This window comes from Arachis stenosperma, chromosome 1 (genome assembly GCF_014773155.1).
Source record: "Arachis stenosperma cultivar V10309 chromosome 1, arast.V10309.gnm1.PFL2, whole genome shotgun sequence".
NCBI classification, from domain to species: domain Eukaryota; kingdom Viridiplantae; phylum Streptophyta; class Magnoliopsida; order Fabales; family Fabaceae; genus Arachis; species Arachis stenosperma.
In genome coordinates, this window is record NC_080377.1 from 131,323,715 (window position 1) to 131,395,803 (window position 72,089).

Consider the following 72,089-nt stretch of genomic DNA (forward strand, 5'->3'; position numbering starts at 1 on the left):
TCTAAATATAAATAATAAGATTAAGTGACTAATTTCATTTAAAATCAACTAATTATCATCACTATTAGGATTAGTTAATTATAATATATATATATATATATATATATATATATATATATATATATATATATATATATACTCTATTTGACATATATAGTATAACAAGCAATTAAGATATGAGAATGTTTGGAATAATAAAATAACTCTAATTTTATTAGTAACATAATCAGATAATAAATTGTTATTATTATCTCAAATTATAATGAGAGTTAAGAGATAATGCTAAGTAATTATTTTGTGATGATCATTTATTAAGAACTTGAATAAGCAAAGTATTAACTAACCATTATAATGATTTTTTTTATCATTCTACACTAAACATGTAAATTAAAAAAACCAATAAAAAATTATTATAAAATACTTAAGCAAATTATTCTATATTTCATTTATTTGTAAATTTTTTATCGTAAAAGACACACACAAATATATCACTATTATACAATATTTTTTTTACTTAATCTATTTAATTTTATTTATATCTATGGATGTTCATGGATCCAATCCGTATATACACAGAATTTATCCAAATTCGATTTAAAAATTGTGGATATTAATCTTGAGATCGGATCCAATTCACACGCTAATGCATATTCACAAATCTGCAGAATATAAATAAATAAGTAAATATATTTTTTATATTTTATTTTATATTTTACAAATATATTTGATGTATTTGAGGTGCGAATCGGACTCAAACTTAAATATGACCTAATCCAATTCAACGATTTTAGTGCGAATGGAATCAAAATTTTGACTATATCAGATCCAATCATGTTATCCCCTGTTTGCATATAATACATTTTTTTTATTTAATAAATTATTTCTCTACCTTAAATGATCAAAGATAATATTTTAGTTTATGTTCCATTAATTAAATCTCTAAATATGTCAACAATTGAACAAAGTTACAATAATTTCTTATCATTTAAGAGTTGTAAAGAAAAAAATTAAATGATATTAATCTCTAGTGAATAAAAAGATAATATAAAAATTCAATTGATTAAAAATATTTAAAAGACTTAATTAGTAGAAATGCATGTATATACTTCAACATAATCTCAAAGGTAGTATATACTTGACGTTTTTTTTCTTCTTTTTCTGTCTGTTTTTTTGCTGTTCAGTACATGTTAGGCAGTTCTGATTTGAACGTGATTTCTGTAACATGAAACTCTGAAAAACAGAATACGTACGTCTGTCTGATCTTCATGTCAGAAAAAAAGGCTACGTACAAATTATTCCATAATTCACAAATTGTTTTCTATCTATGTATAGGTTAAGGTCTATTTTTGAAAAAAAAAAATTGTTATTACTTGCTAGAAGGATTCTTAGTAGGGACACATTACCAATATTAAATTAAAAAATATAATTTTATATACATTTAATATTTCTAATAATATCAAAATATTATATTTTTTACAAAGGTATGCTTTATTATTTTTATTAATTGTTTTATTCTCAGAAGTTTTAAAAAGCATTTATTATCTCAGAAGTTTTATTATATTGTTTTACAAAGGTATGCTTTATTATTTATATTTTACTAATTTATTTTTCATATTCATACAATATTCACTATATTGAATTTTATGTGCAGCACTTTTATAAATTCAAAACTGAGTTAGAAATTTTCAATACTTAATATAAATCTATGTAATACCAATATTCAAGTTTTAATATTAATATAAAAAATACATTCATTTAACTTTTTTTTACAGAAAAGAATGAAAAAAAGGACCAAATAAATAAATGTACTCAATGCCGTACTTTATAATCCTTCAATAGTCTTCTCCAATGAGGTTTCATAGATAATTCATGGATAATTTATTTATTTATTGATAATTAAATTGAGATCAAATATTGAATTTAAGGTTAAAAATTTTATTTTTAATTTAAATTATTATTTATGATATATATTTATATAAATATTAATATATCATTTTATAAGATTCAAAATAAAATTAAACTTAAACTTAACATTGAAAATACTTCAAATTTGTTTTCTTAAAATTATTTATTTTTACAAAATAATTTTATTTTTAAATATTATTTAGTTATTTTTATGGGTGAATAGAAAATTTTGTAATTCAGAAAAAAATATATTTAAAAATTTTATGTTGGATTATAAAATTTTTACTAAAAAATAAATTGACTAAATTAAAATAAGATTAATAAAAAAATTTTTGTCTGTGGATTAGTATGCATGAGAACATTGATATTTTTGGACTTATACCCTTAGTCATGAGACACTGTTGTCAGCAATCTGGAAACGAATTTGTGCTAAGCTTTTGTTTTGGTTTGTGCAGCAGATGGCCTTGTTTTTTTAATGTCTTTTTTTTTTCTTTTTTAATATTTATATCTTTGTTGTTTATGCGTTTTGGAGTTATCAATCAATCATTTATTAATTATTTTTTCAAAAAATATATTTTTTTTGAAATAAATTCATGCAAAAATAGTGAAAATTAAATGATAAAAAAATAAATTAATAGGTATTAAAATAATTCTTAAAATATTAAATATATGTCAAACTGGTATTTGAGAGACCAAACATTTTAAATTGATTTTAAAAAATATAATTGTAAGTCAAACTGACAATTTATCATAAATAAATTGATAAAACTGATTTAATTATTATTTATTTTCTAAAGCCAATTTAAAGTATTAATCTAAAGCAAAATTAATACAAGTGTAATCTTTTTAGGACCATCTGAAATTAACACAAAAAAGTATAACATAAAAATTTAAAAATATTATTTCCAGTATCACGAACCACTAATATTTTATCAAATTTAAAATAATTTCTCTTTTCTATCATATCGAAACCAGAAAGTTAAAATATTAAAATAAAGTGAAAACTCAGTCGACTTTACATAAAGTTGATAGATTAGAGCCGTTAGATAAAAATTTAGTCAAATCAATCAAATCATCTAACGACTCTCAGTTATCAACTTCACTGACTGCACCTGGGAATAAAAATCACCCCCACAGCGTACCATTTTAGGTTTGATATGTGATGCGCAAATTGCGCATAGGTTCAAAGTATTTTGAATTTTGATGCCACTACTGAAAGTGGTCTTTAGTCATTTCATAATATTCAGACTATAGTCTATAGATCCGGTCACTCATATATCCACATTTGAAGACCTTAATATATAATAGTTAACATGGTAAGGTTGGTTCTATTAATTTCTTTTATTTTGTTTCCCTGGCCTTAAATCTAGTTGGACTTGGAAACAAAAATTAGAATTGAATGAAAAAAAAAAAAGCAACATTTCCAACCGCTATACTAAGTAATGCTGAATTGCTGATCATAGAACTAATGCTTAAAAATCTTCTAAAAAGTTTTGGAGCCACAATAATTGCACGGTGTACGTATGTATATATTCTAAATATAATATGATATGATTCAAAATTATTCATAATTGTTCCAATGACAGTAGTTCTGAAGAAATTAAAGAAAAAGATCAAAAGAATGAAATTGCATAGCATATGCCATACGGTAACAGTTGTAGAGAGAAAAAAGCAAATTCAGTGCCTTGGCTTGTAACCATCAATAAGGAATCCACCATAAAGTTTCAATTATTAGCTCATTTTGTTTGATAACCTTTTTTTTTTTTTTTTGATAAATTGAACTTTTTAATTTAACGTAAAATCCACCTTCACTTGATTCTATTTTCTTGTATTTGTCAGATGAAATTTTTTTCAATTAGACAGATGATTTTTAGTTTATTTTCCTTTCTTCTAATTTTGAATAAAATATTGTAGTAAATTGTAGAATCACACAAAACTGTAACTTTGTCAAAAGAAATTTGATAGTTTTGTACTTTGTACTTTTCTTTCTTATGTGCAGCTATTATATATACTAGTCTTTGTAATTATTAATTGTTAAATATGTAAAATTATACAAACGAGAAATTAGTTAAAAAAAAGATCAAAGCAATCGAGATTGAATTTAAATAATAAAAAATATTTTGAGAACAATTTATTCACCATAATTCTTCATATAATAATATCAGTAATTTTAAAACAGACAATCAGACAATAACTAAAAATATCTTATTTTATTTAACGTTTATAATTTTATATGAATACAAGTCCAGTCCTGACTTTTGTAGATGAGAGACACATACATTTCTCTAACAACGGTTTGAATCCAATACCAAATGACTTATGTGTCCACTATTTAGAAAAACTAAATTTTTTTTATAATTAAATTTGACGAGAGACTTGTTTATTTTTAAGATAAAAAATCAATATGTATTTGATATTTTGTTATTTGATGCATATAAATATTTTGGAGGGGCTTAATTGGAATTCCAATGGGTTTTAATTATGTGAGGATTGTTAGCAGCAGTACTGCAGAGAAGTGATCAGGCTTTAGAAAGCAGCAAGTTAGTGAAAGAGACAATCATATCCAAGCCCTAATATGTTAAGTTTCCATGTGAAATTCCATTCCTCTCCCTGCCCCCTACCTATGCCTGTATCCTATTCAATATTCATCACATAAACCATTACAGTATTCCCAACAAAAAAAGGAAGGAAAAAAAAAAGAAGAAAAAGAAGAAAAAGAATAAGAGAATTCCTGTACCCTAGCTAAAACCAGAATTAGAATGTGCAGAAAACCAGGGAAGAAGGAAGAAAACCAGATGAAGACAAAAAACGAAGCTAAGATCCGAAAATTATTATGCGATGAAGTTCTCGATCGTCATCACAAAGACGCAAACGGAAGAAATAATTTTATTATTAATTTAAAAAAAAAAGAAAAAAGAAAAGGAATCTGTTGTAGGATAATATATGCCCTAGTTAGGTAGGGCGAAGATAGAGACAAAGGAAGAGTAGGTGGTTGTGTATAGATTCATAGGCTTTTTCCGTCACAGCAGTGTGAGATTCTCAGATCCAGTTCTTAATTACTTGTAGATCAGATCCATATTAATTACAACAGAAACAAAGAACGAAGAATATATACGAAGAGATTCCACAATCAGAAATTAATTAGAAAACCCCAGCCCCAACCCTAGTTGTTTACATAGAGATGCGAATTGAAGATGAAGAATTTGTCTGTAGTGAGATGGATCTATCGGAGAAGAAGAGATGCGGACGGAGATCTGATGTGATGTGAGGTGTGGCGGTGGCGGTGGCGGTGGCGGTGGCGAAGAAGAAGATCGAACCCTAATGGAGGGGAGCGTCGATGAGAAAGAGAGAGAGAGATGGTAGTGGATCTCACTTACCTAACATCGATCACTATTCTCTCTCTCACTCACGCCAGTCGCCATGGCCCAACAATCATAGACTAAAAAGCATGACCATCATTGTTTGTTTGTTACCAGCACCGTTCCAACGGGTTTATATTTCTATCTTTTATATATTTATATTTTAAAAATATCAAAATTATTTCTTTTTTTTAATTTACAAAATGTATATTTTTTTAACAAATTTAAATTGATATATTAGTTCACTTGTCTGTTTTAATAAATATTAAAAATTAAAATTTTAATTTATGTATACAACAAACATTTTAATAGAACTTTGATATTTAATAAATTTTAAAAATAAGTGAATTTTTTTTATCTTTTTTCTCTAACTTACTTTGACAAATTAAGTCAGTATTAATTTTAATTTTATTATTAATTAAAATGTTTTACAAAAATACTATTTAAAAAAATATATTTTTATTTTATTACGTAATTTTTACTTAAAAATTAAACAATAATAATAATAATATATATTTCGCTAATGTAACTCATGAATAAAATCATATTTTACCAAGAAACCCTTATAAAAATTCAAAAATACATTGTTACATTAATAAAATATATTTTTATTATTATGAAATCTTTTTATTACAATTTTTTGGTAAAACATATAATAAAGAAATCTTTTGTTAAAGGTTGTTTGCATAAAACACCATTTAATTAATTAAAAAAGTCGAAATTAACATCGATCTAATTAAAAGTTCCAATTTTTTTTTAAAATGGATAAAAAATGAGGTTGTTAATGTTTTTTTTTTCTAAAATTAAGAGTGAAATTAAAATTCGAAATTTTGAAGTGAAGATAAAAATACTATGCTATTTGAGTTATAGGTCGTTGGCATTAAGTTATTAATGTTATTAGAAAAGAAAGTATCTATTTTATAATAATTATATTAGCTGTATACTAAATAAACCACTACAATTAGTTATTAATATAAAATACTCATTAAACTATAAAAAAATGCATTAAAAATAAATTAAATTATACAAATATTTATATATAAATATATGATAATTGATTTTAATGTGTAAATAATATTTTTAATTTTTATAAATAAAAGTAAGGTGAAAAGAGTAAAATTTTAACATTCTCTTATTTTTTATATAACACAACAAATATAAAAAATAATTATATATAATATTTAGAGGTTTAAAAATACTTTAAAAATATAAAAGTAATTTGAGATACCAAAGGAATGTAAAAACAAAAACAAAAAGATAACTATTAAATACAAACATCACTAACCTCTATAATATATATTATCATTATATAATTGCTTCGGTCATACAGATATATTCTTTTATTTTCTCCACAATGACATGACAGTTTTACGTTAATAGTACAACTAAATCTTAAAAAATTAGTTATTAATACACAATCAATTGGAATTATTATTATTATTATTATTATTATTATTATTATTATTATTAAAAATAGAAAATAAAACACACTCTAAATCTAAGAGTTCATTTCTATCTTACTCCAAATATCCATGCGCTGACAAAAATTATTTTAAAGATATTATTGACAAAATTAAAAATAACTAATAAATATTATATTGAGTAAAGTATCGTTTTTATTTTTAATGTTTAGGGTAAGTTTTAAAATTATTTTTAACATTTAAATTATTTTATTTAAATTTATAAGGTGTTAAAATTGACTAAATATTGTGCTGTCTAGAAATCTGTTAACATAATTAATAGCGGGACAAAATTCAGACGATTTTGAAATATTAGAAACTTAAATAGAACAAAAACGTTAGGGACAAAAATAATATATATAATTAAATTTTAATTTTATCTTTCAATAATATCAATTATTTTCGGTACATAGTTATTTAATTATTCTTTTAATCACATCTAAGTAAATTACACTTAATCATATTACTTTTATTCTAAATAAATTTTTTTTTATAATTTGCTCTTAAAAATTTTTACTCTTTATAAAATGTTTGTAGAATTACTAGAATCATATTATTTTATTGTATATGTATAATTTTTTTCTGCAAGTTTATGTATTAGTCATTTTACAAATATTTCATAATGAGTAAACATCTTTAAGAGTAAAATTATACAAAAATAATTTTTTCTAAAAGTAAAGTGTAATTTACTTGCCAATGAGTTATAGCTCAAAGGCATAGTCTCTCCGTACTTATCTAATACGTCACGGGTTTGAGTCTCCCTATCTTTGGTAAAAAAAAAGTGTAATTTACTTAAATGTGATTAAAAAATAATTGAATAACTATGTACCGTAAAAAATTGATATTATTGAAGGATAAAATTAAAATTTATTTTTATGTATCGTTTTTATCCCTAACGTATTATTCCTATTTAAATCCTTAACGTTTTAAATTCATCTCAATTTTGTTCCACCGTTAATTCTGTTAACAGATCTCTAACGGTAGGACACGATTAAGTCAATTTTGAAACGTTAGGGACTTAAATAGGACGATTTAAATGTTAGGGACAACTTTGAGATTTACCTCAAAAACTGGGGACAAAAATAATATTTTATTCTATTATATTTTATATAAGTGACGAAAAAACTTTCGTATTTAGAAAACAATTTATCTTTTTAATTTAAATTTTTGTGTTAATATTTGAATAAATATTTAGAAGGTACACAAAAAAAATTCAGAACAAAATTTGGTCTTAAATTTTTTTTCTATTTTCCAAAAAAATTTTAAAAATAATTTACTTCATATAAAATTATAAAATTTTAAAAATAAAAATTATTATTTTTAATAATATTTATAAAATTTTTTTATTAAAATATGATCTCTAATTTATTTTTAAATATATATTTAATATTTAATTTTTTATGATATTTTAAATATTTTTAGATTTATTTATTATTAATATCTTTTAAAAGTATTTTTATTAACGATATAAAGTTTGGGTTACCATTTGTATAGTTTATCTATCCTAAATTCCTAACTAATAAAGTCACCAAAAAAAAAAAAAATTCCTAACTAATAAACACGGCCACGACATACAGAAGTATCTCTTATCTTCTCTGCACCATATAAGCAGATTATGAAACATTATTAACAACATTGTTTGGCATTCACTTTATAGTTGTCTAAACAACAACAGCAACAAAACAGCTTCGTGGAACGTTTTCAAGACTACTAATCAAACTACTTGACTTTAAACTTCTTGATTTTTTCTTTCATAAGGATCACATCATGCCACTGTATATTTTCTTTGAGAATAATACAAAGTAATTGGACAAAGGGTACGTACGGTGAGAAAATTTAATATATGATTCAAAGTTCAAGCATATTACATATACATTAAAACTAATTATTAAAATAAATATACAATAAAATATAAAATATATATTAAAAATTAATTAAATTATATATATTTATATACAAATATATAATAATTAATTTTAATAATTAGTTTTAATATATAAATAATATTTTTATATATAATTATCTGTGGCGCATAACGTAATTAATAAAAATGAAAACTAAATTAAATCAAAACATGTCGGTAACACGGTAACTAAGCTGACAAAAATAAAAAATATCTCTCTCACACACACAACCACATATATATATATATATATATATTAAAAAATAATATTAAATTAATTATTATGTATTTTACTTTTGTAAAATTTAATAAATGAAGTTTATTTTGGAGAAGTTTTTTCAAAAATGATTTTTAGAGAAAATAACATTATTATTTACATCTCCATAATAAATAATTTTAAAGTTATGTTCAATCTAAACATGATGTTACATATTCCATATTAAAATAGAAAAAATTGAAATTTTACTTTGCATTACTAGAAAATTGCTAAAATTTATTTTATATTTAGCGGCAATAAATATAGTTGTTAATATATTTATGAGTAATTAAATATTAATTGTCTTATATTTTGTCAGTAAAAATTTTAATAATAATTATATAATTATCGGTAAAATTTTTTTAATGGTTATAAAAAATATATAATTATCTTTATAATATACAGTATAATAACAAATAATAATTGTCATGAAAATATAAATTAAATAAGGCATATAGTAGTTATTATGCTATTGTCACTAAACATTTGTCACTAAAAATAATTTTTTGTTATAGTGTAAAAAAAGTAAATTAAGTATATAAAATATAAAATCGTAATAAGACTTAAATCATAAAATTATTAAATTTAGTATAAAATTTACAAAATCAATTCACTTATTTAAAATTATAATATCGAATAATTTTAAAAATTAAATTGAAATTTTAACTAATATGCCGTCGACAAAATTACACTTAATTAGTAAAAGTTTAATGTGTTTTGCTCTCCATTTTAACTTCTACCAATTTTCAACTTATTCTCTAAAACACCAATTTTGTATAAATTATTTTAGTTTTTGATTGAACAAAACATGGCATATGACATGTTACATAAGAAGACAAGACATATTCTATCGTCACTTTTATTTTGTGAAACAAAAACCAGTAAGATGATGACATAAAATTATTTATATAAAAATTTAAATTACTAAGTAGAAAGGTACATGAATAATTAGATATTTAAAACAATATTATATAATCAATAAAATTTATTATTTTTGATCAATATTTGATCAATAATTTATATTTTAAATATTAAATTTTAAATTCTCAATATTAAATTTTAAATTCTAATAATTTAAAAATAAAATATTGACTAAAGATATTGCTTAATATTAACAAATTATGTTCACCCTAGCATTTTTCATATTTAATATCTCTCTCATGTAAGAATTCTCTTAGCTTTCAAGCATAAATTAACAAAGACATGTATTTTATGATACATAGATACTGATACTGATACGGATATAAGGCACAATATAATACAATATAAGACATGCGAACACACAAATTTTAAAATTTTATAAGATACTGAAACACAATATATATAATATATAAAATATTTTTTAAATAAATTACAATAATATTTTGATTTTTTTATTGATATTAAAATATAAAATAATTTTTTAACTATTTTTAATGTTTTTTTTAATTGTATAAAATATTTAAAATATTTTTTGTTTTAGTAAATAATAATATATATTATTTCTAAACTCATTTCAAGAATACACATTAACAATATTAGACACGCTGACACGTGATAGTATTTAGGTGTATCTAAGTGTATCTAAAGAAAATTTTTTATTTTTTATTAGAACATGATTAAACACGACAAACACACAAATGTTATGTCCAAAATATGTTCGATAGACAGACATAACAACTCAGCAAAATATCCGTATTTTATAGCCTATATTTGTTTTATTCTAAAGTAGTTCTATCTTTAATTCTTTATTTAGAATAACATAAAAATTAATACGGCTTAAGATCTAAATCTGTTTACATTTATACTAAGTATACATACAAAATTAATAACTAAATCAACTATTCGTATAAAATATATTTTAAAATATAAAATATATACTAATAATAAATTTGACATGATATATATATTTATTTATACATAAATATACAACGATTAATTTGATAATTAATTTTTTATGTATATACAATATTTTTTATTTATTTTATCATAGCATCTTTTACAATATGTTAAAAAATTAGTTATGTAAGAAACTTAAATTATTACATTGAAATATATAAATAATTATATATTAAAAAGTTATTACTAAATATATAATATTTCAAATAAAATTGGGTAATCTAATTTTATTATGAGTGTCACTAAAAATAGATGTTAAGATTTTATTTAAATAAAAATCTTTGAAATGATTATTCTTTCTTAAAACTAATACTTGTATACATTGCTGTGAGAAAAAAAAAATCTATAAATGAATGATTATAAAATGACTCAAGTTAAAAAGTTCTTACTCCACAATAGATGGCAGTGACAAACAAACATTATGAACGGTGCCCGTGCGCCACCAAATTTGAAATTAACAACGTGTCTACTTTTTATTAGATTTAGCTAATTTGACTACCAGACATTCAGACGACTATGGAGTACATTTGAAAAAAAGAATGAAAAAAGTTAACCAACTATTTATCAAGGTGCCCCACCAAATTTTGAAATTTACCACACATGTCTCAATTTCCATTAAATTTAGCTATGAAACGAATTGGACAAAGTTAGCCAACTATTTACTGAACTGGGTACAAAAACTAATTTATTGTAAATTAAAATTTTATTTAAAAATTTGTTATTAATCATTAAGTTATCACACCTACAAAATAGAATTTATAATTTTTGACATTTATTTAAACAGAATGATGAACTAACCACTTCACCAATTTTAGTTGATTTCCACTACAATAATTTTGGTTATAAGTATGTATCTTTATACATAATTTTAGTTCAATTAACTAAATGAAAAATTTATTAGGTCTCGTATGTAATTAAAATGATATTTCTAGGATGTGTTTATTTATTGCTTCCCCTATATTTCAACCTTTGGTAACCCTCTCCTTTTAATTAATTAGCATGCATGTAAACTAAAGTTGAGATTCTCTTTATTAATGACTCTGCAACTCGACCAAAAGAAGAATTAGTGGATTAACCGGTTATTAACAGTTCAAATTAAACCGTCAGGTACATTTTATGTCATTTAGAATAAAGAGAAGAATCTCAACTCAACTAAAGACATTAGAAAAGAAATTAAAGAAACTTAATGGTTTGCCAAATTATTTACCTCTTTGAGAATCAAGGAATTGAATTGGCCTGAAGCTCTTAATTATTAGCAATATTTTGCACTTTGAAAACCCTGCCACGTAATATAGTAGTTAATTAATTAATTAATATATATAGTGAGAATAAAGATGGAAGAGGAATAAACTGAAGTACTGAACTACTTACCTGAGTTCTACTTGTAGAATATTAGAGCCTCTCTCGATCGAGAAAACTGAAGAGAAAATTGTGGAGATGATAATGATGATGATTCAGTTCAACAACGAAGAGTGGTCAATGGATATTTAAGGGAGATTATAACAAAATGAATAAATTAAAAGGGGACAAAATCTGTTAAAGAAAGATTCATTTTCAGTCTTGATCTTAAAAGCCTTCTATTTCTTAATTATTAAATATTATCGTTGTTATTAGACATAAATAAATACATATAGGGTAGTAATTGATGAGTATAGTGAGTAAGGAAGGAATGACATGCATATTAATGAATTAATTAATTAATGGCAGTGTGTACGGACATTACAGTAACCTCTTCTCCTAATATCATAGGTTATAGATATGGTACTAATTAATAATCAGAAAATAATAAATGTGCAGCATGCATATATAATTAATATAAGAACAACTTTAATTTAATTATTTCTTCTTGTCCTTGAAGAAAAGGGAATAGTAAGAGATAGATATACTTAATTAGCTTTTTGGATATAGCCAATTTGGTATGCCATGGTGATGATGAGTAAATTTTCCTCCGTATGTGTTGTTTTGATATTAGTGAAATATTATTTTTGTCATTAAAGATTAGAATAAGTTTTAAAGTTGTTTCTAATGTTTAAATCGTCCTATTTAAATCACCAACGTTTTAAAATTGGCTCAATGTTATTCTCCCATTAAGGATTTATTAACAGAATTGACAGCAAGACAAAATTAAGATGATTTTAAAATATTAGGAACTTAAATAAGACAAAAATGTTTGAAGACAAAAATGATACAAAGAAATAAATTTTAATCTTATTATGCAATAATATCAATTTTTTATGATACATAGTTATTCAATTATTTTTTAATCACATCTAAATAAATTACATTTAATCACATTACTTTTATTTTAAATAAATTTATTTTTTATAATTTTACTTTTAAAATTTTTACTCATCACGAAATATTTGTAGAATGACTAGTACATAAACTTGCAAAAAAAAAAAAAACGAGCATGATACATATACAATAAAGTATAAATTGTACCTTTTGTCTTTAATATATCAAAATTCTTTAATGTTTAACTTAGTTAAAGTTTATTTTTAATTTTAAAATAAATTTTAATAATATCAATTTTTTACAGTAGACAATTATTCAATTATTTTTTAAATTTTACTCTTAATCACATTTTTTTCTAAGTCAAATTATTTTTTATTAAGAGCAAAATTAAAAAATAAATTAAGTAATTATTTGTCGTAAAAAATATTGAAATTAGGAGAAAAGATTAAATTTATTAAAAAGTTAAAAATAAAATTTAATTAAATTAAACATTAAAGAAGTTCGGTATATTAAAGACAAAAAGATATAATTTATACTTTATTATATGTACATATTCTTTTTTTTAAAGTTTATATATTAGTCATTCTATAAGTATGAGTAAAAAATCTTAAAATAGTAATATAATTCATTCCGTTATAATTCATTATTATTTTACTTGATTTTATAATTTTTTAAGAATAATGTATTATTTTTGTCTTTAATATTTTTGTGCTGTTTAAATTTTTAACATTTTAAAATTGTTTTAATTTTGTCTCACAATCAATTCTGTTAACAAATCACTAACAACATGACAACAATAAACGATTTTGAAACGTTAAAAATTTAAATATGACTATTTAAACGTTAAGAATAACTTTGAGATCTATCCAAATGTTAATGAAAAAACAATACTTTATTTTTGATCTTTTTAATCTCTGGCATTTGCATATTATTAAAGATTTAATGAGACATAATAATATATATAAAAATTAAAAGATCACAACAAACTTAGGTTGAGCTTCAATAGTGGCATGCTTAGTAGTAGTTCAGAATCACACTATGACATTAACATTTGTATTATTGTTTAATGTTGATGATAGCCAACTCTGCTTTTTCTGGCTATGACTAAGCTAGCTATGCATGCTCCTATAAATATAGATATATATCATGGATCAATCCCTTTCAACATCAACATTACCCCTTTTAATTTTAAGCTCAGAGAAAGTACTACTACCACTTAATTTTTTGGCACATGAATGTCTCTTTTTGAATAGTGCACGGTCTTTTAGCCCTACTTAGCTTATCACTTCAATTGAAGTATTTAACAAATTTGAATTAGTTGAATAGTTAATATACTCTATTTAAGTAAGTATTGAGAGTTTAAATTTTACTTTGTGCATATAGTAATTATTATTCAACAACAAACTTTTAAATAAAATTTAGATCTACGATGAATTAATCTTTGATTTGTCAAGTTAAAATATGCTAAAAAAAACTTATCATTTTAATTTATATATTATTTAAAAAAAAGGTTGATAAAATTATTTCTGAAAGAACAGAAGTTGTAATACATTTCAAAATGTGGCTTGCTTGGTTTTTCTTTAAAACTTTCTAAATATGTTTTTATAAATAATTTTGACACTTCACTGTATTTGCTGCTATAAATTTGATCCTTTTGGATATTCCATACTTCTGATTTTGCAAAATGTAAAGCGCTTCTGGCATGGCATCTAGGCGCAGAAGCACCTTTCATATAGCTGTTGTAAGTTGTAACCTTGAGTTCTATTTAAAATTTTCTAACGAAACAAAATTTAAAAATAAAATTAAAGGGAAAAAAACATTAAATATAAAAATGCATTAGTTTCTCCTGTGTTTCATGCTTGATTTTAAGTTTTAAAATAATCAAAATTCTAAAAAAAAAGACATTTTTTTTTTCAAAAAATTCACCAAATAACGTATGATTATAATCAGTTTTCAATTATACAAATCATGCATTATTAAACTTGGATTGTAAAATCACTTTTCTCAAGAATTAGAAACAAACCCTCTCCCTAAACCTTAATATAGAACAGTAATAGTAACAAGTAGTGGTGTTGGTTTTTGAGCTTTTGGATTGTGTTAAACCAAATAAATGGTGTGCAAATTAAATTCAAATAAAGCAAAGCATATCAAATCAAAATGCAAATAGTCTAAGTCTATAGGCTATATATGTATAGTACACTCCTCTTTTAGCTCTTTTTATTTTCATGTTTAAGTAAGCACCACTGTTTTTACCACAAAAACCGCTGTAAAGACACACATGGGGCTAAAAACTCCTTTTCAGGAAATCACTACCGCTTTTTTATTTTGATATTAGGTTTATAGAATCTTTTTGTAACAATATGTAAAATTTGGTATTTTTTTTCTCATATAGAGATCACAAATAAGAGAGTTCGATTTGTGAAGTTTAACTTTTTTTTTTAATTTTTAAAATACAAAATTGACTATTCAATTTGTGAACTTTAATTTTTTAAATTTTTTAAAACACAAAATCGATCATCCGACTTGTAAATCCCCAAAATTTAAATTCAGCTTCCCTCAAATTAGACCATCAGTTTTCTTCCTCCCCCAATTCGATGCCTCCTATTTGTGTTTTGGAATTAAGAAAAAAATTGACTCCATATTAATTAGAAACTCACAAGTTCTTCATAACTATGAAGAACACATCCATAAAATCCATATCCAAAAAATGAGCCAACCACTACTTCATAATTATTATATATCTGAATATATTTTACTCATTCTTTAAATAAAGTAATTAATTTTTAAAATAATTAAAAGTTTGTTAATAGATTAATTAAATTGATTACGGTATAGTAATCAATATTTTTAGTAGTATAATCAAATATTTGTACAAATATCAAATAGGTCATGTTACAGTAAAGAATGAAATTTTGATGAAAAATAAATATTATTTTTTTTAATAATAAAAAATTTACTAAAATTTTTTTATCATATGCAACATGCATACTTTGCATCAATTTAATTAATAAAAATCTTTATTTTCTCATAATTTTACTTTTTTTTTACCGAAAAAATTATCATATCAAATATATATTGTTATGTAATAATTAATTTTTAGTATTCATATAGAGATGATTAATTAGATAGATATATCTGTACCGTATTATAGTTAAGTTTTTAAGTATAAATTAATAAATAGTTGTAGAGTGTGGATAATACTAGCAATTAAATAAAACTGAAATATATAAACTAAAGAAGAATGATGAGAAAAAGTTACGTAAATTGTAGTAATAATGCAATGACAATTAATTAAGAAGCAGGAGTTAAACACAGAGAGATATTTATGTATGATTCGGGAGTAGTTAGTCATCAATGCATTGACACAGAATCAGAAATTTAATGGTTTTTGTCCCTTCTTGTTATCATAACATCACCCACTACTCCCAATCCAAAATTTCATCAGCTGAGAGATATCATGATCTTCCAGCACTCCACTACGCAGCTAAAATATTTTAAAAGTTTATTTTAAGAATATAATAATGAAAATATTTTAATTTTTTTATTTATTTAATCAATTAAAAATATAAAAGCATATTTTTAATATTTTTTACAACTTTTTAATATAAAATTTTAGATTAAGACCATATTTTAATTAAGATGACTACTCACATAATAAATATTTGTATACAAAAATAATAATTAAAAATCGTTAAATAATTTAATGTATTTAATTATTGTCACTAAATATTTTATTCAACATAATTAATATCAACATCTGAAATATCATCTTTGTATGAATAAAATATTTTATGGGTCACTTTTAATTAATAAGGGACACCCTTTTTCAGTTTTCACTTCATATATAAAGGTTAGCTAGCTTAGGTAGGTCAAAAGTAAGAACTATTTTTTCCAAGAGAGATAGATAGATGGATAAGTTACTTGCATCAGTTGTATGCCACTTTCTTGGACATTTTTTCAAAGGATGTCATAAACCCCAATACATTTTGGTTCATAGCTCATAGCTGAGTTTCAACTATTTAAGACGTACATCTTGCCGTTTCCTCTATTATTTCAAAATGATGCAAGTTAAGTATAGTTAATTAATATTAATATACTTTTGAGATAAATTTGGTTGGAAGAACAAGTATTTGTATACTAACAAAATCTCAAAGGGACATTATTACGATGACTCAGCTGACAGTTGAATCAGATGTAAACTCTACGTAAATTTAATTTATACTTTAATTATCTAACAATGGATAGAGTCACACAACTCTTTGATAAAATCCAGGGTGATGGATCATCAGTTGTAAAACACACTGGTTATTATTTTACAGCTAATTGTTATTCTTCTGTCATTTATTATAGCAAATATAATCGATTAATATCCAAATAAATCCTTAAAATCTTTTTATACAAGTACTTTCATTTTCAACAAATTTTAGTCACAAAATCAATCATTAACTTTTTATTTTATTAGACAAATCAATTTTCAGAACAAATTTTTAATAAAAAATTTGACAAATCAAATTCTATTGTTATCTAATGAAAACATTACAGCATTAAATTTTTTAAAATTCTTAGATTGTTAGTTCTTTTAGGCATTTAATCTGATAAAAATTAATCTGTCTAACAATAAAAAATTAAAAACTAATTTAGTTATTAGAACTTATTGAGAATTAAAATATCTAACTAAATTTTCTAAAGAATAATTTAGAATATTAATCAATCTCATACCGAGACACTTGCACACATTTTATTGTCCTTTTTTTTTCTGTCAGGGCACACTTTTTTCCTTTTGTAAAGCTCATTCTTTCATTCGATATACTGGTAGGGTATGAAATGAAAATTTTCATAGATATGCATATGCTTGATATATAGTACACAGTTTATCTGGTAATGGCCATGAATAGCTTCAGTAATTTGTTAACTTCGTAGTACATTGTTACAGATCTAGCAGTTACACTCTTACACTACAATCATCTTCGGAGAACAATTTACAACTTTAGCCAAAACTACAAACGTAGAATGGTATTCCAACCTATCTAGTAATAGTGTAATACGATCTTGTTACAAAAAGCAAACCATATCCCCCCTTAATAGCACTAGGTTTACGATAGCAACCATTAAAAATGACTAAAACCAGACGAAAGAACAAACAATTAAAGCTCATTGAATCAATAATGGTAAGTGCCTAAAATGTCTACTAGTCCGCCGGGATAATTACACATGAAAAATCAAAATAAAATAAAACAAAAAACAAAAATATTCATTCTACAAATGTAATTCTCTAAGACTTACCAAGCATTTGGTTTTTATATTTAATTCGAAGTTTTGGAGCACCAGATGATATACCTTCTGATGTCTCGGGTTTGGATTCAACCCTTCTGACCTCTGCTATCCTAGAATTATTATTATTATATCCACTGGGTACAACAGGTTTCGGCTGAGGAGGTTCTTCTTTCTTACTTGAATTTTCCAGAGAGGATCTTTTTGCTTCTTCACTCCGCAGTTTTGCCAATTCTTTTTCCTTGCGTTTCTTCTCTTTCTTCAACCTTTTTCGCTCTAGATATTCTGGGTCATCATGGTGCCGTCCCTTGTGATCCTTATGATCCTCCCGCTTCCGTTTCTTTTCTTTGCTTTTGTGCTTTTCTTTCCCACGGCCCGAAGCTTCTTTTCTCAACGAGTCTTCATCAGGGTCACGCCGTGCGATTGAGAGAGTCTGGAGGCTTGCATATCGCCGTGCATCAGCGTCTATGTTGTTGTCCTGGATAATGCTAGATGATGATGGATCCTCTGGCAAAGGGTGCGAATAAACTACACTTGAGTCGGCGGTGCATTGTAATTCTTTGACTAATTCATCGCCGTCACTCACAATTTTTGCACTACCTATGCTAGCAGTCATGCGTGAACCACGGTCGTGCCAGGAATTAACTTCCTCAATATTGTGATGACCAGTGCTTATAGTCTCTGCACAATTCCTCGGGGGTGCATCCACTGAAACCGAACTTGTAGGCCCATGATCAATATCATTACGACCGGCGCCTAAAGATCGTTCCGCTATTTGATTATCAGTATCAGCTCGACTGGCTGCAGAAGATTGTTTAACCTTGATTTTAATCTTCGTCTTCCGTTCATGGCTATTGGATATAGTATCAGCTTCTTTGGAAACTTCAATCCGAGTTTCTATTGGTGGCTCCTGGTGAAATTCACTATTTCGAGCTTCTGTTGGGGGTTCCCTGTGGAACTCTGTATTATGAGCCTCTGTTAGTGGTTCCTGGGGGCATTCTGCATTTTGAGTTTCCAATGGAGGAGCCAGGGGAATTTCTGTTTGCAGTTGTTTTGGAGATTGCATTGGTGGAGTTTCCTTCACAGCTTCGTCATGCGCTTCTTTGCCAGCTCCATGAAGTACATTCTTGGCAACTTCATCAATCGCATCCTTCAAACCCTCACTCACGGCCAAATCTTGTGCTGGATTTTGGGCAGAGCTTGGCACTTCCAAAGGTTTACTATCTGGATCAAGAACAAATATGTTCCTCTGATAGTTAAAAGCATCTGTGAGACCCATTTGTAATGTTCTATTTTCTCGGGGAACCCCATGCAGTGTTGGAGGTCTGCAGAAAAGCACAAAATAAATTCATAATCATCTCTTTAAAAAAAAAAAAGAATACACAAAATGACTTCATAATATAATTGATTAGTGACGATGATTAGACCAAGTTATTTACCAAAAAACTAAGTTATCAACAACATATATTAAGGGATAAAGAAAAAAGAACTATAATAACAAGTTCCATTGCCCCCACAGTAAAGCACCAAACATTGTGCCCAGAGGAAAGGGTACCAAACCTCAAAATAACCGAATGCATAATATTTGCAGAAAAAAAATCCAGACAAAGAGAGTTTTTCAAAATGGGGAATAGAGAGTAAAAAAGAGAAGGAAAACATGAGCTGAAAGAAATATCCTACAACAGGGAAACATCCAAATTTCATTGACTTCATCGAATTACAAAGGTAGAGTCAATGGACAAAGTATATGTCAATCATCACAAAGGTGACTAAAATTCAAGGGAGACCAAGGAAACCAAAAAAGGAGTCCCAATAAATTCTTTTGTTGAGAAGGTAAATGAAAAAAAATGAATACAAAATTGTGCAAGAGTATGAAATATTTCCACACAGATTGGCTACATAATTAAGTTAGCTGTTGATTTCTAGTAAGGAGCATTAAAAATAGACGAATTCATACCTTTTCGCAATTACTTGTAATATGCAAAACAAGTAGTGTCGGAGAAAGACATTATTAAAAGCCATCCGTCCTTCCATTAAACAAAGCAATGAGATGAGATTTTGGCTTGAAATTTCATCATTAGAACTCGGTCCTTCTTTCATCTGACAGAGTCGCATAACATGAGTGGCCAGTTTTAACTGCCCTGCAATGAAGGAGTGTAAATTTTCCAACACTACTTTAGAGAAAGCTATATTTAATAGAAGAATTAGCATATACAGAAGCAGCAGAAGCAGGATTCACAAAGAAGATACATATATGTTTACCAATATTAGAGACCATATCTTGGGTTCATTGATCAAATGATTAACATTTTTGTATAATAGTTTCTCAAAAGTTGATAGAGTTATCATTTGTTTAATTTGTCAGTAAAACTTAGTTCAAATAAATAAACTAAAAGTTAAGATTTGAGCTAAGTATTTTTTTTTTTCATTTCTCTCTCCCTTCCACACTCCATATAAAAAAGAGATAAGCATGAATGAAACACGTTTTAAAATTGAACCCTGTTTAGGATTCTCTGAAGTGAAAAAGTTAGTGGGACCTAAACTTTGGATCAATACAGTAAATTTTTTTGAACCGTGAAAGCCATCAAATTAATACGAAGGTAGATCTTTTGAGGATCCCAATCCTTCCAACCCATCCAAAACCAAAATTTCAACACATGCAACATTAGATGGACTTTTCTCATTTCTGAATTGGATTATTTCCTAGGGAATGGATTCACCACCTCTTAAGGAAGGCTCCTCCTGAACGTATTTGATAAATAGAAGTAATGCTGCATCAATGCCTTTCAAGTGGAATTCAAGATCAAGGAGGGCTCTGCTGGCTTCAATGCGAACTTGCCACATTGCCTTCAAATCCCTAAAAGGCTTCACAAGTTCATACACACGATCCTGTCGAAATCTCAAGTGTTAAATATTTTCAGTCCTCCTTTAGATAAAAGAAGTGAAGAGTAATAAGAAAACACTTACAAGAGGAATGAACCCTGACAGCTTTAGAGCAATCTGAGCCAATGTCCGGATACAACTGATAGTCAAGATTCCATTGTAGCTGGGCATGAGGCTGGCACAAAATACTTTAAGAATGTAAAATATCCTTAAAAGTAACATGGATAAATCCAACCTACTCATAAAGAGATGTGGCATTCTACCTATCACATTGTAACAGCCGGTCAATGCGTTTAAGAAGTGATGACAATAGGAGGATACTCTGTCATCAAGAAGTCAGAAAAGAAGAAATTGTTAAAATTAACTAGCCTAAAGTTTACAGACATTATTAGGAAAAAAAGTGAGAGCCTTGAAAGATCAACAATAATGCACACACTAGGTCGATCAACCTATCCAATGATTATTAGTGTTCATTTGCGAATTCTGATTCCAACTATAAACTAAAAGCGAGGATTATTCTGGAAAAGAAACTAGTTTGGGATAAACTATACTTGGATAAAAAGAAACAAATAAAATGCTTCGATAAAAAGAAATAAATTATGGTCCAAAATTATAGTTTTAAGCTAAAAATAATACCTCTAATAATGGCAAGGAATTTTTTGAAAAATTTAATTATAAGCAAAAGCTAGTTCTTTTAGAATTATGATATTTTTATTACCAAACTAAATAAGTATCAAATCTTATGAAATATAAACAAATAGTTTCCTACCCTTTAATGTATTATGCAACTTTTTTCACACCCCACTACAAGATTACTTTAAACTTAATATTTTAAAACAATAATTGACTTTCACGCAAACAATAGAAGTGCTTAAGTTTATAGATAGTAAAAGTAACAAATGATACGATGTAAGCTCAACTAATCCAAACAGGTAATCATGGAAGTGCAAGAGTAACAGTCCATGAACCTGTTTCCCAAATTCAAGCTCGCCAACCGACTGAACCAATGCAGCAAGCCAGAAGACATCTGAGTAAGGGTTCCCATTGTTGTCATTGTACTGTAAAGTTTAGGAGAGAAATGACATCAACAATGAAGTTACAGAACTTCTATATAAACCAAAAGAAAGTACACTTTTTAAAAAGATAAAAAGTGTCATTGCCCACACAACTTGCATCATGAAACCAAAGAAGAATTATTAACAATAGAACTAGAAGTAACAAAAAATGATTCAGTACAACAGCTTTAAAGAGCAAAGAATAGATATAATTAACATAAGTTAAAATGATTTCATTTGTTGGCAACCTCTATGCCTGCAAAGACACAGATAATATCGACAATTAATACTCAATTTAACTCCCATCAAATTGGAGAATACAGTTCAGTTCATACAAATTTCCTTGTTTTCATGATTATGAGTCTATCTTATCAAGAATTCAAGATACTCAGAGGAATATATATTATATACACATAAAATAAACCATAAATAACTGAGCTTTCAAAAGTTCTTTTTACATAATTGCTTAAGTAAGCTATCCCCCAAACTGGCCTTTCGCTGTACAGCCAAATAGACCGGGAAAATTTTTTTTGAAAATTTGACAAGGTGTATAACATATCGTAGAGTAATCCAAAAGGCACCTTTAAAAGGATTTTGTATACACCTTCAGGATGAATTCCACTTCATGGAAGCAATCTTAAGTTAAACTTAGAAGAAGGAATTGATACAACCAACAGAAAATAAACAATCACCTTCAATAGTTGTAAAACAAATTCGATTGCCTCCCTTGGACTTTTCTTGTCTGCAGCTCTGACCATAGCTACAGCATGTGGAATGGCCTACAATATCCAATTATCAATGACTACATAGTTGCAACATGAAAGAATGGTTTATTTAACTAGCATGCAAGCAGAATATACATGCCACTTAAAAACTATCATTGAATACACAAATTTACAGGTGATAAAAGGAGCGTTTAAACAAAGGAAACAGTATTTAGTTGTGTTTTCACACATAATAATTGACCAAAAAAAAGAAATGACGAAGATTTATATTCTGCAATTCTCAACACATTGAAACAAATACAAAGACACAAATACTGGAAATCAACAAGTGTATAGTTATTAGAATTCTTATCCCCAATAACAATGTTCAACAAGAATGCCACAGATTTGTTTTTAACATTGACACTACTATAAAGTAGGGATGTCAAAGATGTAGGGAAAGAGAATTAGAAGATTTGTCCCATTCCAATTAAAGATTTTCCCTTTTTATCTATTGTCTCTATAAAATAGAATAATTGAAAGGCAACTCTGGCTATGCAATAAGTTATTCAACTTTCATGGAGAATTGTGATGGGCTTGCTCAACTCTATTACTAGATAGCTGGAACGATGCTATTAGTAACAAAGTTACAAATAGATGTGGTTAGGCTGAGGCCTGAGTAGTCTCTGTATGGTATCAATGCAATAAAATTGTAGAAGAAAGTGGAACAGCAACTGTGACTATTATTAATGGGAAGAAAAGATAAAAAAGTCTTTCCAAATACCCAGCCTCAACATTTTATGCCCTCAGCTACCCTCAAACAAAAGCCTCTAGGAATTAATACCGTATAAAAGAGGAAACAGAAAGAAACATTAACTGTTTAACTGACATGTGCATATTACTATATCATGGAAATCTATAGTAGGCAAACTTCGTGAAATAGTTAAGAAAAGTAGATATTGACAAATACAAATACAAATAAAAACGTTAATGCATTATTGAACACATCATTTGCATACAATCACAGTAAATAAAAAGATACATTTAAGAAAAAATGAAGAAACATTAAATGATGGCTTTCCTAAGAAAATATTAAGGAAATGTGTGTGAAACATGTATAATGAATACATATTTCAATCACACAAGACAGCAGGCATCATACACATCCTACCTCCTTGCATTACCTCAAGAACAAAATACTCAGCAAAATCATGAAAATCATTTGGCCTGGAAAGAATTGAAAACAACTCATTATCACTTCATTTTGTCAAATTTAAACGAGAGAAACTTGACAATAATTTTAGGAGACATACTTTGGGAGTCCAATGTCAGAGTCAAACCTTCGACTCTTATAAAATTTAATCAAATGAAGCAGGCCAGCGAAATCAGTTTCCTGCTAGCCAATGAAGTTAAGTCAAAATTTGATATCAAGTCATCATGAAAAAAGTAACTTGAATTGGTATATTGAGAATACGGGTTTAACATAAACTTTACTGACAGGAATGCAACAAATACTCAATACTTGGCAATAAGTTGATTCAAGAGCTTCACTAACTCTTCGACAGATTTCAAAGTTCAAGATGTATCTAGGTGTTCCATGCATACTTACAGAACATAAAACTTAAGTTGGAGTTAAACATTGTGATAGATGTTGGGGAAAAAGTAAAAATTTAATTAGATGAATAACTTTTCTTTCCTAGGTGCAATAATAGTGTATCACAAGCCAATAATTACATCAAAGCACGATCTAACAACAATGAAGTATGAATTTAACAAGTATTTTGCAAGAAATTAAAAAAAATTCACAACGCAATAGGTAATTCAGCATTTAAGTACCTCAGATGCTGAACTCGCCAATGCAAATGCTGCTTCGATTCGTACTCTCCAGAAAGCCTTCAGTTAGGACCAAAAACCTCAAGATGTTAGCTTAAGATTCATAAGGAATCATTGAAAATTGAAAATGTACAGATAATAAGGACAAAAGACCTTGGAGTCAGTGAGAAAATTGTTGAGGGCATTTACAACAGAAAATGATAACTGGGGCAATGCTTCTAAGGTAGAAATCGCTTGTGCCTGAGCAATAACATCTTTATCCTTCTCTAATTGATTAATCTGAGGAAACCATATAAAGCATCATTTATCAATAAATATAAATCATTGCAAAAGATGAAATATAATATAATAATAAAATTGAAAAATAAAAAAGACAGGATCTTGTAATAGATCAATGATGAGATGCACTTAGCAAGTGTGGATATTTCAACATTTTTAACATAATCCCTTAGCTAAACCAGCAATACTTATCATTGTTGTTTAAGCCTAGTTTAATTAAAAAATATACATGATCGTATTGGATGAAATCCCATCATATGAAATATTAAAACTCCACAAATGGTTCGGACTAGGCTAGAGTAAAACCATGACAATAATAGAGCAGTAACAAATCTCAACTGTTCATAAATTAAATAACTTTGAAAAATCAATTAGCTATGAAATTGACATGGGCTTATCCTTACCCACATCTGTACTGGTTGATTAAAATGAATCTCAGCAAGGTACTCCATGTCAGGGTCTGCTCTGATCCATAACAAAGGGGACTCTGTACTGTTACGTCAGATAAAGATGTCAGAAACTAAAAACAAAATAAGAAACAAAAACTATAAAAAAGGAAACCCAAGATACCTGGAGCGTACATCCATGGAAGGTACATCACCATTATCATCAGAACCATCTAGTTTTAGACCTTTCTTAGGCTTCTGAAAACGTCTAGCAGCAAGCTTAGAGTGGCACTGTATTTCTAATAGTTGCCATGCTTCTCCAGCCATTGGTAGAATTGGATGGTCATACATTCCATCAAGTTCATATACCCTGATACTCATCATCCCAGGCCATCCACTGTCACCATCTCTATTTTCAGTATTTGGATTAATATCAAGAGCTGATGTACTTGACGTCTGTGATGCTGTGCATCCCCTCATTACAGCCAATTCAACAATATTCTTCCTTTTATTATAGGAAAATCCCATCCTTAGCAATAGCAAACAGTAACTCATCAGAATATGAATAAAGGAATCATACTGAAAATGAAATATAAAAAGCAATAAGTGAATCATTATTTTATACCTTAAAATAGGGCATCCACATGAACCAACCCACCGAGGGAAGAAATCTTTAAGAAAAGGTCGTTCAAGATTTCCAACCTTATTGGCAAAATGCCGAAACTGCATATCAAAACATACCAGTATACTAAATTCAACTGACCTAGAACACATTATTTGTAAATGAAGTAATCTTTAAACACATCTAAATCTAGACAAGGTTTTTAGAATTTCATGGTTTAATGTACCAGAAGCAATTACCTCCTTAGTACTAAGAGTCTTCACAGAACGTGTTTTATCTTGAGCACGAGAAACTACTGTTTGCAAAATCTGGAAATTTTTAAACAAACAGAAACAGTAATAGTAATCGTCAAACCCCTCATTCAATATTAAAAAATTAAAACACAAGCAACACAGAAAAAAGATGCAGATTATGAATAATGGGAGGTGAGAAATGCAAGGAACTACAAGTAAAGATAAAAGGTCTCCGTGGACACAACCTATCCTAGCTTATATGTAACTTCAGGACATATGCATAATGATCAGAGCTGACAAAAGTACACAATTACTGATTTCATCTGTTTCAGTATTTTACTACAAACATCCACACAAGCTCTTCTTTTGGGTGAAATCTTTTGAAAAGGATCTATGTTGTGGGCAAGCATGGCCTTCAGCAAGATCCCATCCCCCCAGACTAGGAAGGCACATGGGGATCAACTATAGTGTTTATTAGGGACAGCTGCTCCATGCAACTATATCAGGTCAAGTACTATGGAATATGGTAAAACATAATGAGTAAAGCACTATTCAGAAGCACAAGTTGAGAAATGCCAAGGAATCTCACTCTACGGAAAGATTCAGGACCCATCTGCTTTTCCAGCATCTGAAGAATTGCCACCTGAACAAAATATGAAGCATGTGTTACAATACTAAACAATCAAACACAATGTTGTATTGGTGAAATGCTATATGATTAAACGGGATTGAAGATAAAAGAGGAACGGAATAACTCACAGCTTTCCACGATCTTATTTTTCCATACAAACCCATACAGTGCGTCCCATATAAATCCTTACAAGAAGCTGAACAGCTCAAAGCTGTGGCTCCACTACTATCGACTTTACAGACAGCGCAGTTTGCCTGTAGATTGATTTATACATAAGCATACAAAAAGAAAATCTAATTAACATACTATCCGGTTCACATTTTCATCTCATGAAGTTCACTTCTGCATTTTCTTACTTAAAATGACAGACAACAAAGTTTAATCATAGCAATTGGAAAAACAAAAAATGTTGAATTAGAATGAAATCATATTTCTGTTTGCTACTGAAAAAGTCAAGATATGTCAAAATAGAAGAAAATCCTAGTATGAAATCTGGAATTCATTATCAGGCATTTGAATCAAAACAGTTTCAGAAAATTAAGAACAAGCATGCACCTCCCAGCAGCAATTTTAGAATAAAAGATTTGAGACAACCTTTAAAGTGTGTATTTTCATTAATTGTCTTGTCTCAGCTCAATATGCTAGGTAAATAAATTAGCCTTTGTACAGATCAGACTATCCCAAAAGTCAACACAAACCTTGTATCTACGATACCGCGCCTCATTATTGCCCAAATGTTTCTTAATAAAAAAATCTGTCAAGAAACCAGAAAGCCCGTCCAAAAGCCATTCTGAAAATAAGCATTCAGCCATAAGTTGGAGAAAACAGGTTTTCTACAAAATTGACAAAGAATCAGAAACTGAACAAGCAATAGGACAATATTAAGTAAGTACTAAGTTACCATCATCTGGTCCCTCGGGAGTGATATATACACCAAACCATTGTCTTGCAAGAGCATATGCAAGTTTTATCCTTGTATCAATGGTCTGTCAGAACAAACACTAGTGCTGATCAATAAGCATGCAAAACAGCCAAACTTCATGCAGGAAATTCACGTGTGAAAGGAAAAACAGTTCACCATTCCCTCAAAAGAATCTGATTAAAAAAAAAGGAACAAAAGAAGTATAATAGTAAGCTAACCTGGTCGATAAGCTTTTCATCAAACAAAACTTGAGAACTAAATATATTCATAGATGCTCCTAAACTCATTGAAGAAACTGCCATCTCTGGCTCTATGAAAACTTGTTTATAAGAGTTAAATGGGAAGTCTGCAGAAAGATAATCCTTATAGCAGCTGCTCGCCAATAAAAATAAAAACATCCAATCATTATACAAATTAAAAAACTATATATATTTCAGGCAAGAAAATTGCAAGTATCGCAAGTTAAACCTGAAGGCGCTATGAAAATATTCCACTGTATTCCGCATCTTTGACAGATTAGGTAGCAAACACATATGTGATATAAGACTGAATTGGTGATCAGGAAGAATTTCAAATGGGGCTACAGCCAAAGATATCCACCTTGCAGCAACTGGAACATCCAATTTATATACATATGTTTTCCGAGGAGGATTATCCTTGCTTAAAACCTGAACAAGAAAGGAGATTCAAACATACAAATTTAACAGTGCAACGCATACAAGATAGAGATAGTTTCTTCGAACAAAGGAAGACAACTTCGAGTGAAATCTAGGAAGAAGGGATCATCTAAAACATAAAAGGTCAGAGAACAGGGTATCATGTATAGTTATCTCATTGAATGAACTAGCAGTTTGTCTTTTCTTTTCCATTCTGTCTATTAATTGGAGAAGTAATAATCCATAAATTATTAAGTGGAATTTTCAGATGCGATAGTTTTGGAGAAATGAAGAGAGAGAGTGTGTGTATGTGAGAATCTGAATCTGTATTACGATTATTGTTACTTTGTCTTGTGCTCAGTTCACTCTATATATAGAAGTACAGCTCAGGGGCAGAGAAGTCATTCTAATCTTAAGTTAGTTTCACTTTCTCTAACTGATCTAATTCTGAACTGCCTACACCTTCTAGAACTAAGGCTCAGCTCACTCAATTAGGATGCAAGGCTTTTTTACAATTTTAATCATTGTGGTTCTGGTCTAAGGTAGCATCAACCAAAGAAAAATATCAACAGAAATAACATTCTTTTCCATCACAGAGAAAAGGAAATCTCACTTTCCCCTTTTATTTGTGTGTCATGGAAGCTGTACACACAGTATTAAGCTGCTTCATAATATTGTGAAAGCTAAATGTGATCTTCAAAGGCAAGAGAAAAATCATGAAACTAAAAAAGGCATGCCCCATAGGAACCACAGTTTAATAAATCCTCAACCCTAGAGATGCATGCGGTGAGCATGGATTGAACATGCAACCTTCAGATCTTCAATCTGACGCTCTCCCAACTAAGCTATCACCGCAATTAATGCACCACCAGCAGTGCAGAGTTGTATTCTGAGTGAAGGTAACCCACAAATCATACACCACCCAGAGTTATACCATGATGACAATTTGTTTAGAACATATTATCCCAAGAAAAAGGAAAACAAGAACAAAGAAAGAATGAAGGTTGTACTCAATCCAATCCAAATAGGAAGAGGAGAAAAATGAAAATTTTTCTGTAGTCTCAATCCTCAGATTTTTTACATCAGGCAATCCACAATCCAACATATACGATTACATGCATCTCATGACAGATTACAGTTCCTTCTTAAAGCTGAAATTCCATCTTAAAGCTATTTCAAGAATCTAACAAACAAATATTGAAAGGTTGGAGAACCACAATTACAAAACAAAGTTCCAGCAGCATATTTCCCTGTCCTACCAGACACATCATAAAATTCAACGCAATTAGGTTGCGGAAAAGTGTCCCCACTCATCACCGTATGAATGGAAGAAACAATTCCAACACCTAATGGTAACCAACTACTATCATATGTACTTAAGTTTATCCTATTTTACAAATCTTAGGTTCTTTCAATGAAGCCTACAACTATGGCAACAAAGCCTTTTCTCAACTAGGTAGGTACAGGTGACTACATAAACTAAATGACGTCTTTTATGTCCTAGCATAAACTGTAACCATATCCATATATAAGCCATTAAATTGTAAGTTATTTTTCATAATACCTTCACACACTCGGTGTCCATTGTTGGGAAAGAAAAATATCATAATTACAACTTGAAATCCAAAAGAAAGCTACAAACGCTTGCCAAGTTGCAACAAAATAACATTCTTAAACATTAAAAACTTGTGAAAATAAGTATAAAACGTACTTTCAGAACTAGAATCCCAAAACGTAAAATATCATTCATCACTACCTGATATAGCAAGCTTCCGGTACTAACAGCCACAAGATTGTGTGCTACAGTGAACTCCAGGTCGTAGCTGGAAATTAAAAAGAATTAATAAATTTAAAAAATGCTTGGAGATGATTAAGTAATTAAAAGCATTATGCATTGCCCTGCTATTATCATACCAACATCGCTGTGAACTGTCGTCTATACAAGGGAACCAGCACCTCGCTCTCCTAATCTGGTTATCAGTGTGAAGAACATTATCTTTGAAATGTATCCCTGTCTCCGCCTTCTCTATCCAATAGTTAATACGAACGACTCTTACATTCTGCACCCAACATCAACCTACATCAGAAAACACAAATAGTAAACCTCCCCACAAACAACTCATTTCCCACATTCTACCACCATATTCCAGTTAAACGCTATGTTATCCACTACTTTATAGTAGCCCAACTTTACAATAAGCAGGCATACAAGTGTCACACACAATTTTTTTATTTTATTTTATTTATTTTTTAAAAAGGGGACAATAAGAAGAAAATGGAACACAAAAACAATCATGGGAACCCATTATAAATACATCCGTACATACAAAATATAGAACACAACGTTCAACATTTTTTGCATTTCTATTAACTTGGGCACATAGCTAACTCAACACATTACCACACAGTACACACGTGGCAAGCACATATCAAAACCAATGTATGTCCATTTACTCATGTCACTCCAAATTACATAAATATTTACAGCATATATAAGTTTCACTAAACTTTCAAAAATTGTTCAGCATCCAAGCGCACAGGACAGCAACTATAACCTGCTTAGGCTCAGCAGAGGAATGAAACCCATTTTCAGAGACCGGCTGCTGCTCGAGCTGTTCACTCTCAGCCTTGGCCGGCTTGCAGCAGTTAATGAGCAAATTCGGCACCAGCTCCTTCTCCAGAGCAGACAAGTACACTGAGCCGGCAGCGTCAGCAGCCGAGGCAGGCGAATCGACGGAGCTCCACCTCCTGTCATCGTCCTCCGCCTGCTGCTGGTGCTGCTGAGGATAATACTCGAACTCAGTGGGCTCACCGTCGACGGAAACACTCTCAATCCCCAAATTCTCAGCGTGCAGGCCAACGATCCCAATCTCCGGCACGGCAATCTCCAATTCAGTATACCTGCAGCTCAAAAAGCCACAACAAAATAAAAAACTAAAAACGAAAGAAAGAAAGATAGAAAGAGAACCCCTCTCTCGAATCTAATCGAATCTAAGTTGAAGGGGAACCACGAGAACAAGAAAACCTAATCAAGAACCGCAAGCAGAGAACATTTGTAGTTGAGAGGAGAAACGGGAGGAGAAAGGGAAGTGAACTGACCCGTAGACGAGGCGTTTGTGGAGGTCGATGGAGAGGCAGAGCTTCTGGTGGTGAACTAGGGCGCCGGAATTCTCGGGTTTAGGGTCCTCGTTCTTTGGCTTACGGGGCTTCGCCATGACACAGAGACAGAAAAAAAAAAGAGAATCGATCTTCTTCCTCTGTGTATTCTTAACGCTGTGCTGTGGTGTGTGGTTCGAGTTTTGAAGAGAGAGAAAGATCAGCGATTTTTTGGGCACTGGGATGCTCTCTTATATATAAACAGACAGAAGGGGGGGGGGGGGGGGGTTGGGTTCTGGTGGGTGACGATATAGTGCGGGGTTTTTATGTCGTCCCCTGCCTACTAACAACCTCATTTACTTGTTGCACCTGAAATTACCTTTTAGTCCTTAAAACATCATAATCATAATCTTCCTGGAATGAGCATATGCTTCTGGATTTTAGAGCATATAATAAAAAGTATAATGTTATTTTGAATATACATATGTTTAGATGTAACTTGTAATATTATTTTATTTATTAGGGTATGAATGTAATTCATTCAAATATTTTATGCACACTAAATAATTTATCTTGAAATAGAATAATATGTTCATCAAACCTCATTTCATTTGACTCTGCTTCATTAATTTCTATCAATCTAAAGATAGCCTTATGCCATGGATGTTTAAGAGTGAATGGAATGTTATACCAAAAAGAAAAGAGCAATGTCATCAACTATGATCCTTAAAAATTTCAACCAACATTAAATTTTCTTTCTCAAATATATTTAATTAAAAATTATAGAATGTTAGTGAGGGGCAAATTAAGAATGTCTGATTTAATTTAATTCCTTAAAACTAAATTATATAAAGAGGAATTCTAAAAAAAAAACTAATAAAATCTATTATTTTTATAAGTAATTAATACAAATAATAAATTCAGATGACCTTTACCATTTTCTCTTGTATATAAAATGCAGTGTTTTAGAAAATGCATCTTGTTTGAACATCTCGGATAAGAGATTCTCCTTCAACAATGAAGAGCACGTCACTACCAACAATCTAACCAAAAAACCCTTCAAAACCCTCTTCGGAAACCCTAAAACCCTCAGCGACTATGGTTGACCACTACAACAAGTACGAACCCTTCTTTCTCTCTTCCAAGTTTGGAACTGTACTAATTAATTTCACTTAAAAGTTGTTTACTTTTTAGGTATTTTTCAATTTCACTGAGAGTTGTTTGTGTGTTTGAATTTTGTGCTCAGACTTGTTAAATTAATGGCGAGGGCTTTCTACGATGACCTAACTAGCAAAGGTGATAATCAGCCCAAGACCGGAAGAACCGATAACAGAGGAATCGCTGTGGTGGTGCTCGATGCCCTCACCAGGTTCCATTTTTTTTTTCTCTGAAGACCCTTACTTCGTGTTAAATTCCGTCGAAACCGGTGGAATTTAGACTTGGTTGAATCGATATTCAGTTATAAAATTAGTAAAAAGAACTTGGAGATAATGGAGTTTGATTTTATATGAAAATTTTAAAATAAAACTAAAAACTTAAAAGGTGTATAATGTTAGTTTGCATCGTTGCATGGACCAGTGCACAGTGAAACTAGGCTAGTTAAGTTTCGTGAAGTCTGGATTTGGTTTTGAACTTCAAATCGGGGATGGTAAGGAAGTGTGGTTATGATACTGAAGTCAACAGGGGTAACTCATTTGAATTGTAAAGTGAATTTGAGATACTGAAATTTTCATTTTTAATATTTTCTCAGTGTGATGGGCTAAATGCTGCTAATTTTCCTGGAATAGTGCTGCACAATGAAACCGACTTAGTTAGGTTTCTGAAACCAACGATTTGATTTTTGAGCTTGAGATTCAGATGTGAGGAAATGCAAGAATGATATTGGTTGAACTTGATGTATGTAATTGTAAAGGTAGAACGTGCATTTGTTCATTTATTTGGGTTTTCATTGAACTGCTCTACTGCTCCAGACGACAATGGGTTAGAGAAGAAGACTTGGCAAAGGACCTCAAACTGCATACAAAACAACTTCGGCGGATCTTGCGGTTTTTTGAAGAAGAAAAGATCATTACCCGAGATCATAGGAGAGAGGTAATTGTTTGGTTCTATCCGTTGATTGGTGGCATTTTATGAATTGGTAATAGGAGAGGCAACTAATATAAGCTTATAGCAATGTAAAATTCTCTCTTCATCAGAATCATCGTGTGTTTTCTATTTATCACATTAAAAATTAATTAAGGGATAATGCTTATTCCTGGTGCTTATATGGAGCCTATACTACGCGAGCATTTAAGCTGTTGCAAATATGACTTGATTTAGTCATATCTTTACATTTTGGATTGGATGTTTCCCATAATCTTGACATTGTAAAGATGTGAAAGGATTTTTTTATTTGGGATCATGTGATTGTGTTTTTTTTCTTTACCACGATTGTTGTTTTGCTTCTATCGTGCCATCTTTCGGTTCTTCTTTTTTTTCCCCTTCAAAATTTGTATTTTCTTATAGTATTCTCTAGATCTCGAATAATGAAGAGTAGCTATGTTCTTTTAAGATTATTATTTTAGAGGATTTATCATTTTGTTTGTTGCCTCTAAAATCTAAAGTTTGTTCATTCTATTTTAATTTTAAATTGATCTGTAAATGTGTTATTTTTATTTATTTTTAATTATTATTGGTTATTTCTAGATTTTTATGGGCAATTGAGCATGTAAATGTTTTCTCCATCTGTTACCTATCTTCTGATTTTACCACAGACAGCAAAGGGTGCAAAAATGTATAGTGCTGCTGTAGCTGCTACAGCTGATGGTCATCCGACAGCCAGAGAGGGAGAAGAAAAGGTCAAGCTGCACACACACTCTTATTGTTGTCTGGATTATGCACAGGTTCATCTCTTATCACTTATTCTTCTATAAATTGGTAAAGTGTAACTCCATCAATGATATTATTATTATTTATTGCACAGAGAAGGGAAACTCAATGTTATTTTGCCTGTTTCTGGGACAACTTTTCTTAATCAGTAAAACCAAATTTTACCTCCTCTGTCGTATATTGAAAGTCAGTTGAATTTTGTTGCAGATATATGATGTGGTTAGGTACAGACTTCATCGGATGAAGCATAAGTTGAAAGATGAATTGGAGGATAAAAACACAGTTCAGGAATATGTATGTCCAACCTGTGGGAAAAGGTTTTAGTAATTCATTGTAATTTCATTATGATGATTTTTCATAGTTACTTAAATTGATGTATTTCCATTCCATAATACTTGAAGCTATGAATTATTTTAGATATAATGCTTTGGATGCACTGCGGTTAATATCTTTTGAAGATGAGGACTTCCATTGTGAAAGTTGTAATGGAAGGCTTGAGGTTGAAAGTGATAAGATAGCTTCTCAAGAAGCAGGAGATGGAGATGATAACGTAAGGAGACGACGACGGGAAAAGTTAAAGGACATGCTTCAGAAGATGGAGGTTCTTATATAGTTTTATTATGCTGTTCATTTCAGTCATTAGCTTTATATGATGGATTATTTCATTTACAGTGGTAATTTTTTATGATGGATATCACTGTTGTTTCCTGTAATTGAGGAACTCTTTTTGAAAAATGTAATTTTCTAGCAAATAATAACTTCGAAGTTGGGTCTTGCATTTATGGATTAAACAAGCTGAGAGGAACTTTGTTGAAACCATTAGAATTTATTATCCATACTGCTGTTAGTGTTCCAATTTACAGATGTGTCCTTAGCTTTTATGCTTCTATTAATTCAATAAAACAATTATACCTATTGTACACATCTGCTTGCATACACTCTCTGTCCCGAACTTGAATATAAAAGTTATCCCTCTCCAGTAACAACTGAATTCTCTCCTCCCTCCCATTTCCTTGCTACTGTGTAGTCGGTTCTGTATGTTTCCATGATTCCATCTATCTGGTAGCTCTTGCAGTTTTAAGTCCTAGCCAACTTCCTTTCCCTTTATTTTTTTTTTCTCACATAAACTTCAGTAGCAGGAGATTATTTATCAAAATTCCTTTCAGATATCTTGTGTTTCGAGTTCTTTTTAATTTATATAAATTTTTAAACTCTTTCATTTTACTGATGTGAGAAACCCATATTACATGCAACTGGAAACTCACTAACTTCAAAGTAGGAGGAGACCAAGGGGGGCCAAGAGAACCCTGTTTTCCATTCTCCTATACTGGGTATAGGAGAGGATCAGAGGAATGAAATTGGTGTCATTTCAAGACTGGCCACATTTTTATGGTGGCCTAAATTTAGTGGGCAGCTGGATTTGTTGGTACTATGTTTGCTTCTTTAGAAATGGCCTGACACTCTTTGTAGCTGAACTTGACAGACTTGCAAGTTTAAAGGAATTCAATGACCTTAAGAGTTTTAAACATGGTCCATTTTATAAGTCCAAATGCAACTTTGATATTGCTGTTCGTTGGTTTAATTTTGTGTGGATTTCATCACATTTGTTAGATTTTACATAGTCTTTGTTTATTGTTGCTAATGCCTCACAATTCATTTTGTTTGTGATGACTATTGTACTTGTGTAAGTGCAGGTACAACTTAAACCATTAATGGACCAACTCAGTCGGGTAAAAGACTTGCCTGTTCCAGAATTTGGCAGCCTTCAAGCATGGGAAGCACGAGCTAGTGCTGCAGGGCGTGCTGCCAATGGAGATATCAATGCTGCTGATTCTAAAATGTCTCAGATGGGATATAATGGAGCATCAATCCCTTACAGTGGAGATACTAAGGTAACATTTTCCTGTTTTGTTATTGTTTTTGGAATGCAAACATGCTGGGAAGTGACGACGCATTGCATTCTTTATCCTCTGTTTTCCAACTTTTATGTATTATTTTCTATTTTGGTGATCCAGCTCCACTGTGCAGATGCAAGGCAGCAAATTTTATCTTAGGATTTGAATCTATAGGTTATGTTGAATAGAATTGCAGTTATTTTGGGATTAATTGAGATATACTATGAGGGGTAGAAAGAAAAAAACATTTTTCTGCAGATGGCTAATTTTATTCAAAAAAGAGTCGATCAAATTGGCCAGACTTAAATCTTCCAGTGTGTATTATAATATGGTTGCCAACTTCCTTGAAAATCTTGGTTCTCTGTTTCTTTTTCCTTCTCTATTTACTGTTATGTGCCCATAGTTGAATGAGTTTTAACCTTTTATCACGAAATTATTCATAAATGAATTAATAATAATTGAATATGGAGGACATATATATATATATATATCACTCAGGTTATATCATCATGAATGTGCGAACTTCTATGCACCCCTTGATTTTGACATTGAGAATATTGTTCACAAAAACTGTAAATGCTAAGTAGGCTATTGATCGATGTGGACAGGTTGTAGTTGACTTCAATGGAACTGAAGGCAAAGGAGAGGGTATTAAGTCCGAAACTGAAAGTACATCTCTAAAGGTTTTGCCACCATGGATGATCAGATCAGGGATGGTTCTTACAAAGGAACAGCGCGGAGAAGTGAAGCAAGAAACAAAGATGGATGGGACTTCAACTTCCATAACGGCACAGCACACAGATGACAAAAAGTCAACAACTGAACAAGTTGACAATAAGAGTTTACAGGCCTGTGAAATTATATATGAGCTGTTATTTTTTTCATGCTTTAAACAAATTCTGTGCTATACCTAGCCCATGTCTCCCAAAGGCATCTGAACGTCTGCTTTTTTGCTAAATATCTCTGCCTCCTTGTGTATTTTTTACAGGATGAGTATATTAAGGCTTATTATGCTGCCTTACTTCAGCAACAACAAGAATTGCAAAAGAAACAAGAATTGTTAAATACAACTGAATTAGTTGATCCTTCTAGCAGTGCTTCTGGCCGTCAGGTTGGTGTCAAATCAAAACGTGACGATGCCGAGGATGATGGTACTGAGTGGGAGGAGACTCCAATTGGAGGTATGGTTTTAGCTTTCTGATATAATTAGACTAAAATTTGGGTCCTTAAAATTTAACTCCTGCATACCGGCATAAATCTGATTCCTAATATTTGTAAATTACGAGAAGTGGCCCATCTCCCCTTAAAAAGTAATTAAATAAAACAATGATTAACATTTGAAATTTATGTGATTGATTCTGAATTTGATTATACTGTTGTTTTGATTTTTGTCTTGGTTAATTGAAAGTATATTCTTAGTATGCATGATTGTCACTTGGATGGCCATATCCATATGTGGAGCTTTATCTGAGGGTTGACTTTGAGAAGTAGCTTTTATAATTTTTTTTCCGAACTAATTTTTTACCAAGACAACTATCACCAAAATTTAATAGAAATTTCTCTGAATTTTTCCTTTTCTTTATATGTTGCTTTCCTTTGGTTGATAATCTTATCATGTGTCTGCTCATTTGTGCACTGGGTCCATTGTTAAAGGCAATGGAAACGGAGGTTTCAAGGTTGCAGATTTGAATTTGAATGTTCAAGCTGAGGAAGAACCTCCAGCAGATGAGGAAGACGAAGATGACATCGACTGGGAAGAAGGTTAATGAATTTTTTTTCTTTGAAATAATAAAAACAAAAAGAAAACTAGTCAGGATGATGTAGTAATGGCTAACCTATTTGTGATATGCAAGAACAAGGTCTCGTATTATAGTCATGCTGCTTGCAAATTATGTTGTACCATAAGACTATAGATAGCTGTTCATATTATATTATTATGGGTTTGTGCATGTTGCTGTGGTGACTTAGAAAGGAGACTTGGTGGTAGTTGACTTTTGAAATAGTTGGTAAAATCATAAGTTATTCATCATATTTTTCATGACCAACAACTCTGCTTTGAGACTATAGATAGCTGTTCAAAGAATAGAATGCTTCTTAACTTAATTTCATTGTGTTGGTGTAGTTGTACCATTAAATTAAACCAAAAAGAAACACCATTTTTTTTTTGTGATGGCATTACTATTTATCAAATTCTCTCTCTCTCTCTCAACAAAGCTTCCAACTTGCAAGATCCACCCGAGTTGCCCATTTCCCAAAGATTTTAAGAGAGATGGGCAGAAGTTAGTTCGTTCTTCCCTTGCATCTTCAAAGTCAAACATGATTTACTACAAGATTACTGTTTAAAATATTAAACCAAGTTGGGTTGGTCTAGTGGTTAGTTCACTAGTTCGCTTAAGCAAGTGTCGAGGGTTTGAATCCTACCTTGTGTATGTAGCAACTTATTGGCCAGTGACAAACTCTTAAAGCTCCGAGCGATGGATTAGTCTTTGATCTGTCAACATAGTAAAAGTTTTACAACACAAATATGATTATTCAATGCTTCAAGACAATAATAGCATGATGAAGAATCAGAAATGGTATAGCAAGATACAAATTTTTAAAGCATTTCAATTAATATTATTTGAGCTGAAAAAATTGTGTGTATTCCTGTCGAGGCAACATGTTTCCGTTGCTCAATCATCCTCAATTCTTGAGGGATGGATATACAATATAAGATGTGGAAATTTCATCAAGATTTTTATTCGTACATACAAATCAATCAAAATAAGCATTATATTGATAGAAGAGTACAATTCAAGCAAGTGTTTTCTGTTCTCCTATGCAACTTTAGCGTGTTCCAACGAATATACATCATTATAAATATATGGATGGGCACAATATAGTTCACAACCTTATTATAACTAATTATTATTAATATAAAACTATAATGTGAAGCGGATCTAGATATTTAATGCCAGCTTGATGGTGCTGAAGTTGAAGGTCAAAACTCAACTCAATAGTAACAAGGTAATGTAGTACTATATGCTTAAAACGGAAGAATCAAATAGAAAATAAAACATTATAGTTGTAAGTCTTCCTTTTCTTTTTCCCTTAAATTAAATAAATCAATTGTCGGTCAATACTTTTTTTTAAAAAAAAAATTAAATTGTGGTCAAAATAAATAATCTTATCACTCTTTTTCTCTCTTTCTGCCGACTACTATACAGCATGCTGCCATAACGTGCGTTTAGACGAAACATATATTTAATAGAAAATTATAGAAGTAGTAGTAGTAATAATAATAATGGTGAATACCTCTTTCGATTCCTGGAATAATTTTTTCGAAGGACTTGGAAGCTCCTAATAAAAAAAGATTTTTTTTTTACTTTTGATATTTAACTTTTTGGAATTGATGAGCTCTTCTCTGTGAATAATTTTTCTTTAAAACATACTTACGTAATACGTTAATGATTAATATATTATCTATTTACTTTTTATAAGTAAAAACAATTTAAAAATCACTAATATTTTTTAGTTTTATATTTATACTGTAAATTTAACTAATGTATATTTGAAAAAAATAACAAAAAATATAAAAAAGAAACTAAATAGCATTGACAATTATTCTTAAAAGACAACAAGATTTATAACAAAAAAAAATTGTTAATCCTAGTTGATTCTTAATGGATAAATCAACTGTTTAACATGTCATGTAAATTTATTTTATTAATACAGAGAGAAAAATTGATAGAGATGTCTCATAAAAATAAAAATTAGGGCCAAAAAAAGTATTTTTTGTTGAGAACCTTGTTGTCTTTCGAGGTAATTGTCATGCCGTTTATAATTTTTTCTTTAATAATAATGGTAAAAAATAAATTTTTTTTTGGCACTTGTGTTTCCATTTTGTTTTCATCAATTTCAGTTGCTTACTTGCTCTGAAAACTAGTACTAGTATTAATGTAGGTGTCTTTGTCTATCACACATGAGCTTTGGAAATTTAGAACTCATGGTTTGACAAAATTTAAGAGCCCACCAAATTCTACTAGACAAAAGTAACTTTCAAGATGTTCTTCCATTCTTTCCATCTCTATCTTTTTGGATATAAAATGACTCTGTTACATGTTTAATCGATTAGAGTGATTGGATCAATACAAGATGCTTGTGTATTTGAACCCAACAAAATTGGAATTTCCTTCCTTCATGTCAATTAGTAATTTAATTATCCTAACTTTACTAACTTAAAAAATATCTTTATTTTTAATATTTTTTATTTTTAGAATTTTATGAAGAAAGAAAAAAAAATTATTTTTTGTTTTTCACCTATTAGTTTCTTTCCTATGATTTTAAGAAATATCTTTATGACTTATTTTTTTCTACATAATCATGTAAGAGTCATCCCTTTATTATGATAAACTAAAGTAATGACTACTATATATTACATTCTAAGACCTGAGTTGTATGATATTATTCTATATTTTAATAGAAGAGGTCTTGTTGGATATATACATAGATATAGTGGTAAAAATATGTACCTAAGTGGTAGTAGCCCTATATATATAGTCATAAGTTGCATTGTCCTGGTCTAATGGTAGAAGCAAGTTATATATAATTGAAGGTTTGACAATTAATTGTTTGTGGTCTTAATGAGGCATATGAATGTTCCTTGAACGCAAAGGAAGCTTCATTGGAAGAAGAATGCTCGACAATTCTGCCTCCTCTCCGCATATACTGCACCTTCCATATTAACTCTCTCTCTCTCTCTCTCTCTCTCAAATTAAATTATGTTATATAATTTATAAGCTAAAGTCTCATGGAAGCAAGCACTCTCCCATGTCAAACTTTGGTAGCACCATTTCTTATGCATACTACTTAGCACCTTCAAGCTGTCAAACCTTCAAAACTCTCCATTCTTTTTCTTTTTATTATTATTATTCCATCATCAAAATCCTTTCTTTTTCTCTCCACTTTCCATGCAATCTTTCCAACCCTTTTGTACCTTTTCATCATCATGGGCATGATCATCAGATTCCAACATGTACTTACCTTCATTCTTTGGATTTCTTTGCTCTTGATCATTGTTTTCTTTCTTGGGTGGTTTGCTTTCAACTCCAATAATAATAATGGTGACACCTTCTTCATCACCAACTCTGCCCATAGGAAAATGTTAGCAACAACCACTAGATTCAACTTCTCTCCATTTCTCCACCACCAACGGCATCACCGGCACCGCCATCACCACCACCACCACCGGAGCCATATGACCGAGGCCGAGATTGATCCACGGTATGGTGTTGATAAACGCCTTGTTCCAACTGGTCCAAACCCATTGCACCATTGAAAGAGGTTCACATAATTTTTGTATTATTATTTTTTTCTTTTTTTTTATTATTCATCATGATATAATGTAATTTTATGTATTGATCCAAAAAAAGAAAATTGTCTAGTAAAGAATTGTTATATACGTTTATCCTTTCTCCACAAAATGACAAAATTAAAATATTTATTCTTACATAAATGTATGCTTCATCACATTTTGTTTGTGGTTTTAATTTAGAATCTATTCCAATATGAAGATGCCAATAATTAATAAATTAAAAACAGCTTCTAGCCATGCGAATAAAATTATAACATGGCCTACAAAGTTTGATCAAACATTATTATGCATCCATTATTAGGAATGAGTATAGATATATGAAAATTGATTATTAATAATATTGTAATATTTTATTTGTTCGTCAGTAGCGGTTGCAACGGCACGGCACATCAATGAATTAACAAGAAATGTGTGAAGTAGACATGCATTTTAATATTGAAGATTAGTTGTTACAGTATAAAGGGGCTTTGAAAACTATGTGTGATTTGTGAAAAGGGTTGACTTTGAAAACTTATATAATGAAAGAAGCATTTACAATTTTACATGTATGTGGTGCTCCTAGGTCTTTGCTGTAATTATATCATATTATTCTTTTTCAATTTGAACACCTTACCATATAATTCAAACCTTATTTTGCAACAGGTCATATTCTTTCACTTTCTAGTTTCTAGTGTATTTTTTGTTACTTTCAACAAGAGTGGGTGTTGGTTTGATGAAGTCCTTTAACTACTTCACTTCCTTTCTCAAAGATTCAATGTTATTGAGGCATCCTATGAACACTAACTAAATTTGAAGATAACTTCTTCACTTTTACTTTTTTACTCCTTTTGTATACCATTCTTTCTTCTTTTTCTTTTTCTTTTTTTTTTCTCTTTTCTTTTTGTGCGCGTCTATCTTTGTCATGGATATTTAGATTCTATTATTAGAAAATCAATTGATTTGGTTTTGAAAACTTTATTTATTTTTTTCCCCAACTATTTACCTTTTTTAAGTGTGAAGAAGATGTATGTTGTTCATACTTCAATTGTGGGTGGAACTATTTTTCAGCTATTAAGTTGACTTTGAGATTGCTAATGGAAAGTGGACACTCCACTAGCTCATGGACCATGTTTCTCTTGCACTCTTTATTTATTTATATCTTTTCTTCAGTTAAAAAAAAGTAAATATTATATAATATCCCGTTAAATTTTTTATGCTGTGTTAATAACTAATTTTGAATTATGTGATTCATAATGTATTATCGTGTTAAGTAATACAATTCATTTAATTTATTTAAACATGATAGATTTTTAAATATTAAATTATTTTTTTTTAAAAACTCACCCAAACAAATATTATACCCTAAACAGAGAATAAAGCACTTATTTAACCTCAAAAAAAAAAAAAAAATCAAACACTTTTATAAGACCAAACTCATTTTTTTTTTTGGACTAAGACCTGGGCCAACAAAACCCAAGCTCCAACAGAACTCCTAAGCTGCCACGACAATCCTGATTATGCAAGAGACTGAGAGAGGCGCTGCACTTTCCATCCCTTGCAGCAGCTTCCATTCCCCAACCTGATTGCGCAGCACACTCTAGGCGACTGGTGACAACTTGATGCTGCAAGTGTTGGTCCGCCATCGCAGCCGTGAGCCATGCCGACTCCATGACACCCGCAAAACTGCAACTTCAAGGCCGCTGTTAACCCCCTCCGCCTACCGGCAACAGCAATCCAGTACTGCAGAAACACCACATCACTTCGTGTACAACACTTCAATACAACTTTCCAATTGCATTGATTATGCTCGAGCTAGTTATTCGCACATGCAACAGATACATCTTCACCATTCTACCACCAACCTAATCTAAAAATACAAGATCAATGTCAAAGAGCCCACATCTGTAAACACCTCCATCAATGTAGCATCCTCCTAACTCCACGTGTCTCATCTGCTACGCCTGCCTCTCAAATCCGAAGTGTAACCTGGAGCGCCAAGTTATTCTCCACAACAACCTATAGAATCCGCCACGGCTCCCAAAAAACTCCCTGTTAACACTTATAATGTATTTGCAATTCTTGAAACGCCTAAAATGTCCTTACGAAGAATATTCTTGATGGAAGGCTGAATAAATGTGATCCAATTTTGGTGAAGAGACCCCTGACCTGTGAATTTGGCGACTTCATGCGCTAATAAGTTTACTTATCTGAGTGTCCAGGTAAAACCACAATTAGGCATGCCTTTTACTAAATACAATAAGTCATCTAGTATAACCTGAATATCTGTAATTAATGTATGTGACTTTAAGCCTTGAACAAGTATCTGATTATCTGATTCTATAATAACCTACTCCATCTAAAAATTTCTTAACATAATTAGAGCTTCCATAACCACTAATTCTTCTGCAGCTAATGGCGAAGAGGCGACTATTGTGGAGTTGATTCCTGTGAGAAGGGATCCGTTATGATAAGATCAAACTCTTATTTAACCTAATTTTATTTTAGTTTTCCTTTTCCCTTTTGGGTCTTGACACTTGAGTGCTTGATCCAATTCCAATACGAGGTGGTTTAGTTAATCTTTAAGTTGGGCTTATTTTTGGTTCACAAATCCAACATGGGCTTAAATTTTGTTAAAGAAGAAAAGAGGGTGTTCTGAAAATGGCTTATATTGCGCTGGGGAACAAAAAACCAAACTTGGTCCAATCCACATGATACCCTCAGTGCTATCATCTGATCCATAACAAAATAATGAACCCTGTATCAGAAAATTTTATTCTAAACATTTACTAATTAAAAATATTACAACGACCACGACCCAAAAACAATTCCAATAAGATTTGGCACCCTGCATTTTTTTTTCTTTCGTCATTCTAAATTACTTCTTATCTTCCTTCTCTTACTAGCTTCGGTCTTCCATGTTCACAGCCCAAAATCATTATCTATATTTAGCTTAATCAAGGGATTTAGCTCAAATTATTTTAGACGATAGCACGGTCCACCTTATCTTGTTTTGTTGTGATGTTTTTTTTGTTTACACCAGGGTATCTATTAGGCCAAAAGTCCAATGACTAATCCCTCGAGCAGAGACAAAGTAGACAACCCTCCCAAGCAAGCAAGCAAGCTCCATTCCCATCTTTCAATGAGTATCGAACTCGAGAGAGATGGTTAAGCACAGACCCTCATCCATCTGTTACCTTGTCTTGTCTCTAATTTTTTTGGGCTTGTTCTAGGCTGGACAAATCGACCAAACATTAAGCACTACCGAAATTCTCAATGCTCCAAGTTAACCTTACTTTACATTCAAATTAATTCTCTCACGGAAAGTCATAGTTATCAGAATTGAACTGATAATTAACTTGGTTATACTATCGGATTATCGAGTTATTAATTCACCTGGTCATAATTAAATAAAAAATATAAAATTATAAAAATAAAATTAAAATTAAAAGTTAAAATATATGTTTTCACAAACATATTAATAATAATCAAGTATCAGTTCTTAAACATAACTAATGATGTAAAAAGAGATAATAAACTAGTTACTAGTACAAAATACTTTCTCAATTGAAATGAACAAGAACGAGCGAAAGATAACACAATCGATAAATCAAATCCAAGTAATACTTAAATCGATTAATCCCACCTCCTCTAATAGGTTTGTCACAATATATACACATCATAGTGATTTTTTCTGATTTTTCAACAATTTGTTTACAATGCTCCCAAGCACGATCAATATTCCCTCTATTGTTATAAACTTTTTTAGTTATAATTTCAGGAGTTGACGATGCTTGTTCTTGAGATGGTGGTGTTTTTGATGGTGTTTGTGATAAAGATATTTTTGAAATTCTAACAACAGAAAAAACAAAAAAAAATTTACAACAATAAAATATTTAGCTAAGTGATTATTTACATCAACAAATTTAAGGTTCAGTGATGATAATCAACATCAAATTTAACTTGGTAATGTTTTCCGACAAAAAAAATTGATTAGTAACAAATTCAACTGACTTACAGTAACAAATTCAACTTACAGCAACAAATTCAGTTCAATAATAATTTTCAATGATAAATTCAACTATGATTATTTTCAGCCACAAAAATTTTACCTCTAAATATGATTTGCAACAAAGAAAAGATTAGCTAAATCATTATTTCAGCAACGAATTTAACTTTCAATAACAAATTCAAGGTGCACTGATGATTTACACCAATGAAATTGAAAAACAAAATAATAGGGCTGAAGGAAGTTGAAGCTCACCTGCTGATGCGTGAGCATCTTATCTATCTTTTCCTAGTGAATTTGCATCTAATTTGTTGAGTTTAATTAAGAATTAATTATATTTTAGCCACTATGGATGCTATTTTGAGTTTTGTGCAATTTTATTTATTTTAGATAGCATTCGGAGGGATTTGATGAAGTTTCTGCAGAGAAGAAGAAGAAACCAAAGAGATGACCAGCGAAGACCGACGCGGACGCGTGGCTCACACGACCGCGCGGAATGGAAAAATCGCAATGACGCGATTGCGTGCCTGACGCGAACGCGTGGACTGGAATCTGCACAAATGACGCGAGCGCATGGACGACGCGAACGCGTCACATGCGCGATCTGCAAAAATACAAATGACGCTGGAGGCGAATTCTGGGCTGTTTTGACCCACTTTCCAGCCCAAAAAACACAAATTAGAAGCTGTAGAATGGACAAAGCAAGTGGTCCCCACCCATCAACTGAAAATCTGTTAATTAATTCACATTTAAATTCAAATCTTATCTTTTAGGAAAAGATATTATTTTTATTTTTAGATAATTAGATTTTAAATTAATTATGATTAGTTATAAAAAGGGAAGACTTCTCTTCTATTAGGACATTACATTACATTAGAGGGATTCCATTAGGGAATTCTATACAAATTTACATTCTACATTCCATGAGCAACTAAACCTCCACTGTTAAGGTTAGGAGCTCTGTCTATTTGTATGGATTGATTTTATTACTTTTTCTATTTTAATTTATGTTTTGGATTTATATTTAAGAATTGTTTTCGCTCTTTATCTTATGAATTTAGGTGGAACGGAAGTATGACCCTTTTTCTATTTGAGTTCTTGTAAAACTTGGAAAAGCTCTTTACTTGAACAACAGCTTGAAAACATATTCTCCTAAATTTTAATTATTGGATTTAATGGGATACGTAACATATAATCCCCTTATTTTTGGGTAATTAGAGTTTTTGTGGCATATAAACTGAAAATTGATTTTTACCCTCTAATTGGAATTAATTGACCAAGGAATTGGCAGTTAATGAATTTTAGAGGAGACTAGGAAGGTCTAAGGAATTAGGGTCTAGTCACATATAGTTTGCCATAAATTAAATCCTACATAATTAAAATAGTTAGTAAAAAAAGTTAATCCGAAAAAATAGATAACTCTGAAGTCTTAACTGTGTATCCATATTTTATTTTTATTGTCTATACTTTTGATATTTTGAATTCAAACTTAAACATTTTAAACATCTCAAAACCAATTTCTGCTTGCCTAACTAAGCCAATTAATCAATTATTGTTGCTTGATCCATCAATCCTCGTGGGATCGACCCTTACTCACGTAAGGTATTACTTGGTACGACCCGGTGCACTTGCCGGTTAGTAAGTGTGAGTTATAAATTCCGCACCAAGTTTTTGACGCCGTTGTCGGGGATTGATTGTGATTAACAACTATTAGTTGTTTGATTGTTTAGATTAGGCGTTTTAATTTTAATTTTATAAAAAAAAAATTGTTTTATTATTTTTCGAAAAAAAAAACTCTTTTTTTTTACGTTAATATTTTTTTCTTTGTACACTTCCTTCTTTTTTCTTTTGTCCCCCCTCCCCTGTCACGTTTTCCTTCTTTCTTTTCTTTTTGTTTTTTTTTTCTTTTAATATATATAAAAAAATTATTTAATAAAATTTCAAAAAAAAAATTTTAAATAGCACCAATATTTTTCTTAATTTCTGAAATTAAGTTTGGTGTCCCGTAGTAATTTTTCTCTAAAAAAAAAATATTTATGTTTTGTCTTCTTTGCTTTCCTGTTTACCACATGGTGCGTTTAATCCTTTTTGGTGTTTTGTGCTAAGGAAAAATAATGGAAAGAGATCACATGGGTTACTACTTATATCCAAGTAGTGGTTCATACTATGGTGGATGGAGGAACTATCAAAATTTTGGTTGGCAAAGCCAAAACCAAAGAAACTTCAGTGCTCCATGTTCCAACTACCAAGAACCATCATCTTTCTACCCATGTCAAGAGCCACCGTCAGATATTGAGACTTCTGGTGTACGAAATTGCAATCACACTTTTGCAATCCCGCACAACTAACCAGCAAGTGCACTGGGTCATCCAAGTAATACCTTACGTGAGTAAGGGTCGATCCCACGGAGATTGTCGGCTTGAAGCAAGCTATGGTTATCTTGTAACTCTTAGTCAGGATATCAATAATTATCAGGTTTGATTGTAAAAAGCAAAAGAACATGAAATAAGTACTTGTTTTGCAATGATGGGGAACAGGTTGAGGTTTTGGAGATGCTCTATCTTCTGAACTTCTGCTTTCCTACTGTCTTCTTCTTCAAGCACGCAAGGCTCCTTCCATGGCAAGCTGTATGTAGGGTTTCACCGTTGTCAATGGCTACCTCCCATCCTCTCAGTAAAAATGTTCAACACGCTCTGTCACAGCATGGCTAATCATCTGTCGGTTCTCAATCGGGTTGGAATAGAATCCAGTGATTCTTTTGCGTCTGTCACTAACGCCCAACCCTCAGGATTTTGAAGCTCGTCACAGTCATTCAATCCTTGAATCCTACTCAGAATACCACAGACAAGGTTTAGACCTTCCGGATTCTCTTAAATGCCGCCATCAATTCTAGCTTGTACCACGAAGATTCTGATTAAGGAATCCAAGAGATATCTACTCAATCTAAGGTAGAACGGAGGTGGTTGTCAGGCACACGTTCATAGTTGAGAATGATGATGAGTGTCACGGATCATCACATTCATCAGGTTTAGGAACAAGTGATATCTTAGAATGGAAGCAAGCATGATTGAATGAAAAACAGTAGTAATTGCATTAATCCATCAAGACACAGCAGAGCTCCTCACCCCCAACCATGGGGTTTAGAGACTCATGCCGTAGAAGATACAATGAGAAACATATAAAGTGTCATGAGGTACAGATACAATGTCAAAAGATCCTATTAATAGTGAACTAGTAACCTAGGGTATACAGAAATGAGTAAATGACCTAAAAATCCACTTCCGAGATACACTTGGTGTGTGCTTGGGCTGAGCATTGAAGCTTTTATGTGTAGAGACTTTTTCTGGAGTTAAACGCCAGCTTTCATGCCAGTTTGGGCATTTAACTCCAATTCTTATGCCAGTTCCGGCGTTAAACGCTGGGAATTCTGAAGCTGATTTGCAACGCCGGTTTGGGCCATCAAATCTCGGGCAAAATATGAACTATTATATATTGCTGGAAAGCCCAGGATGTCTACTTTCCAACGCCGTTGAGAGCGTGCCAATTGGGCTTCTGTAGCTCCAGAAAATTCTTTTCTAGTGCAGGGAGGTCAGAATCCAACAGCATCTGCAGTCCTTTTCAGTCTCTGAATCAGATTTTTGCTCAGGACCCTCAATTTCAGCCAGAAAATACCTGAAATCACAGAAAAACACACAAACTCATAGTAAAGCCCAGAAAAGTGAATTTTAACTAAAAACTAATAAAAATATAATAAAAACGAACTAAAATATACTAAAAACATACTAAAAACAATGCCAAAAAGCGTATAAATTATCCGCTCATCACAACACCAAACTTAAATTGTTGCTTGTCCCCAAGCAACTGAAAATCAAAATAGAATAAAAAGAAGAGAATATACTATAGACTCCAAAATATCAAAGAAACTTAGCTCCAATTAGATGAGCGGGACTAGTAGCTTTTTGCTTCTGAACAGTTTTGGCATCTCACTTTATCCTTTGAAGTTTAGAATGATTGGCATCTATAGGGGCTCAGAACTTAGATAGTGTTATTGATTCTCCTAGTTAAGTATGATGATTCTTGAACATAGCCACTTTATGAGTCTTGGCTGTGGCCCAAAGCACTTTGTCTTCCAGTATTACCACCGGATACATTCATGCCACAGACACATATTTGGGTGAACCTTTTCAGATTGTGACTCAGCTTTGCTTAGAGTCCCCAATTAGAGGTGTCCAGGGTTCTTAAGCACACTCTTTTTGCCTTGGATCACAACTTTATTTATTTATTTATTTATTTATTTTTCGTTTTTTTTGTATTCACTGCTTTTTCTTGCTTCAAGAATCAATTTGATGATTTTTCAGATCCTCAATAACATCTCTCCTTTTCCATTATTCTTTCAAGAGCCAACAATTTTAACATTCTTAAAACAAAAAATTCAAAAGACATATGCACTGTTCAAGCATTCATTTAGAAAACAAAAAGTATTGTCACCACATCAAACTAATTCAACTAGTTTCAAAGATGAATTCGAAATCCTGTACTTCTTGTTCTTTTGTGATTAGAGCATTTTTCATTTAAGAGAGGTGATGGACTAATAGGACATTCATAGCTTTAAGACATGAATCTTAAATTTTATTAATCATGAATTAAGAACAAGACTCAAAAATAGATATAAGATAAGACTAATAGTAATAGAAAACAAAAATTTAAATGGACTCCTAATGATAGAGGTTATCACAGAGTTAGGACTCAACAACCTTGATTTTGAGAAGTGGATGCTCCCTCAACTTGTGGGGTGAGCTTTTGGCGTTTTAACTCTTGAAGTTCACGCCCCTGCTTCTCTTGTTCCTTCAGCAATTTGCAGAGCATGCAGTTTTGATTCTGATGTTCTTCCTTAATTTGTTCCATTGCTTCTTGCAGCTTGGCAACAGATGCTTCTAGACGAGTCCAGTAGTCAATTTCAGGAAGTTCAGGGAGGAACTCCTGCGCCCTCCTTTTGATAGAGTTATCTTGCATTTGTCCTTCCATTGACCTCTTGGTGATTGGGTGCTCAATTGGGATGAATTCATCTACTCCCATCCTCACCCCAGCATCTTTACATAGCAAAGAGATTAAGCTTGGGTAAGCCAGTTTGGCTTCAGTGGAGTTCTTGTTTGCAATTGTGTAGTTCTCACAAGCAATCAGATGATGAACCTCCACTTCTCTTCCCAGCATAATACAATGAATCATCACTGCTCTCTTGATAGTAACCTCAGAACGATTGCTAGTGGGCAATATGGAACGCCCAATAAAGTCTAGCCAGCCTCTTGCAATTGGTTTGAGGTCTCCCCTCTTGAGTTGGTTTGGGACACCTTTTGAATTGGTTGTCCACTTAGTTCCAGGGAGGCATATGTCCTCTAGAACTTGATCCAACCCCTTATTTGCTCTCACCATTCTCCTATTAAAGGATTCAGGATCATCTTGCAGTTGAGGCAATTTGAAGATCTCTCTTATTTTGTCCAGATGGAAGTAGATAACTTTCCCTCTGACCATGGTTCTGTAAGTATGGAAAGCGGTTTCAGTCATTCTCTGCTTATCTGTCAGCCACAGATTTGAGTAGAATTCCTGAACCATATTTCTTCCAACCTTTATCTCAGGATTGGTTAGAACTTCCCATCCTCTGTTTCGAATTTGCTCTTGGATCCCCGGATATTCATATTCTTTTAGATCGAATTTGACTTCCGGGATCACTGACCTCAGACCCATTATTTTATGATAATGGTCTTCATGTTCTTTGGTTAAGAACTTCTCTTGATTCCAAAGACTCTTTGGATTATTCTCTTTCTTGCCTCTTAAATTGGTTTATTTTCCCTTAGGAGCCATGATCTTGATGAATCTTGGCTTAGTGATCACGGAAAAGCACACCAAACTTAGAGGTTTGCTTGCCCTCAAGCAAAAGAAAGGAAAGAGGGGAGAGAGGAGGAGAGCAAATTCGAATGGTGGGGAGAAAGGGGTGGCCGAACGTGTATTTATAAGGGAAGGGGAGAGATTTCGAAAATTTTGAAGGAGATTTGAGAAGATATGGAAGGAATTTGAGAAATATTTGAGTTTTTGAAGAAGATTTGGGAAGGATTTGAGAGAGATTTGAAGAATGATCTTAATTTTTGAAAATTTGAAGGTGAATGGTAAAAGTTTGAAATGTGTTTATGTAGAAAATTATGGATCAAAACAGGAAAGTTTGAAAAAAAATTTTGATTAGAGAGCGAAATCTTTGTCCCCACCTTTCTGGCGTTAAACGCCCAGAATGGTATCCATTCTGGCGTTTAACACCCAAATGCTGGCCATTGTGGGCGTTTAACGCCCAGGCAGGTACCCTGGCTGGCGTTAAACTCAGAATTCCCTTCATCACTGGGCGTTTTGCTAAACGCCCAGGATGCTGCACACCTGGCGTTAAACGCCCAGAATGGTGCCCAGTTTGGCGTTTAATGCCCAAAATGGCACCTTTACTGGCGTTAAACGCCCAGAATGGTGCCCATTCTGGCGTTTAACGCCCAAAGTACCCTTTATTGGCGTTTTTTTGCCAGCAAGCTCTTTTTCTCTGCTTTTTGCGCTGAATCCTTCTGTAACTCTGTGAATTCCTTCCATTTTGATATTTGCCCTTTGGGAATATATATCAAACTTTGATTAAACAAAATAGATAACCTGCTAATGACTGGGTTGCCTCCCAGCAAGCGGTTCTTTATTGTCTTTAGCTGGACCTTCACTGAGGGTCATTCAAGCCTCAGTTTTGAGCATCTTGCTCAAAATTACTTTCAAGATAATGCTTGATCCTCTGTCCATTAACAATGAACTTTTTGTCAGAATCAGTATCCTGAAGCTCAACATATCCATATGGTGATATTCCGGTAATCACATACGGACCCCTCCAGCGGGATTTAAGTTTTCCTAGGAACATTCTGAGCCTAGAGTTGAAGAGCAGAACTTTTTGTCCTGGCTCAAAGACCCTGGATGACAACTTCTTGTCATGCCACTTCTTTGCCTTTTCCTTATAGATTTTTGCATTTTCAAAGGCACTGAGTCTAAATTCATCTAGCTCATTTAGCTGGAGCAATCTTTTTTCACCAGCTAACTTAGCATCCAGGTTTAGGAATCTGGTTACCCAGTAGGCTTTATGTTCTAGTTCCACGGGCAGATGACAGGCCTTGCCATACATAAGTTGGTATGGAGAGGTTCCTATTGGAGTCTTGAATGCTGTTCTGTATGCCCACAGAGCATCATCCAAGCTTTTTGCCCAATCCTTTCTACGGGCAATTACAATCCGTTCTAGGATTCTTTTTAGCTCTCTGTTAGAGACTTCAGCTTGCCCATTTGTCTGTGGATGATACGGGGTTGCCACTTTGTGGCTAATTCCATATCGGACCATAGCAGAGTAGAGCTGTTTATTGCAGAAATGAGTACCCCCATCACTGATTAGGACTCTGGGAACACCAAATCTGCTGAAGATGTGTTTCTGGAGGAATTTCAGCACGGTCTTAGTATCATTAGTGGGTGTAGCAATTGCTTCTACCCACTTAGATACATAGTCCACTGCCACCAGAATGTAAGTGTTTGAGTATGATGGTGGGAACGGACCCATGAAGTCAATCCCCCATACATCAAACAATTCAATCTCTAAGATCCCTTGTTGAGGCATGGCGTATCCGTGAGGTAAATTACCAGCTCTTTGGCAGCTATCACAGTTACGCACAAACTCTCGGACATCTCTATAGAGAGTAGGCCAGTAGAAGCCACATTGGAGGACCTTAGTGGCTGTTCGCTCACTTCCAAAATGTCCCCCATACTGTGATCCATGGCAGTGCCATAGGATCCTTTGTGCTTCCTCTCTGGGTACACATCTGCGGATCATTCCGTCTGCACATCTCTTAAAGAGATATGGCTCATCCTATAGGTAGTACTTGGCATCTGAAATTAATTTCTTTCTTTGCACCCTACTGTACTCCTGGGGTATGAACCTCACAGCTTTGTAATTTGCAATATCTGCAAACCATGGAGCTTCCTGAATGGCAAAGAGTTGCTCATCTGGGAAAGTCTCAGAGATCTCAGTAGAAGGGAGGGACGCCCCAGCTACTGGTTCTATTCGGGACAGATGATCAGCTACTTGGTTCTCTGTCCCTTTTCTGTCTCTTATTTCTATATCAAACTCTTGCAGAAGCAACACCCATCTTATGAGCCTGGGTTTTGAATCCTGCTTTGTGAGTAAGTACTTAAGAGCAGTATGGTCAGTGTACACAATCACCTTTGATCCCACTAGATAGGATCTAAACTTGTCAATGGCATAGACCACTACAAGTAACTCTTTTTCTGTGGTTGTGTAATTCTTCTGTGCATCATTTAGAACACGGCTGGCATAATAAATGACGTGCAGAAGCTTGTTATGCCTCTGTCCCAACACTGCACCAATGGCATGGTCACTGGCATCACATATTAGTTCGAATGGCAATGTCCAGTCTGGTGCAGAGATGACTGGTGCTGTGACCAGCTTGGCTTTCAGGGTCTCAAATGCCTGCAGACACTGTGTGTCAAACACAAATGGTGTGTCAGCAGCTAGCAGGTTGCTCAAAGGTTTTGCAATTTTCAAAAAATCCTTTATAAACCTTCTGTAGAATCCTGCATGCCCCAGAAAGCTTCTGATTGCCTTAACATTGGCAGGTGGTGGTAATTTTTCAATTACCTCTACCTTTGCCTTATCCACCTCTATTCCCTTGCTTGAAATTTTGTGCCCAAGGACAATTCTTTCAGTCACCATAAAGTGACATTTCTCCCAGTTTAAAACCAGGTTAGTCTCTTGGCACCTTTTCAGGACAAGTGCTAGGTGGTTAAGACAGGAGCTGAATGAGTCTCCATATACTGAGAAGTCATCCATGAAGACTTCCAGAAATTTCTCCACCATATCAGAGAAGATGGATAGCATGCATCTCTGAAAGGTTGCAGGAGCATTACACAGACCAAAAGGCATCCTCCTATAGGCAAACACGCCAGAAGGGCAAGTAAATGCTGTTTTCTCTTGATCTTGAGGATCTACTGCAATTTGGTTGTAACCTGAATAGCCATCCAAAAAGCAGTAATAATCATGACCAGGTAGTCTTTCTAGCATTTGGTCTATGAATGGTAAAGGAAAATGATCCTTTCTGGTGGTTGTATTGAGCCTTCTGTAGTCAATACACATACGCCACCCTGTGACTGTTCTTGTAGGAACCAGTTCATTTTTTCATTATAAACTACTGTCATGCCTCCCTTCTTGGGGAAAACTTGGACAGGGCTCACCCAGGGGCTATCAGAAATAGGATAAATAATCCCAGCCTCTAGTAATTTAGTGACCTCTTTCTGCACCACCTCCTTCATGGCTAGATTTAGCCGCCTTTGTGGTTGAACCACTGGTTTGGCATTATCCTCCAATAGGATCTTGTGCATGCATCTTGCTGGGCTAATGCCCTTAAGATCACTTATGGACCACCCAAGAGCTGTCTTGTGTGTCCTTAACACTTGAATCAGTGCTTCCTCTTCTTGTGGATTTAAAGTAGAGCTTATGATCACTGGAAAAGTGTCACCTTCTCCCAGAAATGCATACTTCAGGGATGGTGGTAGTGGTTTGAGCTCAGGTTTGGGAGGCTTATCCTTCTCCTGAGGAATTTTCAAAAATTCTTTTGTTTCCTCTGGTTCTTCTTGATCAGGCTGAACATCCTTGAAGATGTCCTCTAGCTCTGATTCTAGACTTTCAGTCATATTGATCTCTTCCACCAAAGAGTCAATAATGTCAGCGCCCATGCAGTCATTTGATGTGTCTGGATGCTGCATAGCTTTTACAGCATTCAACTTGAACTCATCCTCATTGACTCTCAGGGTTACTTCCCCTTTTTGTACATCAATGAGAGTTCGTCCAGTTGCTAGGAAAGGTCTTCCTAGAATGAGAGTTGCACTCTTGTGCTCCTCCATTTCCAGCACTACAAAGTCAGTTGGAAAGGCGAACGGCCCAACCTTGACAATCATGTCCTCAATTATGCCTGATGGATATTTAATGGAGCCATCAGCAAGTTGGAGACATATCCGGGTTGGTTTGACTTCTTCAGTCAACCCAAGCTTTCTGATAGTGGATGCAGGTATTAGATTGATACTTGCTCCAAGGTCACACAGGGCTGTCTTGGTGTAAGCACCTTCTAATGTGCATGGTATCATAAAGCTTCCTGGATCTTGAAGCTTTTCTGGTAAGCTTTTCAGAATGACTGCACTGCATTCTTCAGTGAGAAACACTTTTTCAGTTTCTCTCCAATCCTTCTTATGACTTAAGATCTCTTTCATGAACTTAGCATAAGAAGGTATTTGCTCAAGTGCCTCTGCAAACGGAATCTTCATTTCAAGAGTCCTTAGATAGTCTGCAAAGCGGGCAAATTGCTTATCCTGTTCCGCTTGGCGGAGTTTCTGAGGATAAGGCGTCTTGGCTTTATATTCTTCAACCTTAGTTGCTGCAGGTTTATTCCTTACAGAAGTGGTTGGAGAAGCCTTTTTAGAGGGGTTACTATCAGCACTCTCAGGTGTCTGATTCCCTATTGGCGTTTGAACGCCAGGATTGGGTGAAAAATGGGCGTTTAACGCCAACTTTTCCCCCTTTTCTGGCGTTTGAACGCCAGAACTGGGTAGGGAATGGGCGTTTAACGCCAGCTTTCCCCCCTTTTCTGGCGTTTGAACGCCAAGAGTATTCCTCTCTGGGCTCTTACTGTCCTCAGAGGGATTTTGGATAGTGGTTTGGCTATCCTCTATCAATTGTTCCTTTATTAGCTTTTTGCTGCTTTGAGCAGTGTTATTCAATGTCTTCCCACTCCTCAGTTGAACTGCTTGGCATTCTTCTGTTATCTGTTTAGATAGCTGCTGTTTTGCCTGATTCAACTGTGATTCTATGTTCTTGTTAGCAATTTTAGTTTCTTGGAGCATCTCTTTAAATTCTGCTAACTATTTTATCATCAGGTGTAGTTACTGATTAAGCTCAACCATCTGTTCTTGAGGATTAGGATCAGTGGCTACTGCCATAACTTCTTCTTTTGTAGAGAACTCATTGCTAGAGTACATATATTGATTTCTAGCAACAGTATCTATAAGCTCTTGAACCTCTTCAATCGTCTTCCTCATATGTATAGATCCACCAGATGAGTGGTCTAGAGACATCTGAGCTTTTTCTGTAAGCCCATAGTAGAAGATGTCTAACTGTACCCACTCTGAAAACATTTCAGAGGGGCATTTTCTTAGCATACCTCTATACCTCTCCCAGGCATTATAAAGGGATTCATTATCCTCTTGTTTAAAGCCTTGGATGTCCAGCCTTAGCTGTGTCATCCTTTTTGGAGGGTAAAATTGATTCAGGAATTTGTCTGATAACTGTTTCCATGTCTTTATGCTTGCTGTAGGTTGGTTATTCAACCACCTCTTAACTTGATCTTTTACAGCAAATGGAAACAGTAATAGTCTGTAGACATCCTGATCCACCTCTTTATCACGTACTGTGTCAGCAATTTGTAAGAATTGTGCCAGAAACTCAGTAGGTTCTTCCTGTGGAAGACCGGAATACTGGCAATTTTGCTACACCATGATAATGAGTTGAGGATTTAGCTCAAAGCTGCTTGCTTTAATGGGAGGTATACAGATGCTACTCCCATATGCAGCTGTAATGGGGTTAGCATATGACCCCAGAGTCCTTCTGGACTGTTCAATTCCACTTAGGTCCATGATGGAGAAAGGGAATATGATATGAATTCACAAGCAAAGTAAAAATCTTTTTTTTTATTTGACCGAAAATAATAAAATAAAACAAATGGAAAATAAAATCAAATTTCGAAAACTAAAAGAAAATAAGATAAAGCAAATTGAAAACTAAATCAATTAGTTAATTAAAAAGATTTTGGAATGAGCAATTGAAAATATACGATTGAAAATTATTTTGAAAAAGATTTGATTTTTGAAATGAGGGAAGAGAAAAACAACAAAATCACACCAAACTTAAAATTTTTAGAAAATCAAACACAAATTTTCGAAAATTTTAAAGGAAAAACACAAAGAAGACACCAAACTTAGAACTTTTAAAGAACAAGAAAGGACTAAGAACATGCAATTGACACCAAACTTAAAATATGAAACTAAACTCAAATAAAAGACTCTAAACCAACAAAAATAAAACAGTCCTAATCTAAGCAACAAGATAGACCGTCAGTTGTCCAAACTCGAACAATCCCCGGCAACGGCGCCAAAAACTTGGTGTTATTGCCGGATCGAAAATTTGGCACTGATGTTACCGGACCAAAAGCTTGCCGAAAACTTGAACTATCCCCGGCAACGGCGCCAAAAACTTGGTGTACGAAATTGCAATCACACTTTTGCAATCCCGCACAACTAACCAGCAAGTGCACTGGGTCGTCCAAGTAATACCTTACGTGAGTAAGGGTCGATCCCACGGAGATTGTCGGCTTGAAGCAAGCTATGGTTATCTTGTAACTCTTAGTCAGGATATCAATAATTATCAGGTTTGATTGTAAAAAGCAAAAGAACATGAAATAAGTACTTGTTTTGCAGTGATGGGGAACAGGTTGAGGTTTTGGAGATGCTCTATCTTCTGAACTTCTGCTTTCCTACTGTCTTCTTCTTCAAGCACGCAAGGCTCCTTCCATGGCAAGTTGTATGTAGGGTTTCACCGTTGTCAATGGCTACCTCCCATCCTCTCAGTGAAAATATTCAACGCGTTCTGTCACAGCATGGCTAATCATCTGTCGGTTCTCAATCGGGTTGGAATAGAATCCATTGATTCTTTTGCGTCTGTCACTAACGCCCAGCCCTCAGGAGTTTGAAGCTCGTCACAGTCATTCAATCCTTGAATCCTACTCAGAATACCACAGACAAGGTTTAGACCTTCCGGATTCTCTTGAATGCCGCCATCAATTCTAGCTTGTACCACGAAGATTCTGATTAAGGAATCCAAGAGATATCTACTCAATCTAAGGTAGAACGGAGGTGGTTGTCAGGCACACGTTCATAGTTGAGAATGATGATGAGTGTCACGGATCATCACATTCATCAGGTTTAGGAACAAGTGATATCTTAGAATGGAAGCAAGCATGATTGAATGAAAAACAGTAGTAATTGAATTAATCCATCAAGACACAGCAGAGCTCCTCACCCCCAACCATGGGGTTTAGAGACTCATGCCGTAGAAGATACAATGAGAAACATGTAAAGTGTCATGAGGTACAGATACAATGTCAAAAGATCCTATTAATAGTGAACTAGTAACCTAGGGTATACAGAAATGAGTAAATGACCTAAAAATCCACTTCCGAGGTCCACTTGGTGTGTGCTTGGGCTGAGCATTGAAGCTTTTATGTGTAGAGACTTTTTCTGGAGTTAAACGCCAGCTTTCATGCCAGTTTGGGCGTTTAACTCCAATTCTTATGCCAGTTCCGGCGTTAAACGCCGGGAATTCTGAAGCTGATTTGCAACGCCGGTTTGGGCCATCAAATCTCGGGCAAAGTATGAACTATTATACATTGCTGGAAAGCCCAGGATGTCTACTTTCCAACGCCGTTGAGAGCGCGCCAATTGGGTTTCTGTAGCTCTAAAAAATCCTTTTCGAGTGCAGGGAGGTCAGAATCCAACAGCATCTACAGTCTTTTTCAGTCTCTGAATTAGATTTTTGCTCAGGACCCTCAATTTCAGCCAGAAAATACCTGAAATCACAGAAAAACACACAAACTCATAGTAAATCCTAGAAAAGTAAATTTTAACTAAAAACTAATAAAAATATAATAAAAACTAACTAAAATATACTAAAAACAATGCCAAAAAGCGTATAAATTATCCGCTCATCAACTTCTCAGAAGAAGAGTGTTATGGAAGTAGAAACTCTTAATGCTATTCTTGCCCAGAACAAGCTTATGACTTAGCAATTAAGTCTACTTACTCAACAGATGAGTGGCATGCAAGTCCTAACTATCAACACCCAACACCAAAATTTTGAGTGGGGAGAGCAACCTCAGAGGCCACAAAATTTTAATCATACTTCTCAGGGTGTTTTTCAACAGAATAATTCTAATAACCACCAGTTTCAGTCTTCTCAGTCCAAACAGAACAATGATTTGGAAGCAATCTTGAAAAGTTTTATACAGGAAACCAGAGCCTCAATAAGAAACTTGGAAGTGCAAATGAGCCAAATAAGCAAGCAATTAGAAGAAGAGGAAGATGCACAACCTCCAATGCCCTTGGTAAGTAATGAAGAAGAGATTGCATTAAAAGGAAGCTACCAAGAAGAAGAGGTTGAAATTGAGAAAGCTTGCAAAGAGGTAGAAGAATTCAAAGAAGAACACAAGGGAGTGGAGCTTGCAAAACCACCATCACCATCCAATACAACATTCAAGTGGATAAAATTTCTACCCTTAATCCTTACTTTCCCACTTGAATATGGGCTACTAGAGACGGATGGTCAACTTAGAGCTCTTTGTGGCATTAAGAGTAAGAGGAAGATGGTTAGTGGTAAGAGTTATCAAGCAAGGTTCAATATGATTGCATGCTCCAAATCGAAGTGCAAGGATTGGTGTAGAGCTCACTTAAATGGATCTAGAAGGTTGTTTGGATGTCTCTGTGAGAATTCAGATTGCTTGCCACCAGGTGGAAATAATGGTGATCCACAAGAAGACGGACGTAAAAGCAAGATTTGGGATCTTGGAATTCATTCCCACAATCAACACTATTGGGGCCTTGTCACTTACTTCAACTTGCTCAAAGGCGTTATGCGCCTAGTTTGGGATCCCGGTAGCCATTGGAATTACAAACATTGGTGGGATTCCTGGATCAGTACAAGCATAAGCCACCATGACAAGGAGCTCACCACATGTCCAACTTAAGGACTTTAACTAAAAGTGCTTGGTGGGAGACAACCCACCGTGGTATGATCATTTCTTTTCATTCTTAGTTGTTTTTCGTAGTAGTAGTTTTTGCATTTATTTTATTTTTATTGAGTTCTTACTAATTTTCTGATCATGCAGCTATGTTCTCCCAGGAACCAAACACCTCAAGCTATATATAAAAATAAAGAAATGACACGCGATGCGACCGCATCAGCGACGCGTCCGTGTCACAAGGAGAGGGGAGAAAATAAAAACGAACAGAGAGTCACACTGGAGCGTGGCTGGAGGCGTGCCAGTGGCACAAATCGCCCCACGCGACCGCATCGCCGACGCGTCCGCGTCATGTGGGAATATTAGCCTCCCACGCAGCCACGTGCCCTGATTTTCGACGTAAAAAGGGTGCACAACCAAATATTGTGCTGGAGTGGTGCTGGCTTGGTGCTAGACGCATAATCCCTATCACGCGAACGCGTCGCCGACGCGTCCGCGTCATTCCCTTTTGAAGCCACTCACGCGATCGCATGCCCCACGCGATCGCGTCACCCCAAATTTGGCAAATTTTTAAATTCGAACAGAGAGTTGTGTAGGCGCGAGGCTGCACTCGCGCCCGAAGCATAACATGGGTCACGCGACCGCGTGACCGACGCGACCGCGTCAACTAACTAAAGCGCAATCACGTGAACGCGTGCCCCACGCGGCCGCGTCGCTTGCGCCGCCTAGTTCTCTTTCTCTCTCTCTCTCCCAATCCTAATTCTCTCTTATTCTTTTCTCTTCTTATTTATCTCTCCTCTTAATAATTGTTTCTTCTATTTTCAGTACTTCTTTGCTTGAGGACAAGCAAACCTTTAAGTTTGGTGTTGTTGGACGCTGCACTTATTGGTTTTCTGGCACAAAAGGGAGGCGAATCATCTTCACGGAGGAGCACAACCTGAAGAATAAAGCGATCGCTAGGATAACTAAGGTGGTTGAGTTCCTTTCATTTTTATTCCTCCCCTCTTTTTGCTATGTTATGTTTTGGCTTTCTGCTATTTTGCTTTGTTTGTTGCATGATTTTTTATTAGTTAGAATTCTAGGACTAGTTTTTTTTATTTCTTTAATGCTGAAAAGATGTTTCATGTACCACTCACTGAACTTGAATCTAAAAAGAAAAGAAAAAGAAGTGATGTATTGCATGAGAAATTGAGTTTAATTCTAAGAATAGTCTTATTTATTTAAATGTGGTGGTATTTTCTGTGATTTTTGAATGCATGATATGAACAGTACATATTTGAATCTGAATCTAGGGATGTTGATGTATAAGGAACAGGAATTTGGAGAATTATTATGACTTCTCTGAAATAAACAAAAATTTAATCCTTAGCAAAAGAAACAGCAAAAGAAAAAAATAATAAATAAATAAATAATAATAAAAGCAAGGTCCAAAGCTCTGAGCATCAATGACTAGGGAAGTCAGACATGATTAAAAGCTCAAAGAGTTGTTTCCCTAGTCACATGCTTGTGGTGTGATTGTGTCAAGTAATCCTTGAGACAGAACACTTAGAGTTGAGACCAAGTGCGTTTAACAGAGTATGCCAAAGGCTTTGAGCACCACTGTCTGGGAGTAACTGAAAGAAAAATCAGAACTCAAAGGAAGTTCCCCAGTTAAGTGCTTGTGGTGTTTTTGTGTCAAGTAACTCTTGAGACAAAATATTTAAAGTCACGGCTAGGCTCAAGGTGCAAAGCACCAAAGAAAAATAAATTAAAGTAAATGTTGTTGTGTTCAAGGATTAAACTGAAATGTAAAGATCAGAGAATTCATAATATCATCCGGATTCTAAATCCGAATGACATTAACATTCTTCTGATTCAAAGGAGAGTGAGATGCCAAAACTATTCAGGATTGCAGTTGTAAACCCCACTATGAGAAGAGACATGAGCTTAATCAAACTCTCATTCTCATGCAAATTCACATCCTAAGCTTATATTAGTTTTGGTTGCTTGAGGACAAACAACAATTTAAGTTTGGTGTTGTGATGCGTGAGCATCTTATCTATCTTTTCCTAGTGAATTTGCATCTAATTTGTTGAGTTTAATTAAGAATTAATTATATTTTAGCCACTATGGATGCTATTTTGAGTTTTGTGCAATTTTATTTATTTTAGATAGCATTCGGAGGGATTTGATGAAGTTTCTGCAGAGAAGAAGAAGAAACCAAAGAGATGACCAGCGAAGACCGACGCGGACGCGTGGCTCACGCGACCGCGCGGAATGAAAAAATCGCAATGACGCGATCGCGTGCCTGACGCGAACGCGTGGACTGGAATCTGCACAAATGACGCGAGCGCATGGACGACGCAGACGCGTCTCATGCGCGATCTGCAAAAATACAAATGACGCTAGAGGCGAATTCTGGGCTGTTTTGACCCACTTTCCAGCCCAGAAAACACAGATTAGAAGCTGCAGAATGGACAAAGCAAGTGGTCCCCACCCATCAAACTGAAAATCTGTTAATTAATTCAAATTTAAATTCAAATCTTATCTTTTAGGAAAAGATATTATTTTTATTTTTAGATAATTAGATTTTAAATTAATTAGGATTAGTTATAAAAAGGGAAGACTTCTTTTCTATTAGGACATTACATTACATTAGAGGGATTCCATTAGGGAATTCTATACAAATTTACATTCTACATTCCATGAGCAACTAAACCTCCACTGTTAAGGTTAGGAGCTCTGTCTATTTGTATGGATTGATTTTATTACTTTTTCTATTTTAATTTATGTTTTGGATTTATATTTAAGAATTGTTTTCGCTCTTTATCTTATGAATTTGGGTGGAACGGAAGTATGACCCTCTTTCTATTTGAGTTCTTGTAAAACTTGGAAAAGCTCTTTACTTGAACAACAGCTTGAAAACATATTCTTGTAAATTTTAATTATTTGGATTTAATGGGATACGTGACATATAATCTCCTTATTTTTGGGTAATTAGAGTTTTTGTGGCATATAACTGAAAATTGATTTTTACCCTCTAATTGGAATTAATTGACCAAGGAATTGGCAGTTAATGAATTTTAGAGGAGACTAGGAAAGTCTAAGGAATTAGGGTCTAGTCACATATAGTTTGCCATAAATTAAATCCTACATAATTAAAATAGTTAGTAAAAAAAGTTAATCCGGAAAAATAGATAACTCTGAAGCCTTAACTGTGTATCCATATTTTATTTTTATTGTCTATACTTTTGATATTTTGAATTCAAACTTAAACCTTTTAAACATCTCAAAACCAATTTCTGCTTGCCTAACTAAGCCAATCAATCAATCAATTATTGTTGCTTGATCCATCAATCCTCGTGGGATCGACCCTTACTCACGTAAGGTATTACTTGGTACGACCTGGTGCACTTGCCGGTTAGTAAGTATGGGTTATAAATTTCGCACCACCTGCCCAAGGACCAACTGACAGATGAAGCAAGAAGACAACAATGACTAGTTGACCACCACCCGAGCGCAGGAAGGCGGCGACTGAGATTGAGACGGTGACAGAGTGCGATGACCTTGAGCCAGCGACAGAGCGCGATGACCATGAGGCGGTGATAGAGCTTGAGGTTGCCAGATCGAGAGAGAAACAAGATACTGGAGACGAGAGAGGTAGCCGTGAGAGAGGAGAGAAAGCTTGAGGGAGAGAGTGCAAGAAAGAGACTAAGAAATAAGAGAGAGGTGGGTGATTAGCAATTTAGCATTAGGACACTAGGGGGTGTGAAACTGAAACGAAAACGACACTGTTTCATATAAAAAATTAAATGTGGCCCGGTCCAGGTAATATAAATCGGTCGGGTCACCGGTTTTAGTGAAACATGTCCAGGTCGGCCCGATTTTCATCGGGTCCAATGCTTAAGCGGTCAAACCATTGGCTCGGCTGGCCAAGTGATCATGTAATCGGATTTTCGGTCAAATCGGTCGGGTCAAATCTTAACTATCTCACGAAGTAAAACATAAGAGATACACTATTGGCAAGAAGGAGAAAACGATGCAGATTGCAGTGAGCCAAAGGATGTCTCCATTGGAGCCGCTGGGAGGAGGCCCATTCTGTAGCGCCTGAACAACTGTGAGAGGCCCCGCCGGACTACACTGCACTAGTTGTGATGAAGCCACAAGGATGTGGCCAACACTGTCACGTTGGAGTCGCCTGGGGAAGGCCATCGCTGGACTCCATTGCAGCAATCTAGTTTGCTGTTATCTGAGGACACTATGCTTTAAGAACCATACCCATTACACTGCATTGATCTGGTCTGACACCGTGTATGAACTCCGATGCGATAAGGACTACATCCACTACTCTGCACGAATTGGCCTTTGTAAGTGCCCTCTTACTTTTTTGAAACCTACTATTCTTGATGCCTAGCTTTTTCTCCCTCATAACGTTTGCTATCTAAACAAGGGAAAAGGAGAACTAGTTGCTATTTAGTTAATCTTGGAGCTTAAGCTGCGCTAAAGTATGGGTGAGATTGTTTCCAACTCGAGGAATCCATGCAATGCCACCGTTGGGATTTCTTTCTCTAATGATCCTGATATCCTGAAGAATGGAATCAATGTCCCAAATTGAGCATCCAGATTTGATGGCATGAACTAGTTGCGGCCTCTCTAACCGCCGTTGCTTTTGCCATAATGGTTGAATTAGATTTGAATTTAATTGTTGTACTACCTTTTACGTTACCATTGCTATCTCATATCGCCATCGCCACTATTCCTATTCAGAAAATGGGGGAGAATGCTACGTCGACATTCAATTTGGTCCAGCTTGATGGGGGGTGGTTTCTCCACTAAATAGGTTTGCTTTTCACTTTCCTCTTGTCGCTTGCTGTAATTCTAGGGGATTGCATAGCAGATATGATTTCCTGTTTTAAAAACTAGGCATAAATTAGAGTAGTATTTGGATTAGGATCTGTGTGCTTGAAAACTTTTTTATTTCTTGTCTTCCAATTTGCCCAAGCAATGATCCTTATTCTACTCCAATTTTTCTCAGCCGCTTCTCTGTTCCTTCTTGTTGTTTTGATGAGAGTTTCTTAGTACCAAACTGCCATTGTGAAAATATTTTGTTTGGTTGGGGGTGCATTGAGCTTGAAAATTGAACTAGGCCACCCTATTCTAACCATACAAGAGAAGTGCATGCTCCACTGTTTCTTCCTCCTCCTGCAAACACACCGGACACACATTAGAGTTAGTAATTTTCTTTTTAACTTGTTTGGATTTGACTGGTAGGATATTGTATAAAGCTTTTCATAGGAAAACTTTGATCATTTACAGTACCCTCATATCCCAAATTTCGTTCCAAATTTCCTCTAGATTGGTGCTTGCTGATGGAATTCTAATTTCTGCTTACCTTTCCTACTGTTTAGCAATGCAGTAGTCCGTTTTTATTGTATATTCTCTGATGAGTTCTAAGAACCAGTTTAGATATTCATATGTTTTAAAGCTCAAATTCGTTGTAGATGCAGTCCTCAATCAGAATTCAACACTATCAAAATTTAGTTTAAAATGTCACAATTTAAATCAATAACCGGGAGTTTAGGCTCAAGTCATTTTCTCTTGGAATCACAATCAAGTGCATTATCATTGGCTATGATAAACGTATAATAAAAAATTAAATAGCAAGGAGATTAAACTAAAAAGTAATCAAGGCAATTAATTAGAAGAGAAGAAAGTGAATTCAAGTTCTAAAATTTGTTTGAGAAGTATCTTGTTGGGACCAATACTCAGAGAAGAATGGCTATCAGAACCAAGTGGCAACCACCACAAAGTAATTGGATTAAAATAAACACAGATGAGACAGTAAAGGATAATCCAGGGAGGACGGGTTGCAATGGTATTCTAAGAAATAGCGAAAGAAGATGGATCATGAGATTTTTTAGGAACTTGGGTGTCTATTCCGCATACCTTGCAGAACTTTGGGGGGTATACACGGGCCTAGAGTTAGCCTGAACGATGGAATTTAGAAGAATTTGGCTTGATTGTGACTCAAGTGCAGTAATAAATAATGTCAAAAATTCTACCTTAAAGAGCGATTTTGGGTCTATTCTCTACTACAGGATTTCCGAACTCTTTCACAAGGGTTGGTAAGTTAGGATTGAGCATGTCTATCATGGGAGCAGATCTTCTTCAGTAAAAAAAAAATTGGATAGTGTCAATTATTTAATCTAACTTTTTATTGCTCTCTCTTTTTCATATTTATTTTTGATCCCACTTATAAATTAATGATAAGAAATTAAACTTTATTGTCTCAAATATTAAAAAAAAATTGAGAGGATGAATTTTCTGTCTATCACAAAGTTAACGTGTGTGCAGATTTTCTCGCTAATTTTGGAGTGACGAAAGAACAAAACCTCATGATATGGAATTTCCCTCTCCTAGGGATCGACCTTTGTTTATTTAGTGATGTTACTGGGACTTCTTGGTCCAGAATGATTAATTTAGTGTAGTTTATTTTGTTGTTTGGGCTTCTGACCCCTTATCTTAACCCCAAAAAAAAAGCAATTGATATTTGATATAGCCAGACAAAATTGACATATATATTAAACTAGTATCCAAAAAAGAGGATAAAAATGAAAGAAGCTATCCTTGCCTGACCAATGGACTATTTTGAACATATATACATTGGCTCATTTGGTTTGTATAATATGGCCGAATGCAATTTTTTACGTTATATCTAGACCACAATTTTTTTTTTAGATTTAAATCCAAAGAATAGAATTTAATAGACCTAAAAGATGATCTTCATCATGGATTCTTGGTTCATAAGAAATTATATTTTTGAGAATTTGAGATTGTTAACAGATACAAGAAGACTAAGATACCCTTGTTTAAGCTTATGTGAGTGACAAAGTAATTATGCTAACAAAGTATTAGAATAAGAAATTGTTATTTTTAAATTTGATTCGAACTCTTAATAATTATGTTAATATTTTATATAATGTTTTATATTTTAATAATGTTTATAAAATAATATAATAATCATAATTGATAATAAATACAATATAAATTCCTTTTTCATGTTAATTAATAACAAGTTTAATTATTTAAATTAACAATAAATATTAGTTAAAAATACATTTTAACTTAATACCATAGTAATAAGTTTTTATTAAAGTAAGATAATTATGTTTAGTGTAACTATTGAAATTGAAATAATACTGTATGTTAAACATGCAAATATTGTAATTTATTTCTTACAGACATATTAGGCAAATCATTAAAAAATTAGTACATATGTTATAATGCAATTTTAGAACATAATAAAAATACATTAAAAAAATAATAACCTTTTATTAATTGAATAATGATATTATAATATTTTTATTGGTTATTATAGTCTTTTCATCATTCAAATGTCTTTATGCAAGAACTTCAAAAACCACTTTCAATTATCTTTGTTTTTAACATAAATAATTGTCCATGAAATTAGGTACACATGATTATTTGCGTCCTAACCCATGGCGCACAGCAACCAACCTCCATAATAGGTCTTTAAAAAAGCTCCATCAAGTCCTACCAAAGATCTATAGCCACCCACAAAACCTTTCTTGCATCCATGCAAACAGACATAAAACATTTCAAATACACCTTCTCCGTTAGGCATCGGACTAACACCTAACTTGACAGTTGAACCCGGATTAGATCTCAATAGCTCTTCTGTATAATCTCTGAGTTTAGCATATTCTGCAGCTTCATCACCCCTCACTATTTTTCTTGCATCACCTAAAGCTCTTGTAATTATAGTCCAAGACAATTGTATTCCAGTTTTTGCTTTAAAGTAATTAAAAACTTCACAGTGTCTAAATGTTGGGAGCTTCCTAACCTTCTTAACAAGTACATCAGTTACCCAAGATCTAGTTGCACATCTATTCTTGAAAGTTCTATCACATGTATGATCATCATTAAAAGTCTTAATCTGCCAATATCCATTCAGTTTGTTATGAGAACAAAACACCATCTAGGGACAATCTTCATTCTTGCATACCACCCTATATCTAGTAGTGTCATTTTTTTGTACCTAACACCCCTACCCTCTTGTAATGTATGATTTCTAACCCCTTTCTTAAAAGTATTCCTAATGGTAAATTTCATACCTAGCTCTAACCTCACATGTCCAAACTTGGCAGCAACATTGAAGATGGAATTCACAGGTGGGTCTGCATCATCCTTAGAGTCTTGTGGAGTCTTCAGTTCATCAGATTTTCAATTATCATCAGAAAAAGACACTGCCATACAGATTCATGCATTATATCACCAACAGAAAAAGAATAAAATCAATACATATACACATTAATTATAATAAAAAAATACTTTACATACATTGCAAGTTTTCTTCTTTTTCATCATCATCTACCTCCTTCTCATAATTAGATGCATCCATTGAAGGGGGACGAAAAATATTTTCATCATTAATAGCCTTTTTCTTGTCTTTATCATCATCATTGCCAGTCTTCCTTTTTCTCCTATCGCTGTTAGGACCAACATCGTCATCGTTATTACTGCTTGAGTCCACACAGTCAAGTGGCATGTGTGGCTTGTATAAACTGTCCTCTGCAGACCTATAAGAATCAGATGATCTATCAACATTCAAGTGAACTGGCTCCTTGCTTGCTTGTTTCCTCCAGCCTTGTGATCTTGTGATATACCTTCTAGGCATTTTTGTAGAGGTGTTGAATTTAAAGTTAATAGGCTTGGATTGTTTCTTTGATGCACTGGGTTTCTTGATTTGTGCATTGTTGGTTGAGAAAATGGGTTGAGAGCAGACTTTTTGAGATATAAGTTTAGATGTAATGGAGTTTGGTTGGAATAGAGATTTAGAGGACTTCGCTTGTGAACATGATTTATGGATATTAAAATTGAGGGCAGTGAATTTTGGTGGAATGGGTTTGGAGGGAGTGGGTTGGGGACAGTGGGCTTGGGAGGAATGAGCTTAGAGGCAGTGGGCTAGGGGGCAATGGGCTATGGGGCAATGGGTGGGGTGGAAGTGGACATGGGGCAGTGGGTAGGGGACAGTGGACTGCAGTGAATTTCAGTTCAACTGGGATAAAGGTAATTGGTTCTTCAAGTTGACTTAATATTGTGCTGGTTTTCTTCACAACTTCAACACCTTCTACTCTATCTTCTTCCATGCCTTCCATTCCAACCTTCTGGCCTATAGCATGATCCTCGTCAGACAACTCCATTACATCAATTATATCAGAAACCGAAGGTCCGTACTCAAAATAGATGTGGACGAGTTGTTATTCTCATGGCAGTGCTTGATCATATTAACAAGGTCCTGGTCTACTTGCAATCTCCTAAGATCAAACTCCAATCCATCTTCAGGGTCCAAAAACCAACATGCTTCAGCCTTGTCATACCCCAATTTTCTATAATAACCTGTTACCGCAAACACGTCAAGATAGTCTTCATCGACTCCAACCCATTCATCATACAAGTCAGATGTGTAGATAAAATTTTCACCAGGATCTGTCCCAAACTTTTCAACATGGTGAAAAACAAGTTTCAATCGATCAGGCATATGAAGTTTACAGCACAATGCACAAAATAGACAGCATTAATCATTTTGTCGCAAAGCAACCATATTGCAAAGAACTAGAAATCAACACTATATTTGTAATAAGAACGCATGTATTTACTTCCTATTGACTATAACTTAAACCATATTATGATTTATGTGGTTACAAGGTTCATATCAAAAATCCTAAACCCTAACATTTGCGCCATTAACAACCACAACATTCTAAACCACTCACTTACGTATACAACAACTCATTCACACATAAGTATCAAGAACCCTCAATGAAATACAAAAATAGAAGAGAAGGATCAACATGAACTGTTACCTCTCACCGTTGGCAGTGTGCGAAGGTGATGCTTCGTTGATAACTCCTTCACTAACCGGAGAGAACAGATTTTAAGGATGATACCTTGGTGAGAAAATGTGAGTGAGAAGTATGGGAGAACGAACAGACAGAGAAGAAGAGAAAGCTTTTCTGACGTTTTGGTGGGAAACGTTGAAGTGGAAGGGGGACCAGCAAGAATTGTTTATTCAAAGGGGAGAAAAATGTTGAACGACGTCATTTCACACACTTAGGGCATCCTCTCCCTCAACGACGTCATTTACTGGAATGCCCACATGACAGTTCACGTTCCACATCAGCAACGTTTAGATGGCACTTCTGCGAGGGACTAACGGAGATGCACGTTTTTTAATTTCAGGGATTTAGTTGGTCATTTTTAGAAATTAAAGACTAAATTGAATAGCGATTTGAAATTCAGAGACCATTTTGGGTATTTACTCTTTAAAATAAATAAGAAACAATATTACATAAAAGCCCTTTTTATATGTAATTTGTAGGTTTAACATGAGCTTTATTTTTCAATGTAAATTCCGATCAGATACCACGAATTAGTATAAAAAGTTTTCATATATCCATACCCTAAATCGTTGCTTCTGAATATTAATTATACTTTGCATTTGAAACTAAGTAATTTATGAGAAATTCTCATGAATTAAAATGAGCAAAAAATATGAGTGAATCATGTGGAGGTTTTACAATAAAAAATTGGATGGTCCAATAATATCTGTATTATTAAATGGTCCTAATAATAAAATATATTTTTAAAATTTTTTAATAATTATTAAATAATTTTATTTAATTCTAATTATTAATTAATTTTTATATATTATTTAATTATAAAATTTATTTTTATTTATAAATTATTATTTTATTATTCATCAATGTCTATCTTATTTTTAAAATTTTATTATTAAGTTATATGAATATTTATTTTCAATCTCTTTTTAATTTTATTTTAATGTGAAAACCCTGGTCTCATCTTTTTTTAATCTTAAAGATTACCAATTTCTTAATTTGTCATCAATTTGTTTTCAATTACAGTTTATAAATCTCCTTCCACTGTAATTATTAATTTATTGTGCGACGATCGCCGTTATGAATTGGCAGGTATGCGATCCTCGCAGTTACAGAAATCACAATTTGCAAAAATTCAATCGATTTTTTCATTAAAGAAATCGATTGGTTGGTGAAGATAAGTCCTTTGCCTTTTACGTAATTCAGAAACCAATTGATTTTTACATTCAATTAATTGATTGGTTAGTGAAGATTTTTTTTCAATTACTCGTAAAAAATTGATTTTTTATCCAAGAAATCGATTGACTAGTGAAGAAATATTTTTCTCTACAACAATCGATTGTTTTACGAGCAAAAAGTCAGTTTTGTGTAAGTGAATCAATTTTATTACCTATCTAATTGATCGGTTAAGGAATCCAATTGTAGGGTGGGCAAAACATACCACATAACCTAGACCTACCCGTTCGGGTAGGGTAGAGAGCAGTGCAGGTTTGCTTGCGGGTCCTACCCGCGTCCCTAATATATTATATAGGTTTAATTATTCTGTTGGTCTCTATAATTTTTTTAAATTTTCAATTAAGTCTCTATACTTTTTTTTTCTTTCAATTAGGTCCCTA

The 72,089-nt window shown here is 32.8% G+C and overlaps 2 protein-coding genes and 1 non-coding gene across 3 annotated transcripts; 1 reads left to right on the forward strand and 2 right to left on the reverse strand.

Annotated features, from left to right (window-relative positions):
• Window positions 1-18,007: 18,007 nt before the first annotated feature.
• LOC130934273 (transcription initiation factor TFIID subunit 2) lies at window positions 18,008-31,834 on the reverse strand. Its single transcript, XM_057863861.1, has 25 exons — window positions 31,571-31,834; window positions 31,027-31,372; window positions 30,386-30,531; window positions 30,228-30,294; window positions 28,284-28,483; window positions 28,034-28,187; window positions 27,795-27,879; window positions 27,592-27,683; window positions 27,022-27,147; window positions 26,852-26,905; window positions 26,269-26,337; window positions 26,033-26,130; window positions 25,592-25,936; window positions 25,426-25,513; window positions 24,896-25,021; window positions 24,746-24,802; window positions 24,223-24,302; window positions 24,094-24,136; window positions 22,898-22,984; window positions 22,119-22,208; window positions 21,414-21,472; window positions 21,235-21,325; window positions 20,991-21,156; window positions 20,225-20,408; window positions 18,008-19,592 (listed from the first exon to the last, which is right to left on the reverse strand). Exons 1-25 carry the CDS (start codon window positions 31,684-31,686, stop codon window positions 18,269-18,271), a joined length of 4,293 nt encoding a protein of 1,430 aa, XP_057719844.1. The 5' UTR covers window positions 31,687-31,834; the 3' UTR covers window positions 18,008-18,268.
• TRNAF-GAA (transfer RNA phenylalanine (anticodon GAA)) lies at window positions 29,254-29,326 on the reverse strand. The gene has a single exon. It is a non-coding gene; the product is annotated as a tRNA-Phe (tRNA).
• Window positions 31,835-32,510: 676 nt separating the features above from the next.
• LOC130941352 (uncharacterized) lies at window positions 32,511-38,433 on the forward strand. Its single transcript, XM_057869832.1, has 10 exons — window positions 32,511-32,685; window positions 32,814-32,936; window positions 33,538-33,658; window positions 34,321-34,449; window positions 34,643-34,752; window positions 34,853-35,036; window positions 36,130-36,327; window positions 36,939-37,178; window positions 37,319-37,511; window positions 37,984-38,433. Exons 1-10 carry the CDS (start codon window positions 32,666-32,668, stop codon window positions 38,094-38,096), a joined length of 1,431 nt encoding a protein of 476 aa, XP_057725815.1. The 5' UTR covers window positions 32,511-32,665; the 3' UTR covers window positions 38,097-38,433.
• The last annotated feature ends 33,656 nt before the right edge of the window (window positions 38,434-72,089 follow it).

Excerpts from the sequence above, each read along its gene's own strand:
- LOC130941352 (XM_057869832.1), top strand. The coding sequence starts at position 32,666 with ATGGTTGACCACTACAACAA. Across the intron at positions 33,659-34,320 it reads CCCGAGATCATAGGAGAGAG|ACAGCAAAGGGTGCAAAAAT; the intron begins GTAATTGTTTGG and ends ATTTTACCACAG. Across the intron at positions 37,512-37,983 it reads GGAGGAGACTCCAATTGGAG|GCAATGGAAACGGAGGTTTC; the intron begins GTATGGTTTTAG and ends CCATTGTTAAAG.
- LOC130934273 (XM_057863861.1), bottom strand. The coding sequence starts at position 31,686 with ATGGCGAAGCCCCGTAAGCCAAAGAACGAGGACCCTAAACCCGAGAAT. Across the intron at positions 24,803-24,895 it reads ATTTTCTCACTGACTCCAAG|GCTTTCTGGAGAGTACGAAT; the intron begins GTCTTTTGTCCT and ends TCCTAACTGAAG. Across the intron at positions 21,326-21,413 it reads CGGCTGTTACAATGTGATAG|CCTCATGCCCAGCTACAATG; the intron begins GTAGAATGCCAC and ends ATTTTGTGCCAG.